At 41.0% G+C, this 72,089-nt stretch overlaps 4 protein-coding genes and 1 long non-coding RNA gene across 6 annotated transcripts; 4 read left to right on the top strand and 1 right to left on the bottom strand.

Moving 5' to 3' along the window:
* Nucleotides 1-13,937: 13,937 nt before the first annotated feature.
* On the top strand, nucleotides 13,938-20,560 carry LOC140134254 (speedy protein 1-B-like). The gene is made up of 6 exons (XM_072154838.1): nucleotides 13,938-13,955; nucleotides 18,701-18,762; nucleotides 18,983-19,077; nucleotides 19,332-19,390; nucleotides 19,550-19,632; nucleotides 19,779-20,560. Exons 2-6 carry the CDS (start codon nucleotides 18,716-18,718, stop codon nucleotides 20,158-20,160), a joined length of 666 nt encoding a protein of 221 aa, XP_072010939.1. The 5' UTR covers nucleotides 13,938-13,955; nucleotides 18,701-18,715; the 3' UTR covers nucleotides 20,161-20,560.
* Nucleotides 20,561-30,198: 9,638 nt separating this feature from the next.
* LOC140133575 (speedy protein 1-A-like) lies at nucleotides 30,199-42,993 on the top strand. Of its 2 annotated transcripts, XR_011855926.1 has the most exons (9): nucleotides 30,199-30,338; nucleotides 32,696-32,757; nucleotides 32,978-33,072; nucleotides 33,350-33,408; nucleotides 33,591-33,673; nucleotides 33,824-34,209; nucleotides 36,747-36,848; nucleotides 41,397-41,523; nucleotides 42,897-42,993. XR_011855926.1 is itself a non-coding variant. In XM_072153922.1 (6 exons), exons 2-6 carry the CDS (start codon nucleotides 32,711-32,713, stop codon nucleotides 34,203-34,205), a joined length of 666 nt encoding a protein of 221 aa, XP_072010023.1. In that variant the 5' UTR covers nucleotides 30,200-30,338; nucleotides 32,696-32,710; the 3' UTR covers nucleotides 34,206-34,609. The 2 variants fall into 2 exon arrangements, 1 of the variants encoding a protein (XP_072010023.1); XM_072153922.1 differs by lacking the exons at nucleotides 36,747-36,848; nucleotides 41,397-41,523; nucleotides 42,897-42,993 and having other exon boundaries at nucleotides 30,200-30,338; nucleotides 33,824-34,609.
* Nucleotides 42,912-46,733, top strand: LOC140133576 (speedy protein 1-A-like). The gene is made up of 6 exons (XM_072153923.1): nucleotides 42,912-43,001; nucleotides 44,769-44,830; nucleotides 45,076-45,170; nucleotides 45,561-45,619; nucleotides 45,779-45,861; nucleotides 46,011-46,733. Exons 2-6 carry the CDS (start codon nucleotides 44,784-44,786, stop codon nucleotides 46,390-46,392), a joined length of 666 nt encoding a protein of 221 aa, XP_072010024.1. The 5' UTR covers nucleotides 42,912-43,001; nucleotides 44,769-44,783; the 3' UTR covers nucleotides 46,393-46,733.
* On the bottom strand, nucleotides 45,352-51,567 carry LOC140133577 (uncharacterized). The gene is made up of 3 exons (XR_011855927.1): nucleotides 51,277-51,567; nucleotides 49,626-49,763; nucleotides 45,352-45,633 (listed from the first exon to the last, which is right to left on the bottom strand). It is a non-coding gene; the product is annotated as an uncharacterized lncRNA (long non-coding RNA).
* Nucleotides 51,321-56,239, top strand: XRCC2 (X-ray repair cross complementing 2). Its single transcript, XM_072153921.1, has 3 exons — nucleotides 51,321-51,467; nucleotides 53,900-53,981; nucleotides 55,371-56,239. Exons 1-3 carry the CDS (start codon nucleotides 51,360-51,362, stop codon nucleotides 56,087-56,089), a joined length of 909 nt encoding a protein of 302 aa, XP_072010022.1. The 5' UTR covers nucleotides 51,321-51,359; the 3' UTR covers nucleotides 56,090-56,239.
* Nucleotides 56,240-72,089: the final 15,850 nt, after the last annotated feature.

Here is a 72,089-nt window from a genome sequence, read left to right as displayed (position 1 = left end):
ATAAGGGAACCTTATCCAGTATTTTGGTACAGTTGATAACTCAGGCTGTGGGGAGGTTCTCATCCCCATCATTCACACACAGCCATCTACCTATGTCTCAGTAGGTGGCGCTGTTGCACTGAATAGCCTTCACCCTGCAGATTATTTGTATCTTGAATTTCATAACACTTCATAGGAACAGCTTCCTTTTATTCATCGCCAACACAATACCTAAATTATTATTAATAATATAATAAAAACAACCAATAAACTATTATTTGGCTCACTGGTGCAGCCAAGCAAATACATTGAATGATTCCTCCTAATGTTTGGAAGTAGTGGCCATCTGAATCGTGTTCCAGTAGTGGAGTGAAAGTTCTGATAGAACCTAAAAATACTGCGTCTGTGCTGCATGTAGTACATGAGCCTATATGTAATTATACATAGTAATAGCAAATACATTTTTTATGAAACCCTCAAACATCTGTTCCTACTCTCAATACACAAGTACACAGGAGCCATTTCAGGACTTTTAAAAGTCCACTAAAGGTTCTGGAACCGCAGAAGGGACACATCCTCCATTCCCCAAGAAGCTGATTCTTGTACTATATGTAGGAAGTGAATTCCAGACTTGTAGGGGCTATAATATGCATAAAGCCTGGGGGTCTGTGGTGGTCTTAATCCGCCCCTGATTGGATTTACGTGAAGGTATATTAGATATTATATTAGCTGAACTGCATGGATTTAGAATCTCTGGTCTTAGGGCAATCATAAAAAAAAAATACAAACCACGTAGATAAATGAATTTCCTAAAACTTTAGTGAGTAAATGTGAAATAACACACATAACACTTCTTTTTCCTTATACAAATAAAGTTACAGAGAGTCAGCTCACCCGGATATCAGGTTTGTTTCAAGTCTCCTCAGCGGTTTGCACGGACAACCCGGGTCTCGGGTATATAACATGAAAAAGAAGGAAACTCCAGCTCCAGATAAAAATACCAATCTTCCAGCTTTATTCTTTCAGTTTAAAAAAGCATACACATGGTAGGCAGAAGCACAGGACAGAGAAAACAAGGGAACAATGACGCAAGACCCTGCTCGCTTACGCGTTTCGATAAAATCTTAATCATAGCTTTTTCCTTATAGTAAATTTCTGACAGTAAACTTTGATCCAATTTCTCTTTTTTTTTGGAAAAAGACAGTTTTATTATAAAAACTCTTTAATAATCTGTACAATATTCTCTATGGGGACATGGGGTGGGGGGGCAGAAAAAGGGCAGGTTCCCTTTAATCACATTGGGGCTCATTTACTAAGGGTCACGCTGGTCACTTTCTTCGGACTGTGCGCCTTTTTCAGGGATTGTGCGGCTTGCACTGGTATTCAAGAAGTGTCCGCGCTTGGATTTTGGCGTACACAATCCTTGTTTTGGCGCATCTGCGCTGGCTTCCATGCAACACAATTTAGGGGGGGTGCCGTCTGATGGTCCGACTGATTTGGACTAAGTGCGGGATTTAACTTTCAATTTGTGTCACAAGCTCAAGAACATAGATGCGCCACTCAAAAGATGGTAAACTCTGTCGGACCTGAGCGGGGAAGCGACACATGCAGAATATCGGGCGCACAATCTTAGTGAATCGCTGCACAGTGCATTGGAGTCGGACAATGCACTTTTGGTGAATACCAGAGACAGGGTAAGTAAATGTGCCCCATTGTGCCTGCCAGTCTCAGTACACTCAGTAGACTCAGGGGCAGGGGCTCAATGTTGGAGTGGGGAGCCTGCAGGATACTATATCCAGAAGAAGCAGATAGAGTTGGCAGCCTATAAGTGGGGCGACCGGACCCCCCTATACGGCTGCTAGTCTGGTAGTTCCGCCAGTGCTTCCATCATAATTGAATTAGATCATAGTAGCATGTGAAAGACCCCGAATAACCCAAATATTTGCATATATTAATGCCACTAAAATATCTACTTTACCAAAGTCCCAAAGCTCTTTCTTACTTTCTCTCTTTTTGACTGATGTAAAAAATAAATGTGACTTTCCATTGCCAACATGGGAGATGTCATGCCCTTGATTCTAGAAGCCAAATCCAATTAGGAGAGCGCAGCGCTGGAGACACTGCTGTCACATGAATAGCTGTGTAATTATTTTAATAATTATGAAAGTGACAGAAACATTTTACAGGGCAAATAGAAAACCAGGGGACATTGTCTGTTGTCACTTTTTGTACCTCTACCTGATGTGACATAATGTGATCTGACGCCTTCCGATGCTTGTTGTTCATTCTGACAATTTCATTCAATTGCACAGCAGTCATGTGAATTTTTAATACTTTACTGGATCTGGGAATGTGAATCGAAAAGTGGGAATGGATTAGTTGTGGATTTGGCAACCAACCTAAAAATATAAGAATCTAAAGTTATCTACATGAGAAATAGACCAGCTCACGTCAATATTTGTGTTGTTAATATGATAAACACCAAAACAATGAGAAACAAAAAGCAACAGTTATTCTCATAGATCCAGGCAAAGTGACTTCTTATATTTGTTATCAATTGCCTCCTTCCTTTAAAAAAATCTACTTTTAAAATTATGCTAATGAGTCTAAGTGGTTTTTGGGGCCATACCCAGGACCCCTCCATGCTGCAGATTCACAGGATATTACACTGTGCAGGTGCACTTACCCCCCCCCCCCCCCCCACCTTGTGTGTTGAAACTTCCTGTCCTGCAGTAAGATTACAACACGCAAAGGGAGGGGGAGTGCACAGCAGGAGGAGACGGAAACAGTCTAATAGTCAGTAAATCTACAGCATAGAGGGGCTATTGGAATTGCCCAAGTAGCCTTTTGGGCTCATTCGCATAATTTTAAAAGTTGATTTTAGAAGGAAGAAGGCCATGGATAACAAATATAAGAAGATTACCACAATCACTGTGTCTGGATCTATGAGTAAGTGTCCCTTGTTTATTATGATGGATTTTGATTGTAGATTTCTTTTAAGCACCAACTTATTTTTCCTTTAAAGAGAACCTGTCACTACATTTTCACATATACACCAACTGACATGTTCCTATAGATCCCTATTAGCTAGCTGACAACCCTCTTTTAGCTAAAAATTGTTCCCCTTACATCTACATTTTTGGGTGCGCCCACAGTTTTTCAGTTTTGGAACCAAAAGCAGGTGTGGACAGTAATGGTTTGAGACAAATAATTGAAAGGTGCTGCTCCTCCTCCTACTTTTACTCTATTCCTGGTTTGGGCATCAAAAACTGCATCTGAAAAACTGAACTTGTGGTTGCACCCTTAGGGATAGGGACATAGTTTATTCTGCATAAAAGGATTGCAATATTCTGTATAAAATTGAGGGAAAGGAAGAAAAATATTTGCTACCCTTGAAATGTCATTTCAGATATTTGTCATCAAACAGATCAATTTCTACTCGAGAGCATTATGGAAAATGTTATTACATGTCCCACGTGGGTAATGGAGCCAAGACCCTAGCAGAACTTGGCAGATATGGTTCTAGTATTCGAGGGAATGAGCTAAGCCAGAAATATACTCTCCAGATGGGAAAACGTTTTCACATTTCACTTTCTCACCACATATTACAAGATAAATGTGCAGAATGAGTGCTCCATGCTGCAAATGGTTTTGGATCAATTTGGCTTGAAATTATTTGTGATATTCTTGAAAATCTATGACAGATTGGTGGCAATCTTCACGCTTCGTGCAAACTGTATCGGAAATTAATCTGCACACTGGCGCCTTATAGGAATATCATCCTGTAGAGCGATTTAGACATTTCTGCTTATGATATTTACTACTGTTTATTATCTGCATATTTATACTTAAAGGGAACCTGTCATCTGCAATAGGCCTATTAAACCACTACCAGGATATTGTCAAGCATCGTGACACCTTCTATCTTCTGATTCTTTCATGGACCTTGGTGGTAGCATTATCCAAAAAAAAAACTAGTTTGAAGCAAGATGTAAATTGGTTGTACAAAGTCAAGGAGGCGGAGATCTAAGGTAAAGAACTCTAAATGCCTTCCCCTCTGTGACTGACATTATGCATTGGACTTCAGGAGATGTAGAAGTTTCTTGATGCAGGACAATCAATCACAGTGAAAGGGGTGGTTTACTAGGTTCATTTCTGCTGACGGGTTCCTTTTAAATACTGCATATTAACTCTGGAAACTGGATATTTAATAGAGTTTCCCACTGTCATAGGAAAAGCACTAGAGGGCTTGGGTAGGGGAAGGTAAAAAAAAAAAAAAAAAAACTGGGTACATTTATCAAGGCGTTTACGCCTGAAAACTGGAGTACAAGCCAGCCAGGAATTGCGCCTATTTCCCCCATAGGCCAACTCAATGTCAAATGTGGAGTGGGCCGGCATGGGCTGTTCTTGCCCTGAATCGGCACACAAGTTATAGCTTTCTCCTGTTCAACAACAGGCTCAGCCCCCGTCTCACTGAGGCTAGTTGCTCAGATATTTTCATCACTCCAATCGAATGGGGAATCGTTAATAAGTGCTGGTATCCGACTGGCAGTGAGATGGGGATTGGAAGACCACTGTCCATGAGATTGATGTGAATTTCAAAGGTGGGATCTGCACATATCAGATATTTATGACATGGGCAGTCTAACCTAGTTAGGGGAAGTCCTGGGAAGGGGCAGATTACACTGTCTTGGACCCTGGGCTGTATGAAAATTGTGTCAAGTCCAATTTTTCTAAATGGTTTGACACTTACAACTCACATACGGAACCAGAACCAAGCTTATTGAGAAAGGTGGTGGGACCTTTTGTGAGCTTTCAGTTATGCAGTTTAAGGACCTTTGAAAGAGAGTCATAGGTCCTAATAGGGCTCTTGTATACATGTGTTAAAAGCTGGCACAAATGAGGATTTTGGAGCTGGAGGTCCCTCTTTATGTTATCTCTATAGGGCTGTATAGTACTTGGTGGGTGGTTTCAGTGGCTATGGGCCCCCCAGAAGCCTTGGGCCTCACCCCCTTCCTGAAAAGGGTTTCTCAGGTTCCAGGGGGATGGGGTGGGAAAAATAGAAAACATACTTTCTTACCTTTCTGTGTGTATTGAAAGTAACAACACAGGACTGTGAAAAATGTATTTATATTCCAGTATTTCGTCTGGATTCAGAGCACTATTGTGCACTGGTGTGTGAGACATCTTCATTGAACACAGCACAGTCCATCGCTCACATGATTCTGCTTTACTATTCAAACAGAAGCCTGCCACAGCAGTAAGTCAAAGCAAGTTGGAGGGGCTGTGCGGTGTTCAATGAAGAAAGTCATGGACCAGTGCACTAGAGTGCTCCAAGTCTAGCAACAATCATGGAATATAAATGCATTTTTCATAGTCCTGCTTCTAGTACCAACACACACAAAGGTACGATGTCCAGGACCAATACCTAACACTGTCTGCTACTTTGTATGGTCAAAATCATTGTACCATGTCTGCAAACATTGAGCGAGCATTATGTCGCTATTTATGTGCAATTCATGCCGCCTCATCCACTCTACATAACACAGAATATTCTAGTTCTTTGTTGAAATACACATAGGTTTAGTATAAAGAAGATGTCTCAAGGTACTATGCTAAAGTACTTTGTAGGTCTCATGAGTTCTGTTAATAACAACACCATATTTTACTTAGAAATGCATCATTTAATGTGTTCCCCTGACATATACTTAAAAGACTAAAGCACACGCAAAAGTGACATTTTCTCATATTTCTCTGCTGGGATTGAGCAGACGCATCAGTGACATCTGTAGCTGGGACTTGGAAATGTAATAGTGTCATTTTTAAAGAATTTTTTAACAATGGAGTGCAACATAAGCAAACTGTTCCAACCACTGTGCACTGGCTACATCGACAATGAAACAAAGCCAGAGTTAAATATACATGTGTGATGTTACTTCCTTTTCTGCAGTGAGATTACAGCAAGCAGCAGGAGGGGGAAGTGGTGAGGGAGCAGAGCAGAAGAGGAGACTGTGTAACAGCCTGTGAAGTGACAGCACAGAGGGGCTCTGGTAATGCCCCCAGGGCCTTTAAGGCTCATAGCGAATTTTAAAAGCTGGTTTTAGGGGGAAGGAGGCCATGGAAAACAATAAAAGAAGATTACCTCAGTCATGGTGGCTGGATCTATGAGTAACTGTCCCTTTTCCATGCTTGATTTTGATGGTAGACTTCCTTAAAACAGGTAGAAAATGATAACTTTTCAGAATTCCATGTCATTCACTACACTCCCTGACTAACAAAAATTGCTACGCACATTAGCCAAATCATCATCTCTAATAAGACCTGGAATCCCCCCTACTCCTTCCCAACCACATCCGCCCCCCCTCCCCGCCCCCCCCCCCCCCGCGCTCCCTCTCACCAATATCCCATTTCTTTCCTACCTTACTTACCCTTCTTTACTTCCTGTTAAAAATATTTTAGTAAACTACTGTTTGTAGATTCTACAGTGATGTTAGAATAATATCCTATACGCATAATTTGCTGTAATTCCGTAGCAAACTGTATGATAATGGTGTACATAACCTGTATCCCATACACAAATGTAATCATTCAGCAAGTGTATTATAACTGTTACCTGTATTCTCTTTTCAATAAACAAGATTGATCAACAAAACAGGTAGAAAAGGAACAGGCATGAAATAAACCTCAAAACTCCAAAAATTACATAAAATTTAAAAGTTCAATAAAGTTTACATTTACCTCACCATTTACCACCACCCCTACCACTCTGAAACCTGTGTCACTGCCACATAGAGCTTCTTACATTGAGCCCAGAAGTACCTTTATATAAAAAGATTGATGAGTGATTTTGCAGAACGTTATAAAACTCTAGGTTTGCAGTATACTCGGAGCATTGTTGTCATTGGCCAAGCACCACCCGAGCAGGCCTTCCCTCTCCCTAGCAGTAGTGGATTATTATATAGGCAGTTTGGGCGGTGGCCTGGAGCCTAAGCCGTCTAGGGGGCCTGTGGCCACCCAAACCACCAACCAAATTTTATACTGTGAAGGACCTTCACCTATGAAATCCCTGTATATGTGTGCCTGCTTTCAATACACATGTACTCAAGAGCCATTTCAGGACCTTTGAAGGTCCCCCAGGCAAAAGGGACGCATCCTCCATTCCCCAAGAAGCTTGATTCTAGTACGAAATGTACTGAATTGCAGACATGTAGGGGCTTTAATGTTCCCACAGCCCAAGGCCCATGGTAGTCTTAATCCACCTCTGGAACGTAGCCATGTCTCTTTCTTCATCTTCCCCTTCCTATAGTCAAGGTGTCAATGCCTTAGCACTGCAAATCCTGTAATATATGGCGTAAGCCCTAAAGATGTTTACTGCTGGACGAATGAACACTGGCTGCCTGTGCATGTGCTGGACAGATATGGATGAACCGCTTGCACATATCACGTGTGTTGCCCATACGGATTATCCTGTGTGCATCAGGAAGTAGAAATAGGTATTAGCTTGTGTGCAAAGTCGGAAAACCAAGGCAATGGAATAGGGTTTCAAAGAAGAGGAGTCAGTAGGCTCCCTTTTATGTTATGCTCACCAGTCATGAGAACAGGACCCCTGTTCTCCTAAATTAATGAAGTAGCAGATTGACCATTCACCCTGATGCTCAAATTATTCAGACACCGCACTGTTCTCTGTTAAAGTATTTTGGCAGATGGTGAATAGAGCGGTGGTATGGATGCAGGACCTGCTGCTCCATTCAGACTGGCGTCCCAGCTACTACAACGACAAATGTACTAAAACCTCTGGGAGCAGAACTGCCTAGAAAATACAATACCTGAAAATTATCTCTCTCTAACCTCTCTCTACTCAACTGAAAGCTGCACAACCCCTTCCAAATCTGTAGATAAAAGGAGGCAGTAGATCTAAGGGTGTTGTCTCTTCATGGGCTGCTATCAGAGAAGGGAAGGGAGCTGTCACACTATGTACCAGGGTCGGTGCCAGCACTGGGCATACTGGGGCTAGTGCCAGGGCCCAGAGCTGCTGGAGGGCCCATATAAGGCTGTACATAAGGAATCCATGGGGGTGAGGGGGGCTTATATAAAATACCCATGAGGAGGCTGTGTGGGATGATAAACTAGGAAATATTTTAGGGAACTGTTTTAGTTTCCGAATTTTTAATGGCGCCACATGAGTTCACTGAGGTTTTGTCTGCTGAAATCTGGAGGTGACCCTGCTAAGAACCAACACAAAGTCAGAACAATTTGACATATGGTGATTGAGATACATATACAGAAAACATGCCCTGTCTTCGATAAACATTCAGTTAATGAAATGGAAGGTAAAGAGTTAATAAGCGACAAACTAAATTGAGCAGCGTAGGAAGGACTTCTCAGAAAACATACCAAGTAAACGCAGGAGGTAGAATTTCAGCGATGGCCAGAAGCACACAGCAAGAGGTTGTCTGGCATCCTGGGCTTTGCTTTTGGCTCACACCTTTTGAAGGTCAGAATTTCACATGACAAACCCAGGAACCGAAACCAGTTTTGCCTATTTGCTGTATTCATAATGCGCTTTTCTTCTGTGTTCCTGGGGCCCATGAAGATTCTGAAGTTTCTTAGGAATATTAAATAAACCATAAACACACATACACATATAATATGGAAGTATAACAAGGCTTAAGAAGTAAAAACAAAATTACGCTATCTTTTCTTAAAGGGGTTGTCCCAACAAAAAGACTAATCCCTATCCACAAGAAGAACTCAATGGAACTTTTTGCATCTTCAGTCCAGTCTAAAGTGTTGGTGGAAAACACAAAACAACAATTTGCTGCAGGACAAAATACATTTATGTTCCAGGATTGTAGCTGGACTTGGTGCACTGGTGGGTGAGACTGCTTTGGGTAGGAGCAGTAACAGGTTTTTGGTTAGATATTACAGCAGAGAGGAGGGGCTGCGGAGCACACAGCAGGGTGAGGGAGCAAGATTATAAATAATTGTTGTTGATTTGGGAGGTTATTCTGACTGCTTTATTGGTGGTCGGGAAAGAATTTTTGTCTATGGGCCAATTGTCATCAGCCTTGTAGATTTTTTTTTTCTACCTCACTCATTACTCTAGGAATTCTAAGTTGGACTTAATGGACTGATTTTTATTTTTAACCCTATTTACTATGATACTTTGCACCCGTATATAAGTCCCCATAGACGGCAATGGCGGCCCAGCGGCGGTACGGTGCCACCTAGTGGAGGGATAGTCACTCCCTGGGACATCATAAAGGATCAATGATCTGTCTCCATGACACCCTGGGATCTGTACTAAACTCCAGGCAATGTCACTTGTTAAGATCTGTTATAATGTGCCAGTAGCACACTGTAACAGATCATCAGCAAAAACACATCAATACTGCATTACAGCTGTATTGCCATATATGGTAGGATACTGTGAAATCTTTCTTTTGTGATTGATGTTGTTAATGGTGTTGAGTAGTGATCTTTAAACTTTAGTCAAACTTGTAGCACTGTCTTACCTGAAATCAGGAATCTTATCAAGCTGTAATAAAAAAAAGTGATAAAATTGTCTGAAAAATATCTAAGAAATGAAAAGATATTTACGTCCTGCAAAAAATTACACCTTACACAGCTCTCTACACCAAAGTGTGCAAAAGTTATCGGTGTTATATGGAGAAACAAAGAATTATTTAAAATCTATTAAAACCTTTATACATGGTATGACCCTAATACCCCAAACGTTAACATGTGGAAAGCACAAATTAATCAAATACTACCATATGAAAAGCTAGTGTATAAGCACCGCAAATGTCCTGACAAGTTTGTTCGAGTGTGGGGAACTTGGTGTGAGTCGAGGGACACAAACTATTGCGTACGTAGGTTGAGACAGGAATTGAAGGATATAACTTCTATAATATAAAGTAGTAGTGCATTGATGAAGACAGATTACAACTCACCACTGGGGGGATACCCCCCTGACACGGGGGCTGGTCGACTATGGGTGCGGTGGAGAGAAAAGGGAAAAAGAATGGAGACTGAGGATATAACAAGGGTGATGAGAGAGAGGGAAATATGAATAACAAGAGGGGACTGACACACCACTCACCTGCAATGTCACAAGCTGAGACTAGAGAAGTTGGTTAAGACTCTAGTCAATTTAGTACTGTATTATGTTGTTCTTTTTTTGTGTTGCTCTTGTAATTTGCTTATTATCACAAGTCATAGCACATTTGTATTGCAAGAAAGAAAGGAGACTTAGCGTTTTTTTTGTAAAAGTGATATTTTTATTTTTGCTATGTACATATATGTCATGCACTATATCGCTGTAATTCCATCGTTTCGTGTGATAAGACACAGATGCTACTGTCTAATTATATTTTGTATGACTGCTGTGAACATGTCTCATAATAAAATCAGTTTAAAAAAACCTTTATACATTTGGTATACCCATAAACATACCGACCCAGAGAATAAAAGGGAGGTGTCATTTAGAGCACACAATGAAAGCCGTAAAAACAGAATCTGGGGCAAATGCAATTTTTTGTCAATTCCACCGCATTTGGAATTGTTTTCCCCAACTTACCAGTACAAGCCATGAAATATCCAATACGAGGAAGTACAGGCGGTCCCCTACTTAAGGACACCCGACTTACAGACAACCCATAGTTACAGACAGACCCCTATGACCTCTGGTGAAGCTTTCTGGATGCTTTACTATAGTCCCAGATTTCAATAATCAGCTGTAAGGTGTCTGTACTGAAGCTTTATTGATAATCATTGGTCCCATTACAGCAAAAAATTTTTAAACTCCAATTGTCACTAGGGCCCAAATTTTTTTTGTCTGGATCTACAATTATAAAATATACAGTTTCGACTTACATACAAATTCAACTTAAGAACAAACTTCCAGACCCTATCTTGTACATAACCCGGGGACTGCAATTTGTTAAGAAGAAGACAAGCCTCAATAAAGTTACGTACATGGAAAAATAAAAAAATTTGTGGATTTTTAATGAAGGGGAGTAAAAAAAATGGAAACACAAAACCGAAAAAAAAGACATTGGCAGGAAGGGGTTAAACAAAAGAAAAAAAACTGTGTTCTGAATTGTAGTCCATGTTCTGGGTCCTCCCAGTCCTCGGTGTTTGCATACACCATTGCTCAGATGTACGATTGTGCCGATGTGTATTCAACAATTTAGAACTATCTTTGGTAATAAAGAAACATTTCAGAAAGTTTTATAAATGACATCTTGACAAGACAAAGTGTATTCAGAAAGAAAGATTTTTGGTTTTGTTACAATAATTGTAGAAATTTGTCTCTTTCTCAAATTACCAGCTTTTAGCAATCATCTTTTTTCTATTTTTTTTTACTAGGAGTCATGTTCAAATTGATATCATATTGTCATTTTGTACATAATGGATTGAATATGGCAAAAAAAAAAAAACATCAAATACATCAGTAAGTTATTAGAAAACATTTAGAAACCAGGTATTTAACTACTCGTAGGATAAAAAGTTTTATTTTCCAGCAATTTCAAGCGACAGAAGTTAAAGTTTCAAGGGGAACAACCTTTTTCTTTATTTATTTAATGGGGTTATAAAAGTTCAGCATAGCTGTGATTTGCAGAGTTTCTAGCATTATATGTTTTGCTTGTATGTGTCTTTTTTAGTGCTTCTGACAAATTGTGCTGCTGGGGGCAAATTCTGATCAGTATCAGCAGGGCTGGCACCAGCACTGGGCATACAGGGGCGAGTGCCGGGGCTCAGAGCTGCTAGGGGGGCCCACATAAGGCTCTATATAAGAAATCCATGGGGGCAAAGGGGGCTTTATATAAAATAACCATGGGAGGGCTGGTTCGAATGATAAAGTAGGGAATATTTTAGGGAACAGGAGACTGTTTTAGCTTCACTGCAAAGGGGCCCACTGAGGCTCTGTTCTCCAGGAACCTGGAGCCTGCCCTGAGTATCAGTCTGCATCTCAGGGGCTTAATTTGTTACCAAGAGGTCCCATAGCAAAACCTTGGATGGTGCCCCCACTACAACATGTCACTTTCTGTAGCACATTTCAATAATAATAATAAAAATAATAATATACACAGTAATATCACAGTAAACTGTAGGGTCAATAAAAATGGATAATACCACCCATTTTGCACTGGGGCCCATCAACTTGCACAGTGATGTCACAGTACATGGATAATATACAAAGCGATATTACACACAGTGATTTAAAGCACAGCGATAATACACCCAGAACAGGGATAACACAAACAGTGATATCAGACTACAGGGATAATATAGACAGTGAAATCACAGTATAGGAATAATTCAGGGTTGGCTCCAGGTTTCAGTAGGCCCCTGGGCGACACAGCCTCAGTAGGCCCCTTTATAGTGAACTCACAAGGTGGCATTAAAAATTCAGAAACTAACAGTCTCCTGTTCCATAAAATATTCCCTAGTTTATCATCCCAAACAGCCCCCTCATGCATATTTTATATACAGCCCCCTCATGGTTATTTTATATAAAGTTGCCCTCACCTCCTATGGATTCATTAGACACAGCCCCCTCCCCCCTATGGTTTCCTTATGTACTGCCTTATATGGGAAACCTACCATGAGGAATCTGCTATCAGAAGTAGATGTGATGGTAGCTTCCTCCTGCTGCCTCTTCCCTAATCTGTAATTTAGTAATCCTGGAACCTAATCTAACTTGTTAAAAACTTTATATTAGTATTATATGAATGAAATGCAGAAGCTACTGGGCTGTGGAGTAGCCTTAGCTCCCAGTGCCTGGCCAGGCTATTACACGCCCTAGTAGCCTCTGCTGTTCATTTACATATTACTAAACTAAAGTTTTTAAAAAGTTAGGTTCTAGGATTATTAAATTACAGATTAGGGCAGGAGTAATCTACCTCTGATTCCTCATGGTAGGTTTCTTTTAAGTTCCATGTATGATCCTATTGCAGCATCACCTGCTCAGTACTGTGAATAAAGATACACAGGAGAGCGGTATCCCTAATTATTTAGTTTTTTTGTGTTGATTGATACATCTCTCCCTACACACAAATTTGAAGAGACATGTCAGACATATCCAATATGCAGAGAGGAGAAAACATGCTGATAGGTTCTCTATATTGTGACCATAACTGGTGATCATTGTAAGAAATAGTCTTCTACCAGGAGTGTAGTGGAGTCTAGGATATAATAACCTGTATATTGCTAATAATCTGGAATAAACATATAAAAACTTTTATTATATAAAAATTCCACTTTTAAATATTACAGGAAACAGGAGGACACTGAATGTTATAAGGCATGCAGCTCCTCAGGGAAGAGGTCCACCAGAAAATGGAGGCATCCATGTCCAATTCACTGAGATCAACCCTGAAGAAGTGGTCACCTCCTCTAAGGGTAAGTTCTTAGCAATTTAATCTATGGTTCCTTAAATATGTAAACTATATCCATAAGAAAAGTAACCATCATAGATTACAGGGACATGTCAGTGACATGGACATAGAGACCGACCCGGAGTGTGTTAAAATTAGTAAAATAAGTAACTTTAGTGGTGAGTCACTTCTAGAAAAATCTATAGTTTTGTGATATTTGTGCTATATAGTACCCCCTTCTATGCAGAGGCTCCTCTTGTTTCACCCTGCCCCCTTTATAATAGCCCCTTTCTTCCATTCAGTACCCTCCGCCATACATCCACTGCTTCTCCACTCTATATAGTCCTCTGCTTTACAACCCTCTTGCCCCCCCCTATACAGGGCCCCCCTATATGCACGTCCCCCTCTTCCACCTCCCTCTATGCACCATAGCTTTTGGCAGGCGAATAGATGATGGAATGGATGATAGCTGTGGGGAGAGCTGTGGGGATATGGGGGGAGACTTGGGCTAAAATAATAAATAGGGAGACTATACTATTAGGAAACAGAATTAAAGCTAGGTTATTCGAGTGACCGGATACATGGACGCATCAGGTGACTATACGAGAAATAAATACATTTTGATGACTATTATTAAAGATATGTTGTGGTTTGATTTATTGTGTACAGGAAATGATGTGATACATTGTCTACTATCTGTATATATAATTCTCCTCACACATTGTTATATTATCCGAGCAGTCGCAGTGGTGCAGCCAATGGCTCAGTTCTCTATTACATCCATGGACTAACGGAAAAAGGGCAAAACATGGCGTGTGTCATGTGACCCCTAGCATTGGGTAATTAATTGTATTACACAGATGTGTTTAGATGGGACACATCACTTATCTGTGGGAAACCAAATTACAAATAGGATACAGATCTTTATTATAACTTCTTTATATGTATTAATATGACAGCATGTGTCTGAGGTAAAATAGCTACCTATGGCTGGGGTATATGTTTCATAGTTACCTATGGCTGGGGTATATGTTTCATAGTTACCTATGGCTGGGGTATATGTTTCATAGTTACCTATGGCTGGGGTATATGTTCTATAGTTATCTATGGCTGGGGTATATGTTCTATAGTTACCTATGGCTGGGGTATATGTTCTATAGTTACCTATGGCTGGGGTATATGTTCTATAGTTACCTATGGCTGGGGTATATGTTCTATAGTTACCTATGGCTGGGGTATATGTTTCATAGTTACCTATGGCTGGGGTATATGTTCTATAGTTACCTATGGCTGGGGTATATGTTCTATAGCTACCTATGGCTGGGGTATATGTTCTATAGTTACCTATGGCTGGGGTATATGATCTATAGTTATCTATGGCTGGGGTATATGTTTCATAGTTACCTATGGCTGGGGTATATGTTCTATAGTTACCTATGGCTGGGGTATATGTTTCATAGTTACCTATGGCTGGGGTATATGTTTCATAGTTACCTATGGCTGGGGTATATGTTCTATAGTTACCTATTGCTGGAGCATATGTTCTATAGTTACCTATTGCTGGGGTATATGTTTCATAGTTACCTATGGCTGGGGTATATGTTCTATAGTTACCTATTGCTGGAGCATATGTTCTATAGTTACCTATTGCTGGGGTATATGTTTCATAGTTACCTATGGCTGGGGTATATGTTCTATAGTTACCTATAGCTGGGGTATATGTTTCATAGTTACCTATAACTGGGGTATATGTTTCATAGCTACCTATGGCTGGTGTATATGTTCTATAGTTATCTATGGCTGGGGTATATGTTTCATAGCTACCTATGGCTGGTGTATATGTTCTATAGTTATCTATGGCTGGGGTATGTTCTATAGTTTTATCCAAACACAAGAGATCAGATTGAGGGGAAAGGGGACAGGGAACAAATAATGACCAAGTGGTATTGAATCCCTCTAATCCTAGCCTAAAGTGCCCCCCCCTATGGTGTACGCATGGGGTTAAGAACCTCAAACATAATAGACACTAATAATATCCCCCCAAGAACAAAGCCGGAGGGAAGAGAGGAATAACCAATGCAATATGTGGAAATATACAAAAATTATTTTATTGCTTACAAGAATATAAATCAAAAAGACATATAAACAAAGTACATACAGTGTGGTGATAACAGTGTGTTCTATAGTTACCTATGGCTGGGGTATGTGTTCTATAGTTACCTATGGCTGGGGTATGTGTTTCATAGTTACCTATGGCTGGGGTATATGATCTATAGTTACCTATGGCTGGGGTATATGTTCTATAGTTACCTATGGCTGGGGTATATGTTTCATAGTTACCTATGACTGGGGTATATGTTTCATAGTTACCTATGGCTGGGGTATATGTTCTATAGTTACCTATGGCTGGGGTATATGTTTCATAGTTACCTATGACTGGGGTATATGTTTCATAGTTACCTATGACTGGGGTATATGTTTCATAGTTAGCTATGGCTGGGGTATATGTTCTATAGTTACCTATGGCTGGGGTATATGTTCTATAGCTACCTATGGCTGGGGTATATGTTCTATAGTTACCTATGGCTGGGGTATATGTTCTATAGTTACCTATGGCTGGGGTATATGTTCTATAGTTACCTATGGCTGGGGTATATGTTCTATAGCTACCTATGGCTGGGGTATATGTTCTATAGTTACCTATGGCTGGGGTATATGTTCTATAGCTACCTATGGCTGGGGTATATGTTCTATAGTTACCTATGGCTGGGGTATATGATCTATAGTTATCTATGGCTGGGGTATATGTTTCATAGTTACCTATGGCTGGGGTATATGTTCTATAGTTACCTATGGCTGGGGTATATGTTTCATAGTTACCTATGGCTGGGGTATATGTTTCATAGTTACCTATGGCTGGGGTATATGTTCTATAGTTACCTATTGCTGGAGCATATGTTCTATAGTTACCTATTGCTGGGGTATATGTTTCATAGTTACCTATGGCTGGGGTATATGTTCTATAGTTACCTATTGCTGGAGCATATGTTCTATAGTTACCTATTGCTGGGGTATATGTTTCATAGTTACCTATGGCTGGGGTATATGTTCTATAGTTACCTATAGCTGGGGTATATGTTTCATAGTTACCTATAACTGGGGTATATGTTTCATAGCTACCTATGGCTGGTGTATATGTTCTATAGTTATCTATGGCTGGGGTATATGTTTCATAGCTACCTATGGCTGGTGTATATGTTCTATAGTTATCTATGGCTGGGGTATGTTCTATAGTTTTATCCAAACACAAGAGATCAGATTGAGGGGAAAGGGGACAGGGAACAAATAATGACCAAGTGGTATTGAATCCCTCTAATCCTAGCCTAAAGTGCCCCCCCCTATGGTGTACGCATGGGGTTAAGAACCTCAAACATAATAGACACTAATAATATCCCCCCAAGAACAAAGCCGGAGGGAAGAGAGGAATAACCAATGCAATATGTGGAAATATACAAAAATTATTTTATTGCTTACAAGAATATAAATCAAAAAGACATATAAACAAAGTACATACAGTGTGGTGATAACAGTGTGTTCTATAGTTACCTATGGCTGGGGTATGTGTTCTATAGTTACCTATGGCTGGGGTATGTGTTTCATAGTTACCTATGGCTGGGGTATATGATCTATAGTTACCTATGGCTGGGGTATATGTTCTATAGTTACCTATGGCTGGGGTATATGTTTCATAGTTACCTATGACTGGGGTATATGTTTCATAGTTACCTATGGCTGGGGTATATGTTCTATAGTTACCTATGGCTGGGGTATATGTTTCATAGTTACCTATGACTGGGGTATATGTTTCATAGTTACCTATGACTGGGGTATATGTTTCATAGTTAGCTATGGCTGGGGTATATGTTCTATAGTTACCTATGGCTGGGGTATATGTTCTATAGCTACCTATGGCTGGGGTATATGTTCTATAGTTACCTATGACTGGGGTATATGTTTCATAGTTAGCTATGGCTGGGGTATATGTTCTATAGTTACCTATGGCTGGGGTATATGTTCTATAGCTACCTATGGCTGGGGTATATGTTCTATAGTTACCTATGGCTGGGGTATATGTTTCATAGTTAGCTATGGCTGGGGTATATGTTCTATAGTTACCTATGGCTGGGGTATATGTTCTATAGCTACCTATGGCTGGGGTATATGTTCTATAGTTACCTATGGCTGGGGTATATGTTTCATAGTTAGCTATGGCTGGGGTATATGTTCTATAGTTACCTATGGCTGGGGTATATGTTCTATAGCTACCTATGGCTGGGGTATATGTTCTATAGCTACCTATGGCTGGGGTATATGTTCTATAGCTACCTATGGATGGGGTATATGTTCTAAAAACCTATGGCTGGGGTATATGTTTCATAGTTAGCTATGGCTGGGGTATATGTAAAATAGAGACCTGTGGGTGGGGCACAGGTAAAAACGGAAGCCTGCGGCTGAGGTGTCTCTAGGTGATGTAAATGGGGGCCTGCATAGAGGTAATAATATGAACATCTTAAATAAAGTTAAGTGTAAATTGAAAAAAAAACAACAGCAAAGGACATAGTGATGATTTTAACTGTATATAAAGTAATTTTGTTTTTTTTCTTTTAACTTTCAACTTTATTAACAAAAGCGATACTTGGCAGCCATATTACAAATCACCTAGCAACAGTCAGTCATATAAATCCACTTGCAGAGAATAGTTATAATAAAGATTCTACTAATATTATACATATATATACATATTATTTAGTCTTCTACTGGTTGTGTCCCTTTACCTACCAACACATGTATGTAACCCAGTTATGTACCTAATGCAGGAGATATCATATGATGTATCACATGACATGCTCCATGTTTCGTCCTATTGGATGAAGCACATAGATGTATAACAAAGAACTGAATCATGGGTTGTACCATTCTAGAGGGCAGATAGGGGGAGGGGTAACTGCTCTGATACAGTGACAATGTGTGAGAAAAATGTTAAATATTTAAATATGGACAATTTTCTATTGTATAACCAAATGAACACAAAAATAAATAAAAGTAAATAAAAGTATAAAATAAAAACTGGAACAGCCCTTTAAGAACAAAGATACGGGTGACTATAGACTGATATTGATATAAAAAAAATAAAAAAAACGTGAAATAGCAATATTTAAATATTTATTGCTAAATTTGGTAAAACAGGTAGCATCATTACAGTTATAGTCCACTTTATACATCAATAGTCGTAGGTATCCACACATCCGCACATATTCATGGATTCTTTCTCTTCACAGTCCCCGGGAGAGGCCATGAGGAAAAGAAAGAGAGAATTGATTGATATTTACAATCAGGAGTCGTAAGTATCAGAGATTTTATTTCCATTTCACAGATGTGGATTATTTCTCAGAAACAGCACCCTCTACCTCCACTGGCTATATCTGGTATTACAGCTCAACTAGAACTGAGCTGAAATATCAGATTAATGTAATGGATAACATGGCTCTGATACAATGTTTCAGAACAAAAATGATAGTATATTAGTCCCGATACTTTACTATATCTCTCCTCTATCACAGTGCACAACCTGACAGCCCAGAGGAGACCAAGAAGAAGAAGATGGACACCGGCATGCCACTGCCAGAAGAACGGACTGCCTTCTTCACCCTCCTCGGTAAAATCCTCCATCCAGTGCAGGAGAGGATGCTGAGGGCAGAGGCATTCATACAAGATTTAATGGGTTAAATTGTACATTTTTGGCTGCCACATCTGACAAGCACAGCACACATAACATACTCACATTATACATCCCCCAGGGGCAGTAAACCTGCCCCAATGTGACTTACACAGTCAGGGTCCCACCACAATAACATTGGAACGTTTGTGAGATAGATGGAACATATATAACCTTATTTCCATTGTTCATAGAGGATGAGCTCATCAGGAGATTCCTAGACAGGGACAGCTGCCTCCGGAAGTCGGACAAGGTATCTTTACTATACTGAGGGAAAGTAGGGAAAGATATCAGTAACATAGGAATACATAGTATACAGTATATATAGATACGTATATATATACTGTATAAGATTATGTATGTAGATAATAACTCTATTACCGTTGTCTAATGCTCCTTCTCCTTCCCCCAGTACCTCCTCGCCACCGTCCTGGAATATTTTCGGAGAACCAAGCTCCGCACCGAGGAATATGGCACTTATTTCTTCCCCAGTCTGTAAGTTTTCTTTTACCATAGTATAACATGTGTTCCGGGTTCAGGATATTGATGACCGATCCGCACTGTAGGATAGATCATCAATAGCAAATAGAGTGTCTGACAATCAGGATCTTACTGGATAATCTGATCATTTGTTCTTCTAGGTTTTTAGGTTGCCAGCTGGAAGAAGACCTGGATTTCCACCGTGAGATGTTCCTCTGGGTCCCTGGATCGACCTGGACCATAAAGAAGGACCACCTGCTGAGGAGACGGGACGAGCTGCTGAGACGTATGGGATTCCGAGCTTGGGTTGGTAAGGAAACATGTGATCTAATTATGGCACAGGACCCCGACCATTGGGCGTGGAAGCGCAACAGGAAAGACCTTCACAGCCGGGCCGTGCGCTGGTTCCGGAGAGATCCACAAGAGTTTGTCATCAGAGGCCCCTGGATCACCCCTCCACCCTGCTCACTGTGTGCCACCACTCTGCATCCGTCCAAGGAGGTGGAAGCTGAAGACCCAAGGAAGGAGGAAAGCCCTGGATGAGGAGGTAATACACGCACATCACTACACACATTCATTCACTGTACAGACACATAATATCACTACACACAATCATCACACTACACACACATACATCACACTACACACACATACACCACACTACACACACACATACACCACACTACACACACACACACCACACTACACACACACAATCACTACACACACTACACACACACTGAAACGTATGTTCTAGAGGTGACCTCCCTTAGTATGCCCAGAGGAAGGGCAGGACGGCGGCCATGGTTTCCCTGCAGGTTTCCTCCACTGGGGGTTTTTCCTGCCCTGAGTGTCGCTGTCCGCTCCTAGTGAGTGATGGGGGGTCACCAGCACATATAAAATACACTAATAGTTATAATAAACTATACATACTTTATACATACTCGCTGTGTCTGTGTCATTCTTTTGTTTCTTGTGTTCTTTTCTAATCTGAAATCGTAGTGTGGGTTATGGGGTTCTTGAGGTGAAAGATGGCCTCAAACAGCAAATGAAAAAGTATCAGGTTTCTGCCAGGGGTAGAGAGTCGCGGAACGGCTTTGAAACAGGGTTTGGAATAGAGGTTCAGAATGGAGTTACAGGGTGAAGGATGGGGTACAAAGAACAGGCCCATTTACAGTTTCAGGGTTCTGCATCAGGTTGGGGTCCCAGATCAGTCAGGATACAAGGTTCAGGGCTGTGGATCAGGTTGGGGTTTCAGGGTTCCGGATCAAATAGGATACAAAGTTTAGGGATCCGAATCAGGATGGGGTTCCAGGGTTCCAGATAAAGCAGGGTACATGTACAGGGTTCCAGATTAAGCTGTGGTTTAGGGAAATGGCTCAGGCTGGATACAGCCTCAGGGTTCCATATGCAGCAAAGTCATAAGTAGAACCAGTCTTGAGTAAACTGGGAATAAGCCCTGGGAGAACCCTTTAATAAATGGGAGTTATGTAATGCAGTAAAAAAATCTTGGAAGGCATGTAAAAAAAATTCTAAACATTACAGGCTTCATTGAAGAGTCTCCCATCTGGTTTAATGAAAATTTAGTTGAAACAGATAAAGTATTAGATAGGGTATTCTGGGGAAAACTTGGGATTAGACACACAGCGCAAATATGGGAGGATGACAAGATAAAATCATTTAGGTCATTACAAGAGACATATAGCCTAAGAGAGAGGGACTGGTTCCGATATTTTCAATTGTCACATGCCCTTAAGGGGGATTTTCATAAGTCAAATGTTCGGATAGAAGCACACGACTGTTTAAATTTGGTTATCACAGGGGTAAATAATAGGAAATTGGTTTAGAAGATATACAAACCCTTGGTGGCGAGATTGTCAATTTTGGAGAGGGATAGAAAAAAATTAAATGGGAAAGAGTGATAGGCCCGATTGGGGAGGGTAACTGGGTTAATATTCACAAGTACACAAAAAAGGGGTCGCTAAATGGTAATCATAGGATTATTCATTTTAAGATTGTTCACCAAATTTATTATACTCTACAAAGTCTGTAAAAATGGGGATTAAGATGATTTCTAGATGTTGGAACTGCAAAGCTTTGGATGCAGACTTCTATCATCAAAATATTCCCTAGTTTATCATCCCAAACAGCCCTTCATGCATATTTTATATACAGCCCCCTCATGGTTATTTTCTATAAAGTTGTCCTCACCTCCTATGAATTCATTAGACACAGCCCCCCTCCCCCTATGGTTTCCTTATGTACAGCCTTATATGGGCCCCCCCAGGAGCTCTGGGCCCTGGCACTTGCCCGGGTATACTCAGGGCTGGCGCCGGCCCTGGGATAGTACACATAGTAATGTGACATTACAGAGATAATACACACAGTGATGTTTCATTGTGGTGTGGCTGGATGGCAGTTATATATTGTTAATATTATAGTTTATGTAAACTAATATCCCCAGTATATTGCATCAATTACTTACAGGATCGAACAGAACTTTATTAATACCTTGCCGACCGAGGACGAACTATATCGTCCTCGTGCGGCAAAGGTTGTATGGAGAGAGTTCACGAGCTGAGCTCTTTCCATACACACCGGGTAATGGCTGTAATGCCAGTATTATATACTGGCAGTAGTCCTGTGCAGCGGGTCCGTAATGATCACAGTTGAAGAGGGTGCGACTGGGCCCAATCGCCCCCTGGTTCCAGACAATTCAGGAAGAAGCTGGGCCTCAGACCTTTCATTGGTAGCAGCATCTTACAGGAGCTAGCGTGCGGCATGCGAGATGCTGCGCCGGCAACATGTAATGACTTGTCCATCTGCGCTGGGTCTGCTTAGGCCTATGACCGCACCTGACCAGGCGCCACCACTGTAGCTACATTGACTAATGTGGAGCCACTGCAACTACACTCACCGGCCACTTTATTAGGTACACCTGTCCAACTGCTCATTAACACTTAATTTCTAATCAGCCAATCACATGGCAGCAACTCAGTGCATTTAGGCATGTAGACATGGTCAAGACAATCTCCTGCAGTTCAAACCGAGCATCAGTATGGGGAAGAAAGATGATTTGAGTGCCTTTGAACGTGGCATGGTTGTTGGTGCCAGAAGGGCTGATCTGAGTATTTCAGAAACTCGTGCGGCAAAGGTTGTATGGAGAGAGTTCACGAGCTGAGCTCTTTCCATACACACCGGGTAATGGCTGTATAAAACAGCCAACACCCGCCTGTCACTGCCGCGGTCGGTGCTGGCGGCGATAGCGGCAGTTAACCTGTTAAGTGCCGCGGTCGAACCCGACCGCAGCCCCTAGCTTACCGTTAGATGCGCGCCGCCATCTTAGATGGCCGATCGCTGCCCCCTGGAACGTCATCAGAGGGCGGCGATCGGTTGCTATGGCTTGCTCATTGAGACTCGTGGGCTTGCCATGTGTAATATTTTCTAATAGTCACCAGAGGGCAGGCTATTAGAAATCATAGTAAAATAACTATATACTGGCAGTCCCTGGGTTACATACAAGATAGGATCTGTAGGTTTGTTCTTGTATGTAAGTCGGAACTGTATACTTTATCATTGTAACCCCCAGCCAAATTTTTTTTGGTCTCTGTGACAATTGGATTTTAAAAATGTTGGTTTGTCATTACAACCAGGATTAACGATAAAGCTTCATTGTAGACACCAGTGATAACTGTTACAGCTGGTTGTTGTAGCCTAAGGCTAAAGTACAGTAAATTCCCAACATCCAGAGGTCTGTTTGTAACTAGGGGCCATATGTAAGTCAGGTGTTCTTAAGTAGGGGACCGTCTGTATTGAAATACAGTAGTATTGCAGTATATAGTATTAGCAATCGGACCCTGCAGGGTTAAATTACCCTGGAGGATCTAAGATAATGGTAAAAAAAAAAATTTTTTAAAAATGAAAAAATTGTAAAAAAAAGTAAAAGTTTAAAACACCCCTCTTTCCCTAGAACTGATATAAATATAAATAAACAGTAAATATCATAAACACTTTAGGTATCATTGCGTCCCAAAATGTCCGATCTATCAAAATATATTAGCGAATTTTCCCCGTGTTTAACCCCGTAATGGAAATTTGCCATTTTGAAAAATATTAAAAATTCTATAAAAAGTGATCAAAAGTCCATTCAGTCCTCAAAATGATAGCATTTAAAACAACATCAAAAGTCGCAAAAAATGACGCCACCCACAGCTCCGTGCACTGAAGTATGAAAAAGTTATTAGTGCCAGAACATGGCAAAATGAATTTTTTTTTGTACAGAAGGTTTTAATTTTTTTAAATGTATGAAAACATTATAAAACCTGTACAAATTTGGCATCCTCGTGATCGTACCAAACCAAAGAATAAAATAGACATGTGATTTGGGCCGCTCAGAGAGCCCACAAGAAAACGGTGCAAATGCGTTTTTTCATCATTTTCACTGCATTCTGAATTTTTTTCCCGCTTCCCAGACAAGGCATGGAATGATAAATACCATCACTATGAAGTGCAATTTGTTATGCCGAAAACAAGCCCAAACAGAGCTCTGTACATGAAAAATGAAACTGCAAAAACGGCCACGTCCTTGTCAGGGGCTCACCCGTGCCTTCTGTCCCCCGCCAGCGTGCCGCAAGCGCTACTTACGCGCCCCGGCTCCTGGCGAGTCTGCTTCGGCTCCGGCTGCTGCTGCTCCATCCTCCTCGGCTGTGTGCGCGCGTCCCCGACACCTAGGGCGTGCGCGCCGCTAATTGGCGCTGGCCTTTCCCCCTTAATCTATTTAACCCTGCCTCTTCCTTTTACCCTTGCCGGATCTTTGTGCCTTGCGCCCTAGAGAAAGCTGTATTTGATGCCTTGTGCTGTTATTGAGATTTCCCGTTGTGACCCTGGTTCCGTTTCTGACTTTGCTCCTTTGCCGTTTCTGTACCTCGACCTTGGCTGCCATTGCGTACAAGTCACGCCTGTGGAACGACCTGGTGGAACCACGCTGCAGCAAGTCCAATCCGCTTTGTGGCGGGCTCTGGTGAAAACCGGGTGCCACTTAGACTCCCGTCCCAGGTAGTGGCTTGTGCCATCGTCCGCAGTGGTCCAGAGGATCCACAACCTCTAAGCCTGACAGTCCTTAAGGTGTTAAAATAAGAAACTTGTTATTAGGTGCTTATTCTTCTACCAAATAAGAGCATGAGCAAATCTATAACATACCTGTATATAACAAAATACACCGATGATATACATTGATACAAAGATTTCCCCTTCATATGTATAGAGAATGGAAGTAATACTGTGTTTATATACTGGCAGTAGTCCTGTGCAGCGGGTCCGTAATGATCACAGTTGAAGAGGGTGCGACTGGGCCCAATCGCCCCCTGGTTCCAGACAATTCAGGAAGAAGCTGGGCCTCAGACCTTTCATTGGTAGCAGCATCTTACAGGAGCTAGCGTGCGGCATGCGAGATGCTGCGCCGGCAACATGTAATGACTTGTCCATCTGCGCTGGGTCTGCTTAGGCCTATGACCGCACCTGACCAGGCGCCACCACTGTAGCTACATTGACTAATGTGGAGCCACTGCAACTACACTCACCGGCCACTTTATTAGGTACACCTGTCCAACTGCTCATTAACACTTAATTTCTAATCAGCCAATCACATGGCAGCAACTCAGTGCATTTAGGCATGTAGACATGGTCAAGACAATCTCCTGCAGTTCAAACCGAGCATCAGTATGGGGAAGAAAGATGATTTGAGTGCCTTTGAACGTGGCATGGTTGTTGGTGCCAGAAGGGCTGATCTGAGTATTTCAGAAACTGCTGATCTACTGGGATTTTCACGCACAACCATCTCTAGGGTTTACAGAGAATGGTCCGGAAATGAAAAAACATCCAGTGAGCGGCAGTTCTGTGGGCGGAAATGCCTTGTTGATGCCAGAGGTCAGAGGAGAATGGGCAGACTGGTTCGAGCTGATAGAAAGGTAACAGTGACTCAAATCGCCACCCGTTACAACCAAGGTAGGCAGAAGAGCATTTCTGAACGCACAGTACGTCGAACTTTGAGGCAGATGGGCTACAGCAGCAGAAGACCACACCGGGTGCCACTCCTTTCAGCTAAGAACAGGAAACTGGGGCTACAATTTGCACAAGCTCATCGAAATTGGACAGTAGAAGATTGGAAAAACGTTGCCTGGTCTGATGAGTCTCGATTTCTGCTGCGACATTCGGATGAAAGCATGGATCCATGCTGCCTTGTATCAACGGTTCAGGCTGGTGGTGGTGTCATGGTGTGGGGAATATTTTTTTGGCACATCCCTTTATGACCACAATGTACCCTGTAACATCTGATGGCTACTTTCAGCAGGATAATGCGCCATGTCATAAAGCTGGAATCATCTCAGACTGGTTTCTTGAACATGACAATGAGTCCACTGTACTCAAATGGCCTCCACAGTCACCAGATCTCAATCCAATAGAGCATCTTTGGGATGTGGTGGAACGGGAGATTCGCATCATGGATGTGCAGCCGACAAATCTGTGGCAACTGTGTGATGCCATCATGTCAATATGGACCAAAATCTCTGAGGAATGTTTCCAGCACCTTGTTGAATCTATGCCACGAAGAATTGAGGCAGTTCTGAAGGCAAAAGGGGGTCCAACCCGTTACTAGCATGGTGTACCTAATAAACTGGCCGGTAAGTGTATATTGGCTATAAAGCGGCATTAATAATAATAATAATTCTTTATTTATATAGCGCACACAGATTACGCAGCGCTGCACAAAGCATGTCAAATCGGTCTGTAACTATATTGACTACTGTGAGGTCCATTCTCTACTGTGGGGACACTGTTTCTATGTTGGCTACTGTCAACAGAACAGTATTGAGTTTTTGTTATGAAGTTGCTAAAAAAAATTTTTAAAAGATGTGCAGAGAGGAGTCATGGCTGAGAGAAGCTGACATGGTGGCCAGGGAGAAGAAGAAGAAAAAGAGAAAAAAGTCATCTGTCACCAGACTTATAGTAAATGCTGGTATTAGCCAGGAGCTCACAATTCTGTAGCATCTTCTGTGCTGTGACTCTTTCTTATCTTTTTTTGTGAAGACAATTACATGAATACAGTCTTACATTAGTAATCCAGCACCAGACAAATCTCACTATTCTTGGTTCTGGTGCTGTATCTATTTAGTCATCTTGTTATATTACTGTTTTTTATGCAAAAGGGGAAAATAAAATGGATATTTACAAAGAAATGGGGGATTTTACATAAAGGCTAATTTTGGGTTAATGCACTAGTCATTTTTCAGCTGCTCATTATGTATGAGAATGTATCTGCTAAATCCTAATACTCCTTTTAAAGGGAATCCGTATGAAGTATTAATCACACAAAACTATGGGGCTTACTTACTAAGGGTCGCGGATCGCGCTTTCGTTGGACTGTTCGCAGTTTTCGGCATTTACACAGCTAAGACAGGTATTTAACAGGGGTCTGCGCTGGGATTGTGTCGCATGCGATCGGATATTTGCGCAGCTATGCTTGCCTCCATGTGACAGAAATTGGTGGACGCACCGTCGGACGATCCGACTGATTCGGACTGAGAGCGGGATTTAACTTTCACATTTTGTCACAAGACAACGCACTTACATGCACCAGGAAGAAGAAGGTGAACTCAGTCGGACCTGTGCGGGGAAGCGACACATGCAGGATTTCGGGCGCACAATCTTAGTGAATTGCGGCACAGTGCACGATGCACTTTCTGTGAACTCCGCAGGACCGGGTAAGCAAATGTGCCCCTATGTGTTCAGTATTGGTTCTAGAGATTTGAATAACCACAATTTCTGTGTGTTGGTATTAGCAGCAGGACTGTGAAAAATGCTTCTATATTCCACAAGTACCAGCAAAACACAATCGCAAATTAAACAAAGGACTATGCCCTTTAGCTCACTCAGTTTGAATAAACTCTCAGTATAGCAGTGAGCAACTAAAAATACAAATATTAATAGATATGCATTAAAAATAGTAACACACCCGGAATGTAAGAGCAGACAGACGTATCTTTACAATTGTAGCTAGACTTATAGTGCTGGGGAACTGTCCTCACACTGCTGTGTTATTTGTTCTTTGCATTAAAGGAAACCTACCATGAGGAATCTGCTATGAGAAGTAGATCTGATGGTAGATTCCTCCTGCTACCCCTGCCCTAATCTGTAATTTAATAATCCTAGAACCTAACATGCTAAAAACTTTATTTTAGTAATATGTAAATGAACTGCAGAGGCTACTGGGATGTGGTGTAGTCTGGTCCAAGCCCCAGTAGCCTCTGCAGTTCATTTACATATTACTAAAATAAAGTTTTTAGCATGTTAGGTTCTAGGATTATTAAATTACAGATTAGGGCAGGGGCAGCAGGAGGAATCTACCATCAGATCTACTTCTGATAGCAGATTCCTCATGGTAGATTTCGTTTAAGTTCCATGTATGATCCTATTGCAGCATCACCTGCTCAGTACTGTGAATAAAGATCTACTGGGGAGCTGTGTGCCTAAATATTTTTAGGTGTTTCTGTTGTTTGATACATCTCTCCCTACACACAAATTTGAAGAGACATGTCAGTCATATCCAATATGCAGAGAGGAGAAAACATGCTGATAGGTTCTCTATATTGTGACCATAACTGGTGATCATTGTAAGAAATAGTCTTCTACCAGGAGTGTAGTGGAGTCTAGGATATAATAACCTGTATATTGCTAATAATCTGGAATAAACATATAAAAACTTTTATTATATAAAGATTCCACTGTTAAATATTACAGGAAACAGGAGGACACTGAATGTTATAAGGCATGCAGCTCCTCAGGGAAGATGTCCACCAGAAAATGGAGGCATCCATGTCCAATTCACTGAGATCAACACTGAAGAAGTGGTCACCTCCTCTAAGAGTAAGTTCTTAGCAATTAAATCTATGATTCCTTAAATATGTAAACTATATGCATAAGAAAAGTAACCATCATAGATTACAGGGACATGTCAGTGACATGGACATAGAGACCGACCCGGAGTGTGTTAAAATTAGTAAAATAAGTAACTTTAGTGGTGAGTCACTTCTAGAAAAATCTATAGTTTTGTGATATTTGTGCTATATAGTACCCCCTTCTATGCAGAGGCTCCTCTTGTTTCACCCTGCCCCCTTTATAATAGCCCCTTTCTTCCATTCAGTACCCTCCGCCATACATCCACTGCTTCTCCACTCTATATAGTCCTCTGCTTTACAACCCTCTTGCCCCCCCCTATACAGGGCCCCCCTATATGCACGTCCCCCTCTTCCACCTCCCTCTATGCACCATAGCTTTTGGCAGGCGAATAGATGATGGAATGGATGATAGCTGTGGGTCCTGTGGGAGCTCCAGACCACATAACAGACATATTGGAGCACATTTATTAAATACAGTGCAGTCTGTACTATGTGCACTTTGGGGCATATTTAACAGGGCCTTTGCCTGTGTAGTGTGCAGGGGCGTCAGATTCAGGATTTGTGGCGCCCGTTCTTCATGAATCCGGCACCCTCTGCAAAGAGTCCACCAACTTCTTTTTGGTGCACCTGTAACATAGAGTGTGCGACACAATTCTGTTGGACTTTGCACCTGACGCCCATTTCAATGCCGAAATGTGAGTCGCGTGATGAATAATGCAGAGGCGACACAAATGTGGCGCAGACACTTCTTAAATACTTGTGCAAGCAATTTGCACCTAAAATAATGTGCAAAGTCCAACAGAAAACTGGTTCACTCCCCTTAGTAAATGCCCTATTGTCTTCCATGCACTATTGTCTTCCATATGAGAAATGCCAATGGGTACAGAGAAAGGTGCCGACATATATTTACAACATACCGCATAATTTAGTAGAATAATTTTTTTTTCTACATTTCTAACATATGAGTTTTTAAATTGACTCAATATAAGACAAGTTGCTTGAATAGTCATTAGGATGCGTTCAAACATTTAGTTTTTCAGCCAAAAGTCGGTGTTTATTATGATAGATGAGAACATAGGATTGAGAGAAGCTGCTCCTCCTCTTTTTTAACTCCACTCCTGGTTTGGACATCAAAAACTTCATCTGAAAAAATTACAAATGTATGGGGGATGTATATGTGGCGGATATACGTCTCCCATACATCACAATGGACCCATGGTGCCCAACGGGAGTGGTGTGGCACCGTACCGCTCCGTACCCCGTAGAAAGATAGGGCATGGCGCTGTGCGCCATATATTCCTATGGAGAGGGGCGGGGGTGAGCGGTGCTCTCCCCTGGCACTGCCGTGTGCCCACCATGCTACGGTACAGCAGGCAACAGCAGTGTGAATATAGCCTTATAAGCACTGGTTTGGCAAGTAGCCAAAATGTCTCTCATTTGTTGAAACATCACCACCTTTGACACCTGACACTGGGGATATGTTATGATAGGGCAGTTATTACATGTAATATCTATTACATTACACTGGGCTATCCCTGCGCATGCAGGTCACATGACTCATCCTGGCATGTGCCACCAGCAACAGCCAATAGAATCGCAGGATTTGCTGGTAAACAGGGAAAAAAAACGGCAGTTGGTGCCAGTCTGCGATTGCTCTTCTAGAGATAGGACCGGCTACCGCTGCTCATTGCTACAGAGAGATTTTGGAGAGAGACCCCGAGCGCCGAAAGGACCGAGGGACGACTGCTAACAGCAAGTCATTTATAGGTAAGGACATGACTTTATAGAAAAATGTTCATTTCTGACAGGAAGACGTTGTTAGGGAGTACAGGCCAGGAAACTGACATGCAGTAATACTTGTGGGTGGCTGTAATGGGGACTAGATGAACAGCGGGAGACTATAGATTTATATGGATTCATGTGGGCGACTAAGGGCAAATATGTAGACACAGGAAACAGAATTAAAGCTAGGTTATTCGCGTGACCGGATACATGGACGCATCAGGTGACTATACGAGAAATAAATACATTTTGATGACTATTATTAAAAATATGTTGTGGTTTGATTTATTGTGTACAGGAAATGATGTGATACATTGTCTACTATCTGTATATATAATTCTCCTCACACATTGTTATATTATCCGAGCAGTCGCAGTGGTGCAGCCAATGGCTCAGTTCTCTATTACATCCATAGACTAACGGAAAAAGGGCAAAACATGGCGTGTGTCATGTGACCCCTAGCATTGGGTAATTAATTGTATTACACAGATGTGTTTACATGGGACACATCACTTATCTGTGGGAAACCAAATTAGAAATAGGATACAGATCTTTATTATAACTTCTTTATATGTATTAATATGACAGCATGTGTCTGAGGTAAAATAGTTACCTATGGCTGGGGTATATGTTTCATAGTTACCTATGGCTGGGGTATATGTTCTATAGTTACCTATGGCTGAGGTATATGTTCTATAGTTACCTATGACTGGGGTATATGTTTCATAGCTACCTATGGCTGGGGTATATGTTTCATAGCTACCTATGGCTGGGGTATATGTTTCATAGCTACCTATGGCTGGGGTATTTGTTTCATAGCTACCTATGGCTGGGGTATATGTTCTATAGTTTCCTATGGCTGGGGTATATGTAAAATAGCTACCTATGGCTGGGGTATATGTCTCATAGTTACCTATGGCTGGGGTATATGTAAAAATGGAAGCCTGTGGCTTAGGTGTCTCTAGGTGATGTGAACAATGAGGGCCTGCATAGAGGTAATTATATCAACATCTTAAAGTTAAGTGTAAATTGAAAAAAAAACAACATAGTCAAAGGACATAGTGATCATATTAACTGTATATCAAGTATTGTTGCTTTTTTTTAATTTTTACTTTCAACTTTATTAACAAATGTGATACTTGGCAGCCATATTACAAATCACCTAGAAACAGTCAGTCATATAAATACACTTGCAAAGAATGGTTATAATAAAGATTCTACCAATTTTATATATTATACAAGATAGGGTCTGTAGGTTTGTTCTTAAGTTGAGTTCGTATGCAAGTCAGAATTGTATACTTTATAATTGTAACCCCAGCCAGAGTTTTTTTGGTCTCTGTGACAATTGTATTTTAAAAATGTTGGGTTGCCAGGATTAACACTAAAGCTTCATTACAGACACCTGTGATAACTGTTATAGATGTTTATTGTAGCCTAGGACTAAAGTACAGGAAATTACCAACATCCAGAGGTCCGTTTGTAACTAGGAGTCGTCTGTAAGTAGGGTGTTCTTAAGTAGGGGACTGCCTGTATTAGGATTTTAGCAGATACATTCTTTGAACTAATGAGCAGCTGAAAAATGACTAGTGCATTAACCCAAAATTAGCCTTTATGTAAAATACCCCCTTTCTTAGTAAATATCCATTTTATTTTCTCCTTTTGCATAAAAAAACTGTAATATAACTAGATGACTACATAGATACAGCACCAGAACCAAGAATAGTGATTAGTGAGATTTGTCTGGTGCTGGATGATAAATAAAATATATATATATATATATATATATATATATATATATATATATATATATTATTTAGTTGTCTTTGTCTACTGGTTGTGTCCTCTGTACCTACCAACACATGTATGTAACCCAGTTATGTACCTAATGTAGGAGAAATCAAATGATCTATCACATGACAAGCTCCATGTTTCGTCCTATTGGATGAAGCACATAGATGAATAACAAAGAACTGAATCATGGGTCAGATGGGGGGGCGGGGGTAACTGCTCCGATACAGTGACAATGTGTGAGAAGAGTTTTAAATGTTTAAATATAGACGATTTTCTATTGTATATACAAGTTAACACAAAAATAAATTAAATTAAATAAAAGTATAAAATAAAAACTGGAACAGCCCTTTAAGAGCAAAGATACGGGTGACTATAGACTGATATAGATAAAAAAAAAGAAGAAGAAACTAGTGAAATAGCAATATTTAAATATTTGTTGATAAATTTGGGAAAACAGGTAACATCATAACAGTTGTATCCAACATGTTATACATGAATAGTCGTAGGTATCCACACATCCGCACATATTCATGGATTCTTTCTCTTCACAGTCCCCGGGAGAGGCCATGAGGAAAAGAAAGAGAGAATTGATTGATCTTTACAATCAGGAGTCGTAAGTATCAGAGATTTTATTTCCATATCACAGATGTGGATTATTTCTCAGAAACAGCGCCCTCTTCCTCCACTGGCTATATCTGGTATTACAGCTCAACTAGAACTGAGCTGAAATATCAGATTAATGTAATGGATAACATGACTCTGATACAATGTTTCAGAACAAAAATGATAGTATATTAGTCCTGATACTTTACTATATCTCTCCTCTATCACAGTGCACAACCCGACAGCCCAGAGGAGACCAAGAAGAAGAAGATGGACACCGGCATGCCACTGCCAGAAGAACGGACTGCCTTCTTCACCCTCCTCGGTAAAATCCTCCATCCAGTGCAGGAGAGGATGCTGAGGGCAGAGGTCATCATACAAGATTTAATTGGTTCAATTGTACATTTTTGGCTGCCACATCTGACAAGCACACATAACATACTCACATTATACATATCCCCCCCCCCCCCCCCCCCCCCCCCCCCCCCGGTGGCAGTAAACCTGCCCCAATGTGACTTACACAGTCAGGGTCCCACCACAATAACATTGGAACATGTGTGAGAAAGATGGAACATATATAACCTTATTTCCATTGTTCATAGAGGATGAGCTCATCAGGAGATTCCTAGACAGGGACAGCTGCCTCCGGATGTCGGACAAGGTATCTTTACTATACTGAGGGAAAGTAGGGAAAGATATTAGTAACATAGGAATACATAGTATACAGTATATATAGATACATATATATCATATATATATATATATATATATATACTGTATAAGATTATGTATGTAGACAATAACTCTATTACCGTTGTCTAATGCTCTTTCTCCTCCCCCCAGTACCTCCTCGCCACCGTCCTGGAATATTTTCGGAGAACCAAGCTCCGCACCGAGGAATATGGCACTTATTTCTTCCCCAGTCTGTAAGTTTTCTTTTCTTTTACCATAGTATAACATATGTGTTCCGAGTTCAGGATATTGATGACCGATCCGCACTGTAGGATAGATCATCAATAGCAAATAGAGTGTCTGACAATCAGGATCTTACTGGATAATCTTATCATTTCTTCTAGGTTTTTAGGTTGCCAGCTGGAAGAAGACCTGGATTTCCACCGTGAGATGTTCCTCTGGGTCCCTGGATCGACCTGGACCATAAAGAAGGACCACCTGCTGAGGAGACGGGACGAGCTGCTGAGACGTATGGGATTCCGAGCTTGGGTTGGTAAGGAAACATGTGATCTAATTATGGCACAGGACCCCGACCATTGGGCGTGGAAGCGCAACAGGAAAGACCACCACAGCCGGGCCGTGCGCTGGTTCCGGAGAGATCCACAAGAGTTTTCCATCAGAGGCCCCTGGATCACCCCTCCACCCTGCTCACTGTGTGCCACCACTCTGCATCCGTCCAAGGAGGAGGAACCTGAAGACCCAAGGAAGGAGGAAAGCCCTGGATGAGGAGGTAATACACGCACATCACTACACACATTCATTCATTGTACAGACACATAATATCACTACACACAATCATCACACTACACACACATACATCACACTACACACACACAATCACTACACACACTACACACACATACATCACACTGCATACACATACACCACACTACACACACACAATCACTACACACACTACACACACACTGAAATGTATGTTCTAGAGGTGACCTCCCTTAGTATGCCCAGAGGAAGGGCAGGACGGCGGCCATGGTTTCCCTGCAGGTTTCCTCCACTGGGGGTTTTTCCTGCCCTGAGTGTCGCTGTCCGCTCCTAGTGAGTGATGGGGGGTCACCAGCACATATAAAATACACTAATAGTTATAATAAACTATACATACTTTATACATACTCGCTGTGTCTGTGTCGTTCTTTTGTTTCTTGTGTTCTTTATTAATCTGAAATCGTAGTGTGGGTTATGGGGTTCTTGAGGTGAAAGATGGCCTCAAACAGCAAATGAAAAAGTATCAGGTGTCTGCCAGGGATAGAGAGTCGGGGAACGGCTTTGAAACAGGGTTTGGAGTAGAGGTTCGGAATGGAGTTACAGGGTGAAGGATGGGGTACAAAGAACAGGCCCATTTATAGTTTCAGGGTTCTGCATCAGGTTGGGGTTTCAGATCAGTCAGGATACAAGGTTCAGGGCTGTGGATCAGGTTGGGGTTTCAGGGTTCCGGATCAAATAGGATACAAAGTTTAGGGATCCGAATCAGTATGGGGTTCCAGGGTTCCAGATAAAGCAGGGTACATGTACAGGGTTCCAGATTAAGCTGTGGTTTAGGGAAATGGCTCAGGCTGGATACAGCCTCAGGGTTCCATATGCAGCAAAGTCATAAGTAGAACCAGTCTTGAGTAAACTGGGAATAAGCCCTGGGAGAACCCTTTAATAAATGGGAGTTATGTAATGCAGTAATAAAATCTTGGAAGGCATGTTAAAAAATTCGAAACATTACAGGCTTTATTGAAGAGTCTCCCATCTGGTTTAATGAAAATTAAGTCGAAAAAGATAAAGTATTAGATAGGGTATTCTGGAGAAAACTAGGGATTAGACACACAGCGCAAATATGGGAGGATGACAAGATAAAATCATTTAGGTCATTACAAGAGACATATAGCCTAAGAGAGAGGGACTGGTTCCGATATTTTCAATTGTCACATGCCCTTAAGGGGGATTTTCATAAGTCAAATGTTCGGATAGAAGCACACGACTGTTTAAATTTGGTTATCACAGGGGTAAATAATAGGAAATTGGTTTAGAAGATATACAAACCCTTGGTGGCGAGTTTGTCAATTTTGGAGAAGGATAGAAAAAAATTAAATGGGAAAGAGTGATAGGCCCGATTGGGGAGGGTAACTGGGTTAAGATTCACAAGAACACAAAAAAGGGGTCGATAAATGGTAATCATAGGATTATTCATTTTAAGATTATTCACCAAATTTATTATACTCTACAAAGTCTGTCAAAAATGGGGATTAAGATGAATTCTAGATGTTGGAACTGCAAAGCTTTGGATGCAGACTTCTATCATCAAAATATTCCCTAGTTTATCATCCCAAACAGCCCTTCATGCATATTTTATATACAGCCCCCTCATGGTTATTTTATATAAAGTTGCCCTCACCTCCTATGGATTCATTAGACACAGCCCCCCTCCCCCTATGGTTTCCTTATGTACAGCCTTATTTGGGCCCCCCAGCAGCTCTGGGCCCCGACATTTGCCCGGGTATAATCAGTGCTGGCGCTGGCCCTGGGATAGTACACATAGTAATGTGACACTACAAGGGATAATACGCACAGTGATGTTTCATTGTGGTGTGGCTGGATGGTATATTTCGTTGTGCAGTTATATATTTTTAATATTTTATTTTATGTAAACTAATATCACCAGTATATTGCATCAATTACTTACAGGATCGAACAGAACTTTATTAAAAGAAAAAACTTGTTATTAGGTGCTTATTCTTTTACCAAATAAGAGCATGAGCAAATCTATAACATACCTGTATATAACAAAATACTCTGATGATATACAATGATACAAAGATTTCCCCTTCATAGGTATAGAGAATGGAAGTAATACTGTGTTTATATACTGCCAGTAGTCCTGTGCAGCGGGTTCGTAATGATCACAGTTGAAGAGGGTGCGACTGGGCCCAAGCACCCCTTGGTTCCAGACAATTCAGGAAGAAGCTGGGCCTCAGACCTTTCATTGGTAGCAGCATCTTACAGAAGCTAGTGTGTGGCATGCAAGATGCAGCGCAGGCAACATGTAATGACGTGTCCATCTACGCCGGGCCTGCTTAGGCCTATGACCACACCTGACCAGGCGCCACCACTGTAGCTACATTGACTAATGTGGAGCCACTGTAACTATAATGACTATTGTGAGGTCCATTGGCTACTGTGGGAGCACTTTTTCTATGTTGGCTACTGTCAGCAGAACAGTATTGAGTTTTTGTTATGAAGTTGCTAAAATTTTTTGGTTACTAGATGTGCAGAAAGGAGTCATGGCTGAGAGAAGCTGACATGGTGGCCAGGGAGAAGAAGAAGAAAAGGAGAAATTATCAGAAGTCATCTGTCACCAGACTTATAGTAAGTGCTGGTATTACCCAGGAGCTCACAATTCTGTAGCATCTTCTGTGCTGTGACTCTTTCTTCTTCTGTGAAGACAAATTACATGAATACAGTTTTATATTACATCAGATTTATCATCCAGCACCAGACAAATCTCACTATTCTTGGTTCAGGTGCTGTATCTATGTAGTCATCTTGTTATATTACTGTTTTTCATGCAAAAGGGGAAAATAAAATGGATATTTACTAAGAAATGGGGGATTTTACATAAAAGCTAATTTTGGGTTAATGCACTAGTCATTTTTCAGCTGCTCATTAGTTCAAAGAATGTATCTGCTAAAATCCTAATACTCCTTTTAAAGATAATTTGTATGAAATATTAACCACACAAAACTATGGGGCTTATTTACTAAGGGTTGCGGATCTCACTTTCGTTGGACTGTTCGCCGTTTTCGGGATTTACACAGCTAAGACAGGTATTTTTAAAGGGGTCTGTGCAGGGATTGTGTCGAATGCGATCGGATTTTGGCGCAGCTACGCTGGCCTTCATGTGACAGAAATTGGGGAGCGCGTCGTCGGACGATCTGACTGATTCGGACTGAGAGCGGGATTTAACTTTCACATTTTGTCAAAAGATCAAGCACTTACATGCACCATGCACACGCTACATCTTTAAAAAGAAGATAAGGAGAAGGCTTAGACCCTAAGCGTGAGGTTTAGCAATGAAGAAGTATCCAGAGTTATGAAAGCCCTAAAAAAAAGCAAAAGCCCCAGGCCCCGAAGGCATAATCAATTAATTTTATTCAGAATTCACAGATATCCTTGTTCATCCCCTGACAAATCTTTTTAACAACCTCAGGGAGGGAGGAAAATGTTTGAAAGAAATGCTAGAAGCGTCAATAATTACAATCCCCAAAGTAGGAAAGGACAAAACGGTATGCGAAAACTATCACCCTATATCACTTCTTAATTCAGATATAAAAATATTCTCAGCGGTCTTTGCGTCAAGATTAAAAACGGTAATTGAATCTATAATCCATCCCGACCAGGTAGGCTTTATGCCATGTAAGCAAACAAGAGGCTCTATCAGACGTATTATTAATCTAATGCAGATTGCAAATAGATCAGGGGCTCCCAGTGTACTACTGTCAATTGATGCTGAAAAAGCATGTGACAGAGTACACTGGGATTTCATGAGGGCTGTTATGGTAAAGGTTGGCCTTCCGGAAACCTTCACTTTACTGGTCATGAGCCTTTATAGTGGGCCCTCTGCCTTTGTTTCTGGTATGGGATTTACTAGTGAGAAATTTGAGCAATGGTACAAGACAGGGGTGCCCATTGTTACCCCTGCTCTTCAACCTGTTTATTGAGCCGTTGGCATGCTCAATTCGGCATAATAATGAGATAAGGGGTATTAAAACCAGTCTATCAGAGTATAAAATTAGCCTGTACGCGGATGACATTGTTATATCATGCTCTGACCCACTAGACTCACTTAATGCTTTAGGTATTACCCTTATGGAGTTTTCCAAAGTTTCGTACTGTAAAGTAAATGTGAATAAAAGTCATACTCTGGTCCTTAATGGGAGTCCCAGATTAGAGCAAGAAATTATAGATAGATTCAAATATATTGTGTCAAAATAAACCTTTACATACCTGGGCATAAAAATAGGAAGGACTGTAGAACATACAAAAAGAGTCAACAGAAATGGTTCACCGATAGTGACATCTCTATTAGACAGAATTTTCTATGTAAAGCAAAATTTCCTACCGGTAATCCTGTACAACCTTAGGTGTTACCCTAACCAAACAAGTCATCAAGGAAATAGAGAAACATCTAACTCTATGCATCTAGGCTTATAAAAAATCAAGAATAGCAAGGAGGGTGCTTTACTGCCCAAAAAGTCTGGGTGGATGAGGATTCCCTAGTATAACACACTATCAAGAGGCGCCTATTAGAAAATGGTGGACAGCAGGGGAAGTACAGGATCGATGGATGATGATAGAATTAGAAGTAGCAAATATTCGCTTATATTTATTAAAGGCTCTGTTGCTGGGCCAATTTCTGGAACTAAAGGGGAAAAAAAGATTAGGAACTATAGACAGGGACATCTTAGAAACGACACGCGCAACGCTACATGGAATAAATACTGTAAGCTTTTCAAAGATAGAATAAAATTTTCCCTATTTGAAATAGACCTAATATCCATACAAGACCTAGTAGACAATCTTGATCTGTCAGTATGGATATAAGCTGGAGTCAAAAACCTTAGGGCCTTAAGGAAAAAAGGAAGTATATAACAAACTGAGATGGGAATATAGCTTACCGGCATCGGACTGGTTTAACCCGTTAAGGACCGGGCCCTTTCCTGTTTTTTCATGTCCATTTTTCACTCCCCACCTTCAAAAATCTATAACTTGTGTGATGGCTTGTTTTCTGCGTAACAAATTGCACTTCAGAGAGATGGTATTAAATATTCCATGCCATGTACTCGGAAGTGGGAAAAAAATTCCAAATGCAGTGAAAATGGTGAAAAAACGCATTTGCGCCATTTTCTTGTGGGCTTGGATATTACGTCTTTCACAGAGCTCCCCAAATGACATGTCTACTTTATTCTTTGGGTCGGTACGATTAAGGGGATACCAAATTTGTATAGGTTTTATAATGTTTTCATACATTTACAAAAAATAAAACCTCCTGTACAAAAATTATTTTTTTGATTTTGCCAACTTCTGGCGCTAATAACTTTTTTATACTTTGTTGTACGGAGCTGTGAGTGGTGTAATTTTTTGCAAAATTTAATAATATTTTCAATGATATAATTTTTAGGACTGTACGACCTTTGATCACTTTTTATAGATTTTTTTATTTTTTTCAAAATGGCAAAAAAGTTCAATTTTCGACTTTGGGCGCTATTTTCCGGTACGGGGTTAATTGTATTGAAAAAACGTTATCATATTTTGATACATCGGGCATTTTCGGACGCGTCGATACCTAATGTGTTTATGAATTTTACTGTTTATTTATATTTATGTCAGTTCTAGGGAAAGGGGGGTTATTTGAAATTTTAGGTTTTTTTAGTATAATTTTTTTTTTTACTTTTTTTTTTATTTCTACTATTTTTCAGACTCCCTAGGGTACTTTAACCCTAGGTTGTCTGATCTATCCTATCATATAATGCCATAGTACAGTATGGCAGTATATGGGGATTTTCCTCCTCATTCATTACTATGTGCTATCAGCACATTGTAATGAAGGGGTTAAAACGAAATAGCCTCAGGTCTTCGGAAGACCCAAGGCTACCATGGAGACGGATCGCCACTCCCCGATGACGTCACGGGGAGTGGCGATCCCAGGTAATATGGCGGCGCCCATGCGCTGCTATCTTTTTGAGGCTGCCGGCAGCTTTGCTAGCACCGATCGCGGGTGTTACCGGTAAGCCTTTGCTGCAATATCAATATAATAGGGGCAAGCTCCCATACATGTTGAGCTGGGAGGAAGAATTGGGATTGTCTTTTTCAGAAGAACAGTGGAGGAAGGCAATAGGTGACTCAAACAGAAATCTATGTACAAACTATATAGATAATCTGTTTAAGACCTGAAATAGATGGTATTTAACTCCCCAAAAACACGCAAAAATCAATAAAAACTCCAATGAATACTGCTGGAGGGGGTGCACAGACACAGCAACAACCCTACATATGTGTTGGAGCTGTGACCGAGTGGTACATATATGGAATTTTACTTTTGATCTTATTTCAAAAATGCGGAATATCCATACTCCACCGTGCCCTGTAATTGCCCTGTTAGATATATACATGAAGGGGTTTTCTGAGAAAGAGAAATGGATAATTAGTAGACTATGTGCGGTGGTAAGAGCCACAATTGCCAAACAATGGAAATCTCTTAGCCATGTTGATCCAGGTTCAATAATAGGAAATCTGAACAAATGCTACAACTATGAAAGACATATGTGGGAACAAGGCCTAATAAGAAACAATAAGTTTAAGGGAAACTGGGAGGCGTGGCTAAGTATGGATCACTAATCGTACCTCTTGCCACAATTATGAGGAGTCCATGTACCTGCTGAAACAAACCATCTAAATACGGGAATTGAAGAAGCCTCCATCTGCCGGTTGTAGGACTTGTCCATATAACAGTTTCCCTCTAGTATATTAGATTTATTTTCTCACTTACTTTCTCTTTTTTTTCTCTCTTCTTTTTCTTTTCTTTCTTCTTGCTATTTATTTATAGTGCCATATTGGCTGGAGTAACTGGTGAGCTGCGTGCCTAAATATTTTTAGTTTTTTCTGTTGTTTGATACATCTCTCCCTACACACAAATTTGAAGAGACATGTCAGACATATCCAATATGCAGAGAGGAGAAAACATGCTGATAGGTTCTCTATATTGTGACCATAACTGGTGATCATTGTAAGAAATAGTCTTCTACCAGGAGTGTAGTGGAGTCTAGGATATAATAACCTGTATATTGCTAATAATCTGGAATAAACATATAAAAACTTTTATTACATAAATGAAGATATCACTGTTTAATATTACAGGAAAACAGGAGGACACTGAATGTTATAAGGCATGCAGCTCCTCAGGGAAGATGTCCACCAGAAAATGGAGGCATCCATGTCCAATTCACTGAGATCAACACTGAAGAAGTGGTCACCTCCTCTAAGAGTAAGTTCTTAGCAATTAAGTCTATGATTCCTTAAATATGTAAAATATATGCATGAGAAAAGTAACCATCATAGATTACAGGGACATGTCAGTGACATGGACATGGAGAGCACCCTGGATGTCCCTTTCCTGTCATGGCGTAATAGATCATTGATGGGTCATAATAACCTACAAATTGTCCAAAAAATTCTTTAAAAACAAACATTTTATAAACCTTGATTCCTATGTTCTTGTTCTGTGTTACACAAAAAGGTGAGGACACAAGAAGGTGAGGACACAAAAAAAAGTGAAAATGAAGCTCCTAGGGCAGTGATGACCAACCTTTTGATCTTTGTGTGTTAAAATTAGTAAAATAAGTAACTTTAGTGGTGAGTCACTTCTAGAAAAATCTATAGTTTTGTGATATTTGTGCTATATAGTCCCCTCTTCTATGCAGAGGCTCCTCTTGTTTCACCCCAATTACTACAGAACAGCCTCCTTTATAATAGCCCCTTTCTTCCATTCAGTACCCTCCGCCATACATCCACTGCTTCTCCACTCTATATAGTCCTTTGCTTTACAACCCTCTTGTCTCCCACCCCCACCTATACAGGGCCCCCCCTTTATGCACGTCCCCCTCTTCCACCTCGCTCTATGCACCATAGCTTTTGGCAGGCCTCTACATGGAATGGACCATAGCTATGGGTCCTGTGGGATAACAGACATATTGGGGCATATTTACTAAATATACTACAGTCTGTAATATGTGCACTTTGGGGCATATTTATCAGGGCCTCTGCACCAGCGCCGGCGTATGATAAATATCCCCTTTTGCCTGTGTAGTGTGCAGGGGCGCCAGATTCACGATATGTGGCGCCCGTTCTTCATGAATCCAGCACCCTCTGCACAGAGTGCACCAACTTTTTTTGGTGCACCTGTAACATAAAGGGTAGAACTTATAAACGCACTGGTGCCACAATTGGCACCACAAGGCGTCTTAAATGCCTTGCACCACATTTATCAAGGCTTTTAGACCATTTTTTGGCACTTTCCCAACATGTCTGTTTAAGGGGGCATGGCATCGGGAGAAAGGGGCATGGCTTGAGGAACACCTGTGCGTCCAAAATTCTGGCGCACAGTTTAGACCAACTAAAATTAGGTCTAAAGTAGTGACATTGATAAATCTGGCACAGCAAAAGACTAGTATTAAAAACTGGAGTTACATGCAATATCTGGTACAGCGGCATTACATTACACTGGGCAATCCCTGCGCATGCAGGTCACATGACTCATCCTGGCATGTGCCACCAGCAACAGCCAATAGAATCGCAGGATTTGCTGGTAAACAGGGGAAAAAAACGGCAGTTGGTGCCAGTCTGCGATTGCTCTTCTAGAGATAGGACCGGCTCCCGCTGCTCATCGCTACAGAGAGATTTTGGAGAGAGACCCCGAGCGCCGAAAGGACCGAGGGACGACTGCTAACAGCAAGTCATTTATAGGTAAGGACATGACTTTATAGAAAAATGTTCATTTATGACAGGAAGACGTTGTTAGGGAGTACAGGCCAGGAAACTGACATGCAGTAATACTTGTGGGTGGCTGTAATGGGGACTAGATGAACAGCGGGAGACTATAGATTTATATGGATTCATGTGGGCGACTACGGGCAAATATGTAGACACAGGTGAGATATGGGGGGGGGGGGAGACTTGGGGTAAAATAATAAATAGGAAGTGTATACTATTGTTAAAGATATGTTGTGGTTTGATTTATTGTGTACAGGAAATGATGTGATACATTGTCTACTATCTGTATATATAATTCTCCTCACACATTGTTATATTATCCGAGCAGTCGCAGTGGTGCAGCCAATGGCTCAGTTCCCTATTACATCCATGGACTAACGGAAAAAGGGCAAAACATGGCGCGTGTCATGTGACCCCTAGCATTGGGTAATTAATTGGATTACACGGATGTGTTTAGATGGGACACATCACTTATCTGTGGGAAACCAAATTAGAAATAGGATACAGATCTTTATCATAACTGCTTTACTAGGTGTATTAATATGATGGCATGTGTCTGAGGTAAAATAGTTACCTATGGCTGGGGTATATGTTCTATAGTTACCTATGGCTGGGGTATATGTTTCATAGTTACCTATGGCTGGGGTATATGTTCTATAGTTACCTATGGCTGGGGTATATGTTCTATAGTTACCTATGGCTGGGGTATATGTTTCATAGTTACCTATGGCTGGGGTATATGTTTCATAGTTACCTATGGCTGGGGTATATGTTCTATAGTTACCTATGGCTGGGGTATATGTTTCATAGTTACCTATGGCTGGGGTATATGTTCTATAGTTACCTATGGCTGGGGTATATGTTCTATAGTTACCTATGGCTGGGGTATATGTTTCATAGTTACCTATGCCTGGGGTATATGTTTCATAGTTACCTACAGCTGGGGTTTATGTTCTATTGCTACCTATGGCTTAGCTATATGTAAAAACGGAAGCCTGTGGCTGAGGTGTCTCTAGGTGATGTAAATGGGGGCCTGCATAGAGGTAATTATATCAACATCTTAAATAAAGTTAAGTGTAAATTGAAAAAAAAAACAACAACAAAGGACATAGTGATGATATTAACTGTATATAAAGTAAAGTTGCTTTTTTTCTTTTAACTTTCAACTTTATTAACAAAAGCGATACTTGGCAGCCATATTACAAATCACCTAGCAACAGTCAGTCATATAAATCCACTTGCAGAGAATAGTTATAATAAAGATTCTATATTTTTTTTTTAGTTGTCTACTGGTTGTGTCCTCTATACCCACCAACACATGTATGTCACCCAGTTATGTACCTAATTTAGTCCTATTGGATAAAGCACATAGATGACAAAGAACTGAATCATGGGTTGTACCATTCTACATTCTGACAATGTGTGAGAAGAGTTTTAAATGTTTAAATATAGACGATTTTCTATTGTATATACAAATTAACACAAAAATAAATAAAAGTAAATAAAAATATAAAACAAAAACTGGAACAGCCCTTTAAAAACAAAGATACGGGTGACTATAGACTAATATAAATATAAAAAAAAAAAAAGAAGAAACCGGTAAAATAGCAATATTTAAATATTTGTTGATAAATTTGGGAAAACAGGTAACATCATAACAGTTATATCCAACATGTCATACATGAATAGTCGTAGGTATCCACACATCCGCACATATTCATGGATTCTTTCTCTTCACAGTCCCCGGGAGAGGCCATGAGGAAAAGAAAGAGAGAATTGATTGATCTTTACAATCAGGAGTCGTAAGTATCAGAGATTTTATTTCCATATCACAGATGTGGATTATTTCTCAGAAACAGCGCCCTCTACCTCCACTGGCTATATCTGGTATTACAGCTCAACTAGAACTGAGCTGAAATATCAGATTAATGTAATGGATAACATGGCTCTGATTATGGAAATTAATACAACAACCATTTCTTACTCCTTACAATGTTCCAGAACACAAATTATAGTATATTATTACTATATCTCTCCTCTATCACAGTGCACAACCCGACAGCCCAGAGGACACCAAGAAGAAGAAGATGGACACCGGCATGCCACTGCCAGAAGAACGGACTGCCTTCTTCACCCTCCTCGGTAAAATCCTCCAGAGGAGAGGATGCTGAGGGCAGAGGCCATCGTACAAGATTTAATGGGTTAAATTGTATATTTTTGGCTGCCACATCTGACAAGCACACATAACATACTCACATTATACATATTCCCCCTCCCCCCCAGGTGTCAGTAAACCTGCCCCAATGTGACTTAGATGTACACAGTCAGGGCCCTGCCACAACAATTTATTATAGAAGGGTCCCAGCTTTCACACCCTTGGTACACCATTATTGAAAATGGAGCAAAATGCCCCAGTTTTAATAACGGTCCCACTGTATTTTAAGTGTAATATTTTATCTGGATATTAGGTAAGACACTGGAACATTTGTGAGATAGATGGAACATATATAACCTTATTTCCATTGTTCATAGAGGATGAGCTCATCAGGAGATTCCTAGACAGGGACAGCTGCCTCCGGATGTCGGACAAGGTATCTTTACTATACTGAGGGAAAGTAGGGAAAGATATCAGTAACATAGGAATACATAGTATACAGTATATATAGATACGTATATATATACTGTATAAGATTATGTATGTAGACAATAACTCTATTACCGTTGTCTAATGCTCCTTCTCCTCCCCCCAGTACCTCCTCGCCATCGTCCTGGAATATTTTCGGAGAACCAAGCTCCGCACCGAGGAATATGGCACTTATTTCTTCCCCAGTCTGTAAGTTTTCTTTTCTTTTACCATAGTATAACATGTTCCAGGTTCAGGATATTGATGACCGATCCGCACTGTAGGATAGATCATCAATAGCAAATAGAGTGTCTGACAATCAGGATCTTACTGGATAATCTTATCATTTGTTCTTCTAGGTTTTTAGGTTGCCAGCTGGAAGAAGACCTGGATTTCCACCGTGAGATGTTCCTCTGGGTCCCTGGATCGACCTGGACCATAAAGAAGGACCACCTGCTGAGGAGACGGGACGAGCTGCTGAGACGTATGGGATTCCAAGCTTGGGTTGGTAAGGAAACATGTGATCTAATTATGGCACAGGACCCCGACCATTGGGCATGGAAGCGCAACAGGAAAGACTTCCACAGCCGGGCCGTGCGCTGGTTCCGGAGAGATCCACAAGAGTTTTCCATCAGAGGCCCCTGGATCACCCCTCCACCCTGCTCGCTGTGTGCCACCACTCTGCATCCGTCCAAGGAGGAGGAACCTGAAGACCCAAGGAAGGAGGAAAGCCCTGGATGAGGAGGTAATACACGCACATCACTACACACATTCATTCACTGTACAGACACATAATATCACTACACACAATCATCACACTACACACACACCACACTACACACACACAATCACTACACACACTACACACACACTGAAACGTATGTTCTAGAGGTGACCGCCCTTAGTATACCCAGAGGAAGGGCAGGGCGGCGGCCATGGTTTCCCTGCAGGTTTCCTCCACTGGGGGTTTTTCCTGCCCTGAGTGTCGCTGTCCGCTCCTAGTGAGTGATGGGGGGTCACCAGCACATATAAAATACACTAATAGTTATAATAAACTATACATACTTTATACATACTCGCTGTGTCTGTGTCGTTCTTTTGTTTCTTGTGTTCATAATTAATCTGAATTCACAGTGTGGGTGATAGGAGGTCCACAGGAATCCAATATCATGATCCAATAGAGTGTTCTGTGGAATTCTTGAGGTGAAAGATGGCCTCAAACAGCAAATGAAAAAGTATCAGGTGTCTGCCAGGGATAGAGAGTCAGGGAACGGCTTTGAAACAGGGTTTGGAGTAGAGGTTCAGAATGGAGTTACAGGGTGAAGGATGGGTACAGAGAACAGGCCCATTTACAGTTTCAGGGTTCTGGATCAGGTTGGGGTCCCAGATCAGACAGGATACAAGGTTCAGGGCAGTGGATCATGTTGGGGTTTCAGGGTTCCGGATCAAATAGGATACAAAGTTCGGATATCCGAATCAGGATGGGGTTCCAGATAAAGCAGGGTACATGTACAGGGTTCCAGATTAAGCTGTGGTTTAGGGAAACGGCTCAGGCTGGATACAGCCTCAGGGTTCCATATGCACAAAAGTCATAAGAAGAACCAGTCTTGAGTAAACTGGGAATAAGCCATTTATCCTGGACGCCACCCTAGCAGCTGACTGGATAGCTCCTGCATCACTCAACACATCGGTGAGACTAACTCTAAGAACCACCCAACTTTCCAGGGAACAGGTGCAGGCTTGGTTTTTACGGTTGTCCCTGTGCTACTTTATTCTTTGGGTTGGTACAATCAAAGGGATACTAAATTTATGTATTTTTTATAATGTTTTTCATACACTCAAAATGAAAACCTCCTGTACAAAAGAAAAAAATCTTAATTTTGCCATCTTCTGGAGCTAAGAACTTTTTCATACTTTTCATACAAAATGCTACCATTTTTAGGTCTGTACAGCCTTTTGATCACATTATCACATTTTTATTACATCTTTTATATGTTGCAAAAAAGTGGCATTTTTGAATTTAGGCACTATTTTCCGTTACAGGATTTAACGCCGGGAATAACCGTTATTATATTTTGATAGATCGTACATTTTGGGAAGCGGTCGGTACCTAACATGTTTATGATTTTTACTGTTTATTTATACTTTGTATTAGGGAAAGTGAGGTGATTAGCACTTTTTTGGTTTTTCATTTATCTTTTAACTTTTTAACTACCAGAATTAGTTAGATTTCTTTAAAACCCTTATACAGGCGTTCCCCTACTTAAGAACACCCGATTTACAGACGACCCCTGTTACAAACGGACCTCTGGATGTTGGTAATTTACTGTACTTTAGCCCTAGGCAGTAATAAACAGTTATAACAGTTATCAAAGGTGTCTGTAATGAGGCTTTATTGTTAATCCTGGTTCTTATAGCAATCCTACATTTTTAAAATCCAATTGTCACAGAGACCAAAAAAAATTTGACTGGGATTACAATGATAAAATATACAGTTCCGACTTACATACAAATTCAACTTAAGAACAAACCTACATAACCTATCTTTTACGTAAGGACTGCCTGTATCCAACAAACTATAGTCATGCACTGACGGTTAACGTAAAGCTGCAGGACTCCATCTATAATGGATTGTTTATGGTATTGGTTAAACCTTATTGGGAAGAAACACTTGGGGTCTTAAGACTCCTGGACCTGTATCCTCTGAACGCCCTAAAGTACTGGACCTGGTCATGCATATAGGATATGAAGGGAATTATAGCATAAATAAATCTAAAGTCAACAAAATGCAATATCCACCTGGGTGTTCTATATGTTTACAAAATACAACAACGGCCCTTTGTTATAGAATCTCCCTGAACTGTATTTTGTATAATTTATCGGCTTTCTCAAAAATAAACAGCTGACAATGCGCTGCCGAGATGAATCCATGTGGTACTAAACCTTTCTACACCTGTGTTGCCAGAAAATACAGAAGTTACATCCCAGAACCCTACTGAAATATTTACCGCCCTTTCATGAAAATTAAATCACAGCTCTTACCCATTGGGGTTCATGTTCAATTCAGTTTCTCTGTAAAAATCACATGGACTTTTGTATCTAAAATCATTAAATCGCTTTAAATATGTTTGAAAACCAGGAAAATTGGATAAGAAGCCCCTTCCCCTTTCAAGTAGTAGATTCCATATTTGGGTTATTTTACATTAAGGAAATCAAAGTTAAAAAGATTATGATTAAAAACCTCATTCCCGATGCTTTCAGATTATAAAACATGAGCAGAAGCTTTCTAGCTTATCACAGAGAGAATAAATCTTACAGTCCACAGGCAGCTGTATAGGGGACATTCACTAAAATGGGGAAATATACAAAGCTCCTTCATGTGATTTTAAAGACATCCACTTTTAAATAGTAAAATCTTTGGAATGCAGGGGCGTTAGTTCTCTAACATGGGGTGGGTAAAGCCCATTGGTGCTGGGCCGTTTAGTTTGACATTTACTGACTACATACGGTACGAGAACTTATTGTGGGGAAAGAGAGGGGACCTTCCGTCAGCTTTAAAGGGGTTTGTCCATGAAAGAAAGTTCTCAAATTTTAATCCCCTAGTGATGTTTACATAATAAAGCTCATTTTTAACCCCTTACTTTACAATTTTACTCAGTTTTATTGCTGTTTTAGCTCCTGTCACTCAGTGACGGTCAGTGTAAGATTCTAGGGTGTGAATGGGGACTCTCTAAGGAGACACTTCATGATTCCTCTCTGCTATGGGATGCTGTGCGCTGACATGTGCTTAGATTATCAGGATAGAGGTTTATCTACACTTTCATTTTGCTACTGAACATTCTACTTGTATATGACATATAGAAAAAATAATAATAATTCCTTTATCTATATAGCGTACACAGATTACACACCGCTGCACAGAGCTTGCCAAATCACTCCCTGTCCCCATGGGGCTCACAATATAATCAACCTACCAGTATGTTTTGGAGGAAACCGGAGGACACCCACACAAACACAAAGAGACCATACAAACTCTTTGCAGATGTTGACCTGGATGGGACTTGAACCCAGGACTCCAGCGCTGCAAGACTGTAGTGCTAACCCCTGAGCCACTGTGCAAGAGAGATGAGAGATGACAGATGATGAGATCCATGAAATAGATACAACGCACAATGACACACTTCAGCTCTGCTACATCTAAGCTATAACACACACAGAGTGGCCCCGCCCTCCTCCTCCCGGATAAAAACATCTTATCTGCAACTTGTAGAGTAGGTCTCTGCACACTACTGCTTGCTGGCAGGAAGTATCTGTGTGATAGTCTAAGAGCCGGCTCTTGATCATGAATGACGATAGTCGGTGGCACACTTAACCCCGCCCAAAATTGGCTCACCACGCCCCCTTGAACCCAATACAATCAGGTTAACAGTGGAGTGGTGTGGGGTGATTAACTAGTCTGTGGCTCCCTATTATACATGTAATAGGGAGCCATTCAGGAGCCAGCTCTTCTTATTGAGCTGGGACTAATGAGCCAGCTCACTAAGAAGAGCAGTAATTCCCATCACTAGTGTGTGAGCTCATCTTGTAATGGAGGGGGGAGGGGATAGACAGGAGAAGCTATTGAGAAAAATCTGTCCCACCACCATAATCAGAAGATTTACAGTCAGATCTCACATTATTAGGGCTGTGAGCATGGAGAGAAGAGGAAGCCGCAGAGATAGCTGAAGTGCAGGCAGTGACAATGAGCCATGTGTGTGGTGATGGACAGTATATTAATAAAGGCGGCTGCTGTTGGACTTTTCATTAGTAAGGCGAGAGTGCTGCTGGACATTACATTAGTGAGGGGAGGCGGCTAGACATTTCAATAGTGGGGGGAAGCAGCTGCTGGAAATTTCAATAGTGAGGGAAAGCTTCTGCTGGACATCTCATTACTGAAGGGAGGCTGCTAGACATTTCAATAGTGAGGGGCGGCTGCTATGCATTTCACTAGTGAGGGGGAGGCTGCTGGACATTTCATTAGTGAGGGGAGGCTGCTCCTGGACATTTCATTAGTGAGGGGAGGCTGCTGCTGGACATTTCATTAGTGAGGGGAGGCTGCTGCTGGACATTTCATTAGTGAGGGGAGGCTGCTGCTGAACATTTCATTAGTGAGGGGAGGCTGCTGCTGAACATTGCATTTGTGAGAGGAAAGGCTGCTGCTGAACATTTCATTAGTGAGGGGAGGCTGCTGCTGAACATTGCATTTGTGAGAGGAAAGGCTGCTGCTGAACATTTCATTAGTGAGGGGAAAGGTTGCTGCTGGACAGCACATATATATACAGGGGTGTGCTGCTAGACAGTACATTAATACATTATTACAATGAATACATTAATAAGGTGGTTGCTGCTGGGAAGTACATGTATAAGGGGCCTCTTGCTGGACATTAGATATATATGTCTGCATATACACACACAGCTCTGCTGTTCTCCCTATATATAAATATATATACATATACACACACAGCTCTGCTGCTCTCCCCATATATAAATATACATATACACACATAGCTCTGCTGCACTCCCTATATACACACACAGCTCTGCTGCTCTCCCCATATATAAATATATACACATATAGCTATGCACCATTGCTTCCCCTGCATTAGACCAGCTCCATCTGTTTCCCGGACAGATCCCCCGCCCCCGCACATGTGACACATCACGTGCTTATGACATCATCACAGGTCCTCTCCCCAGCAGGAGCTCGGCCGGTGCCGTGCGGCTCAGTGTCCGGGACAATGAGCGATGATTTCCGTAGAGCCGAGTCTGGCACCCAGGTAACCGGGCAGGAGGCTCCGGGGATACACGGCCTCTCACACCTCAGGCGGCAGGGACCCTTTAAATGGGTTCAAACCTTTCGGACCGGACCATGTGACGTCATCCATAGCGGAACCAAGACCTAACCATGTGACCTATGCACTGCGCCTGCTCTTAGACCGGGTCACGTGACAGTGTGACATCATGTGGCGCTGCACCCGCAGTTATAGATACTGAGCAGTGGTGAGGCAACACAGAGGCGGTGACTGATGACGTCATGATGTCATCTACTGTGATGTCACTGTGCAAAGGACCAGTCTTTGTATGGAAGTAGCTGTTGCCACAGTACATCTGTCTAAGTGGCCATCCTGTGTGACCCCCACAGCCCGGCTGCAGCTAGCCTTACTGCCCCCCGGGGCACAGAGTCATATGGCATCACCCCTTGCCCCCCAGATAAAACAAATATATGGTGTATAAAATCTAAAATACGTGACCATTATCCCCTTCTATACATTCACCAATACAGTCCAGGTACAGTATGTCATGGGTTTAGGAGATGAAACTTCTTCATAGATTGCGTTTTACAAGTTACACCCTGTTCACATCTGCATCTAGCCCTGTTCAAATGCCACCTGTGACACCTCCCTCAGGGTGATGCCACAACATTGCGTTCTTGGACCCTTTTAAAACGGATACATTTTTGTAAGGTTACCATGCCTTTGGGTGAGGCCACACATGGCGTTTTGAACCTGTTTTGGGGCCGTTTTTTTAAGCATGTGTTTTTGACTGGTTTTACCAATTATCTTAATTAAAACAAGTCAAAAAGTTTTTTTATTGGACTGCTTAAAAACAGCCCCAAAAATGATGGTCACCTATTATATCTTAAACCAACATGTGGGTGTGGCTTGCCTGATTACATTGCTTTCTGCGTTGTATTTACAAAACACATGCGTTAACATAGTGTTTACAAACAAATGTTTTAAGGTGTGCGTTAACACATGCAATGTTGACAGAAATGTAATCGGGCAAATCTCCACTTCTCGGCTGTTGTGATCCGTTTGAATAAGCAAGTGTTAAAGCCACGTGTGACCACGCGTTAAAAAACCATGCTTGTGTGTATGAAAAAAATACATTCATTTCAATGGGTCAGAGTGCAATGCAAGTTCTACACGTCAAAAGCACAAGCAGAACAGGCACGTGAAAAGGGGCCTTACCCAACTATTCATACTAACTTGTAGCATGTGAAAGATGAAAGATCCAGAGCTTGGGACATGGCATAAGCCCAGCAGCACCGCTCTCCTACTCCTTGTGTACACAGCCCTGTACATCTAGTACATCTGGTTCTGACTACAAAGCAGGATCATTGCTACACAACAGAAAGACACTGCTGTTGTATTTACAGTCTGGGAAATTTAAGGAGAGGTAGAGGGGGTGCTGGAGGACAGCACAGCATGGACACACATGCATTGCTAGGAAAACCTGGGATCCCTGTACTTTGCCTCCCCCTAACTGCTTTGTGCTGCCGCCTGAGGCAATTGTCTCACTTGGTAGGTGCGGGAATGCCCACAATCTAGAAAATCAATGATTTTCTTCTGATCATTATTTTTCATCAGTAGTGGAGTGGATCCTACAGATATCTTTACCATCTTTACTTTCCACTCATGCATTTGGCTTATTAATACTTATAGAAACTACTGACCAGAAGTTGTTGCATTTCCATTTTTAACTTGCTTAACTTTTTATTTTTGCTGTTACACAGCTATATGAGAGATTGTCATTTTCCTAGTATCACTATTTAATATTCTATGCAATGTACTAGGAAGATGTATAAAAAACACCATTGTGCTTTCACCGCCCAGATGACACCCGCCCTTTATTCTTTAGGTTGATATGATCACAGAGATACCAAATTATACCAGAACCATCTGCCATACTGTACAGTATTTAAAGGGATTGTCCAATTTTAGCAAATCATTTCTATTGTTTGTGTAATGAAAAGTTATACAGCTTTCCAATATACTTTCTGTATCAAATAGTCCCTGGTCATGTGATGTCACACAGGCGCACGCCTTGTTATATCCCTGGTCATGTGATGTCACACAGTGGAATGGCTCGGTAAATCCATGGTCTTGTGATGTCACACAGGTGCATGGCTCGGTATATCCCCGGTCATGTGATGTCACACAAGCGCACGCCTAGTTATATCACTGATCAGGTGATGTCACACAGGTGCACGGCTCGTTATATACCTGGTCATGTGATGTCACACAGGCGCACGGCTTGGTATTCCCCTGGTCATGTGATGTCACAAACAGCTTATTATATCTCAGTTTTGAGAGAGGAAGTGATACAAAAAGTACATTGGAAACTTGTATAGCTTTTCATTACAAAAGCAATATCAATTATTTGTTAAAATTGGACTTTTCTTGTACTTTTCTTTACTGTTTTTCAGCTCCTTGCAAGACTGGAGGGACGCGCCTCTCTGAAGGAACTGGAGCCCTTGCTCTTTGCCAGTGGAGATTGCCCTTTACATGGTAATTTATTCAGAATTTCATGGAACAACTTTATAGTGTGGTTCAGGTGACTACCAGAAACAGAGGAGGAGTCTTCCTTAATAGACTGTTTAGTCATTTGTAGAAGTGTAAGCAGCTGTATTAACAGTTTCATAGCTGCTTACACTTCTAGAAATGAAGGAAAAGAGATTCAAACAAGGCAAACGCATGTTTAAGAAGGCCCCAAAAACTCACCGTTTGACCGCACCCTCATCAGAGCTGTGTAATATAACGATCCGTGCACCTGTGTGACATCACATGACCATGGACCGTTTTTTATCTACAGGAAGTAAACCATGGAGTCTCTGTAGGTCCATACTCCCACTCGTACTGGTAACACTGGTTTAGTTATTTATATATTTCTCTGAAAAATAACATTATAAAGTGTTTCTTTTTTTCCAGTATGGATCCATAATAGAGTAGCCAAAGAATTTCATGGCCCAAATTGTATCTTCTATGTTACATATAATGGAAGGTCCCGAGACATTACATACAATGTGTAAATGATGACCTTGTCCCTTCTACAGAATTATCTGTATGTTTTTGACAAAAAATGACCATGGAGGTGGAACAAGAGCCATGGGACCCACTTTTTAGATTTTATGGGGGTCCAGTGGTTGGCAGTCAGAAGTTAAAGGGATTGTCCAAGACAGAATTTTTTTAATATATGGGCTCCAGAGAGTGTGAAAATAGCAACCTCTACTCGCCTCTCTCCAGTGCTCCTGTACCCCTCATCACTGCCAGCCTCTGTTTGTGCCATGTTGATGGTGCACGCAGATTACAGCCTAAAAAATGTTTCTGCCATTGCTATGCCACTGCTGAGCCTCTGTATACCGAAATACTCATGGTTAGATGGGTAGCACTGTGCTAGACCGGAGAGGGGTAAGTATAGGGTGTTTGCTGTATTTACACCAACTGGTGCCTGCATACAAAAAGGTCCCATCCCAGACAACCCCTTTAATTTTTTTTACTTATTTATCCTATGTTCAGACAGTCTGTTGAACCCCTAGTTACAGACGGACCTCTCTCCCCACTGTGACCTCTGGTGAAGCTCTCGGGATGTTACTTTACTCCCAGACTGCAATGCTCAGCTGTAAGATGTCTGTAATGAAGCTTTATTGATAATTCTTCTTCCATTACGGGAAAAATTATTGAAAATCCAAAACTTTGTCTGGAGCTTCAATTAAAAAATATACAGTTCCGACTTGCATACAAATTCAACTTAAGTACAAACCCATGGAACCTATCTTGTACATTACTCAGGGACTGCCGTTATAGTCTCTATAATGTATAGTCTTATGGATTGTCTAATGCTTTGTTTAGAAGCTGAATATAAACTTTTCCTAAGGTTCTTCGGGTCTTCACACGCAGGTGATATCATTGAGTTCCATGGTCCAGAAGGCTCTGGAAAAACAGAGATGTTTTGCCATCTTATCTCCCGGTGTATTTTGCCAGTGTCAGAAGGTGGCTTACAAGTTGAGGTCGTCTACATAGACACAGACTATCACTTTGACATGCTTCGTCTAGTCACTATACTGGAGCACCGCTTGTCACGTAGCGACGAAGAGACTGTGAAGCAATGTCTGAGCAGGTTTTTCCTCGTCTACTGTAGTAGTAGTATACAGCTGCTCCTCACACTTTACTCTCTGGAGAACATGTTCTGCAGTCGTCCTTCTCTGTGTCTATTAATCATTGATAGTCTCTCGTCTTTCTACTGGATTGACCGGAATAACGGAGGAGAGACCGTCTCCAGGCAGGAGGCTAACATTCGGAAATGCATAGAGCTTCTCGATAAGTTGATCAAGGAGTACAAGCTGGTGCTCTTTGCCTCCACACAAACTCTAATGCAGAAGATGCACAACGAGAAGAGTGAAGCGTCAAATTCTGAGAAGTCCTCTGTCGTAGACTTCAAACCCTATCTGTGTAAACTGTGGCAGAACGTCACTACAAACAGAGTATTTTTCTCCAAAGAACTAAAACATGAGAGTGATAAGGCGACATTTTCTGTGACTTCCTGCCACCTGAAGAGCAACAATGTCATCAGGCGCTCATTTGTCATAACCGAAGCTGGAGCAGAGTTTATTCCATAATCCTCTGGACCTTCCATATTCAATGGAAGGCTTCTTCATTCATGGTATCTGTGAGATTTTAGCTTTTTATGTTATGTTCAGTGTAGCCAATGAGAGAATCCATAACGATATAACTAATTTATCGGGTCTAATAAAGTTCCTATTTTTGTCTTTGGATGTTTTTTCTTCCTGTTATAGCGTTCACAATGTCGGATTAAATTTTTTATTTTAATAGATTGTCTTTGAACCCTTGAGGTCTTTTTGGTTATACAACAAACTGCAATACTATTGTATTGTAGTATACAGACCACCCCACTTATAGATGACTCCTAGTTACAGTCGCACCTCTGAATTCCCAAAGATTAAATGATAAAACATAAGAGTTATAAAAGGTCATGTGACCAGGACCAAAAAACTTTTGTCTGGAGTTACACTTACAAAATATGCCTGTTCTGACCTGCACATAAATTCACCTTAAAGGAAACCTGGCAGTTTACCTAACCCACACCAACTAAACATAACTTTGAAAACTGCTGTTATACAGAAGTACAACTATCCCTATATTGTTATTCCCAATGCTTAAGGGAATAAAGTTCCACAGTCCATTAGCTACATCAGGTTTCTGTGTCATTGTTTTCCATCATGAAACAAAACTCTCAATAGGAAGTATGGACAAAAAAACTTTAGGAAATATTAACTATGGGAGTGACTGTGGGAGTCTGTATTGGGTGCTTTATTAGTCCATAACTATCCATACTACTGTTGGTGGTATAAAAGGCTCCCTCCTATATGTCCTATTGACTCAAAGGACATCTATTACCAGGATGAAGATTTGTAAGCCAAGCACACTGACATACTGGTGTGTTTCCCCTCTGGGAGGATCCACTCTTTTTTAGCTTCTTATGCCCTTGTTTTAAGGAAAAAAGCTTTAAAAATTATTCAAATGATCCTGTGGAGCTCTAGGCTACACATTACACATATGTAGCCCCTAAAGCTCATTTGCATAATTGTAAATTATTTTAATTTTTACATTTTTTGTAAAATCCAGGGCATAAGAAGCTAAAAGAATATTTATATCCTGCTTTCAGTCCTTCATCCTTGTGGTAGATTTCCTTTAAAGTGTTTGTCCAGTGACAAGTTAGCCCCTATCCAGAAGGCATACTTGCTTATCTGTTGGGCTGTCAGTGATGGGACCCCCACGGATGATGAGAACGGAGGACTATTGTACCCCAGTTCAAAAGAGCAGCCAGTCGCGCATGCACCCTGCTGCTCTATTCATCTCTTTGGCACCAATACTCCGCTATATCTGTCAGTTCTGTAGACAGTGAATGGAGCGGCAAGGTGCATGCAAGAAAGGCCCCTCCCTTCTTTTGGTGTGCAATGGAGATACAAGGACCCCTGTTCTGTGATCCGTGGGGGTCTCATTACTCGGAACCCTATTCTGTGGAAACGGTCTGGACAACCCCTTTTAATGGAGCTGCAGGGTGCCACATCACTTCACCACTGCTGGATTCACTCAGAACCCCATACCACTGTCTGTGGATAGCCCCTTTATATTTATCTAGTAAATATTCACTGTTACTTTATTTTTATCCAGGACTAAATGCTCTGCCTATAATTATTCCCTGAGTAAATGCACAATTATGTTGTCATCATAAATCACACTACATCAAACAGATATTGAATAAATCACTTTTTGTTCTAAGCGCATTCCAGGACTGAAACTAGAAGAACATCTCTCCTGTCCCTAGTGTATGGAATATGTCATTTACCTAACCTGTAGGATCCAGGAATACAAAGCATATGTACGGCTTTTGTTTCAGGCTTGCCGTTTATTTCACAATTTACATTAAAAAGTGTGAAATCTGCAGTTAAAAGCTACAACATAATAGTCATACTAAAAAAAAAATCATGACTCCTACACCTGCAGTCACTCCAGAGCCTGTAGTCATATCCACATGTGCTATAAAGGTCCATTAGATGCTTCACATCTCTAAATGGGAGTCCAGCTGTAGGGAGACTGGAATATGCAATATTGTCAGGAGTTTTACCCCTACAGAATATACCAGTTCCCTCATATCATTTCAACTTAAAGAGAACCTGCCTTTCAATCCACCAAAAATAAATACTTCATAATTAATAAAAAATGATTAAAAAGCATTGCTCTTATCCCTAAATGGTTGCTTTCCATGGCTGCAGTGTTAAAAAATAACATTGCATACAAACTTATATGCAATGATATTAATCATATCAATCAGGAGTCCTGCATATTAAATGTTACTTGCATTGCCCCGCCTCCTTGTTTCTGATTGACAGGTCTCACTGCTAGGACAAGCTGCTGTATGGAACCATCTCCCAATATTCAATTACAGACATTTACAGCTCCAGTTATTTATTATTAGGGGTAGAAAAAGCTGTGTCAAATGGTACCGGTTCTGGAACATTGAGAGATAGCTTTCTTACATCAAGCAATTCATGTCATGTGACCAGGGTGATGGGTTTTGCAAATCCAACCCATGTATTGATCTAATCACATGAAATAATATTATGCCTACATGGAAAATGAGGTGAACTAGAAGTCCATGGAGGCATGCTGTGATTTCATGTGATAAGATACATACATAGGGGTTGATTTTCAAAAAGTTAGTGGTTAAAGTACCTTAGATGACATCAACATGGTCACATGACATAAGGGCCAGAATACTAAGAAGAGACATGGAGAGAAACGGCTGGACTTGGCGAGTCAGCCGTTCTGACTTGCAGCTGTATGCCAGGTAAGGGAACAAAGTTGATTTTATGGGGATGTGAGATAAACATTTTTTAGCTAAAAGAAGGGTGGCAATTAGTTAATAGGGCTCTATGGGAACCCGTCAATAGCTGTATATTTGAAAAATGTAACAGGTTCCCTTTAAGAACACACTTACAGAAACTATTATGTATATAACCAGAGGACTTCCTGGAACTTCTGTCCAAAATAAACAAGGTCTATATTATGTTACATACACCAGGATCCACATGCAACTGGTTAAACATTACACATTTCCTCCTAAGACCTTCCTAATAATATTCTGATTGTCCAAGTCTTCCTTCACCTTGCCTATAGTATACAACAACCAAACAAAAATACATGAAGTATTCACCACCTAAACAAGGCCTACACCAAGTCTTGCCAGAAAAGCAAATCCAGAACAACTCCCGACCACCCAGTATATGGCTGGAGATGAGAGATTTAAAGAAGACAAAATGTTCCTGGTTGTAATATTCCATTCATTGCTGAAAAATAGACCCTCTACAGCCAAGTCCAAATGTCAACCGAGGCAATGAAAGAGAAGTCCGGCATCTGTTCAACCACTACATCATTTTATTCATTCCGATGGAATTATTATCCATTCGTTAGAAGCACAAATTTTTTAATGCCACTTAATTTTAGAAAAACATGTTAAACCTGTTTAATCCTGCCTCGAATCATTTCCCCGTCACTGAGCGGCTCTCGGCTCCGTCGAGTCTTACTAATAATTACTGTTGACTTTTAAGAGTCTCGGGCTCAATTTTCAGGGACAAAAATATATTTTCCTTTTTCCCTTAACGAGTGTTTTTATTAATATGTAGCTGTCAGTGATCTCTTTACTTCCAGATGCCCGTAGCAGAGGAGCGGAAAGGGTTAAGGGCTCGGAGAAGGAACTGACAATGGTTTAATAACGCTTTATAGAAGTTGGCTCACCATTAGACAAACAAAGTGTCATTCTCCCCCCGAGTCGTTATTGGCATCAGTCTACTGTAGTCAGTATTTTACTGCAACCGTTTTCAGTCCCAGTTTCGGGCCAAGTCATTTTGAATCGGAAAGTGTGACACAACTTCCCTAAGAAGTTTTGCATGTGTACATTAGGACTTTATTAATGATGGAGCTGCTTCCCTCATTAAAACTTTTCATATATAACAGACCCAGAGTATAAACAGGGCCATAGTCTGCACTGGAGCAATTATTTCCAGGCTCGTCTAGTGAAGTTCTAGGAAACCTTAGGGTTACTTTTTTTTTTACTACTTGTAAATTACAAATCTCCCTCCAAGTCATAAACTGAATAGTAAGGGCTGTGGAGAATTCTGCTACTATCATATTTGAAATAATATTCAAAAAAGTTATTACATTTAAGTGCTGAACTAGATGGAAAGTGGATGTGCAAGCATGGCCATCTCTCCATTTCGGAGAAAAGGACTTGGGAGGGGGATCTTGTTGGTGGTCCCAGAGGTTGGACCTCTACCTACTATATTTATATCATGAAAAATGGCTTGTCCTGGTAGTAGAGATCCCTTAAAGGGAACCTGTCACCACAGGCCTCATTTTCACTAAAGACAGGTTGCAGAAGCCCCTCACACCTGCAGTGCAAAAATACCTGTTTGCCTTTTATAAGCATTTGCATTACAATATAATTGTGTGATATAACTTACCTTGCATCCTGACAGAATCCTCTGTGTAGTCCCAGGGGTTGGGCTTTTTTTTGGATTAAAAAAACAACATGTGACTTGCCTATGCTGCAGACTGCTCAGCTCTTCTCTCCTCCACTGATGTCAGGTTGACCGGGCTGTGAGCTCTGTGAAGGAGCAGGATGGAGGATCTGTACAGGAGCACAAAGGTGGGGGCCAAAAACAGAGGAGTGAGTAACACAGACAAGTCACATGTTGTTTTTTTAAATGCACCCAAACCAAAGCCCAGCCCCTGGGACTACACAGAGGATTCTGTCAGGATGCAAAGTAAGTTATAACACACAATTATACTGTAATGCAAATGCTTATAAAAGGCAGATTTGCACTGCAGGTGTAATAAGCTTCTGTAACCTGTCTTTAGTGAAAATGAGGACCCTGGTAACAGGTTCCGTTTAAGCAAGAAAGACTTTTTGCAACATTAAAATCTAAAGTTCTGTGTTTATACTTATAAAGAAATCTACATAGATCATTCATTACAGAAATAAGATGTCACTTAATTTACAGCATTGTTGTAAACAAAGAACTTTGAATGCGGACTAGAACTGTTTTATCTTCAGCAACCAATCCAGGTTCTGTTTAGTATCGATTTAAAGAGGTTGTCCACTTTGAGCAAATATTAGATATTGTTTGTGTAATGAAAAGTTATACAATTTTCGATTTTCTTTCTGTATTAATTCCTTGTGATTTTCTAGGTCTCTGCTTGCTGTTGTTCTATAGGAAGCTTACTTGTCTACTTCAAGTGCATAAAAACCTGTCCCTGGTCTTTGTGTCACACAAATGCATGGCTCGTTATATAACTGCTCATGTGATTTACACAGGTGCACAGCTTGATGTATCAGAGTAGTCAGTGCTGTGTGTTATAACGAGCCGTGCACCTGTGTGACATCACATGACAAGAGATATAACGAGCCATGCACCTGTGTGACATCACATGACAAGAGATATTACGAGCCGTGCACCTGTGTGACATCACATGACCAGAGATATAGAGAGCCGTGCACCTGTGTGACATCACATGACCAGAGATATAGAGAGCCGTGCACCTGTGTGACATCACATGACCAGAGATATAGAGAGCCGTGCACCTGTGTGACCTCACATGACCATAGACTGTTTTTTATCCAGTGGAAGTAGACAATGAAGGTTTCTATTGAATATCAGCAAACAGAGATCTAGAAAATTGTATTTTATAAAAGTGGTCATATCCTTTAAATATTGTGGCCTCATGGTTAGCATTTCAATCCTTTCTTTGCTGTTGAACTATGCACTTCCCAACAGCTGGTTTGATGGTCAGTGAAGTTATTGGGGGTTATTTATCATTAGACCGGCTCCTTGGGACTATTTTTGGAGCTCTGCTGCCCATCAGACACAGTAAAGTTGCTTTCTTTTATACATGTTCTTATGGGCTATTTTCTGTCTGGGATTTTTTTTTAAAAGTCCCAAAAAAGTCTCAAAATGCATAAAACGTCTCAGCACATAGACCAGCAAGGGACTGGAATGACCATGAGGGGTTGCACTAGCAGCAGTTCTATGTTTAGGTCAGATTAATGAAGAGGTGTGCATAGTCCCGTGAGACTTTTTAGCAGTGAAGTCTCAAAAACCCGCAATGTGACTACTTTGAGACTTTTTTACGCCAAAAAAGGCCAGGAAAACCAATGATAAATAACCCCCATTGTATGCAACAGTAGTGATACTATGGACACTAAGAGGGAGATTGCACCGGCATATGATAAAGCCGCCCCACCACTATTGCAGATACATGAGTCTCATGATGTATCCGCTGGCTAGGGGTTTGTCCTGGCGTAGGTTTCAGTAAAAATCTGCAAACGTTCAGTGGTGAATGCTTGCAGGGTTCGAGAGAATGCGCGGGCATGGAGCAGGAACGCTCCGCCACGCACCAGTGGTGGCTGCGCCTCTTCACGCCCCCTCCACGCACACTGCAAGAAATTGCAGATCAGACCATAAATAAGGCATACTATGCCCAAAACATGTGGGATGTCTAGACTGTATTCCTGATGTACAGCAATGTTTTATAAAGCATATGAAGATTGAATTTTCACCTTCAAGGACACTAGAGTACTGGGCTTTTTGATATTGGATTTACTAACCACCCACCCCCAGGCATATCTTGGTCCAAAGGGAATCTATATACTGTAGCAGTGAGCCGGTTTACCCACGTGTTTGTTTTATCAAAAGTGTGTTTTTGCTTCCTTCACTATTTCAACCAAAAGAAATAAAGGAATGGTATGCCATTATGTCAGTATAGTACTGAATTCAAGAATTTCTGGATTTATCTGTCATTGTGCTCTCTGCGCATTGAGCTGATTTTGTTTCTTTAGTTTACCTGATCATTTCTGCATTATTTTACATGGCCAAATAAGTAGATTAATACAAAGAAATTTATGCTATAAGTAACAGTCTTCTATGAACACTAGCGGAACTAACGAATGAGTTGTAGCCACAGTGCTACTGCAGTGGCAGAGCCGCTGGTTCCCCTTGTCACCATTCATGCTCTGGCGCAGACAGACGCAATCTGATGAGGCGCACGGAACACAGCAACGCAGGAACATAACACGGAGAGACTCTGGTAACACAGGAACACAGAGGGACTCTGGTAACACAGGAACGCAGGAAAGCACAGGTACCCAGGAATACACAGGAACGCAGGAATATCGCTGGGGAGCTTTTTCTAAGGCTGTGAGGCACAACGATCCGGCAGGGGACACAGGAAGGGGCTGGGAATTTAACTAGGAAGGCGGCAGGCCAGCTGGAATTATTGGCGCGCTGGCCCTTTAAATCCTCGAGAGGCTGGATTGCGGGAGCCGCAGAATCCGTCGCTAGAGCCAGGAGAGGTGAGTTCTCCGGCGGAGAGGCTCTGGCAGCACACGGAGGTACACGGGTGCGCCTGCGACCCGGGATATGACACCCGTGTTTGTACACGGTAATGTAATATTATATTTGTATGTGTCCCCTATGAATTGTAAAGCACTGCAGAATTTGATAAAGATTATTATTATGAAATGACTGTAATAGCCAATATTGGGTAAAATAGTTTGGCAGTTTGGCAGACCATTGCACAATCAGTGTTTTTTTCAACTTACTTTTTTTACACCCACATTGCAGACTTTATCTTCCGCTCATCTTTAGGTACATATTGAAATCATATATATCCAGCTCGCAAATCATTTAAAGCTACTTGGATATGACACGTTTTAAGCAACTTTCATTGATAATGTCAAATACTGTAAAGGAAGTAACTTGAGGATCATTTATTACACAAATTCCGTAGGGGATCAGTACTAAATGTTGGTCTGGTTCAAGGACTGGGTATGGGTAATGCAGTCTCAACAGAAAAGAGGGTATAGAGAGATCACAGTAAAATAGTTGCCTAAACATCATATTTTCCCAATTTCACCTTTATATTCACAGCATTGAAAAAAAAAATTGTTTGCATATACAAACTGAATTAACAGATATTTGGCACGGGAGGGTAAGAAAAAATTGGTTTTCATGTTCCTTTGACTATACAAATAGATTTCTCTATTAGCAGCAGGTGCACAATCAATTTTTAATAATTAAAGAATGAATTATAAAGTAACAAAAAGGTCGTACACCAAGAATCATATATTCTGCCCGTTTACCTAATTGGGTGCCTTCAGGAGGCTTTATATTGGAGTTTCAATCTGTCGGACAGAAACTTAGATTAATGAACACAATTCCTGATAAAAGATTTCCCACACAGAGAGAAAGGACAATGGAAAAATATACAATGAACCAAAAGAGAAACGTCAATGGAGAGAGAGAGTTCAAAGAGAGGAGCCATAATGTTGAAGATCTGAGAGGCTGAACCGGGGGACGTTCTAGGTGCAGGTTTCAAGTGCTTTTTACTGAACTTCAATTAAAGTTCAGATACTTTCTGTGAACCTCTGAATACATTGTTACATGGTTCCTGGGACAATGGAATGAGCGAGGGATGCCATACATGGAGACATAAATTACACTTTGTATTCATCTTTAAAAGGCTTTTGGCCATCTGTCTATAGAACTTGTAGAACTTGCCTTTATATGTCTCACAGTCAACAGTTATAAAACAATTTTAATCATAATTTTTTTTTATATGCGTTCTAGCAAATTTTACAAAGATTCAGGATTTCTGGAGCATGTTCTTCATGAATCTGGCGCTCCCTGCACAGCTCCCACAGAGTGCACCAACTTTTTTTCTGGTGCAGCTGATACATTTCTGTCAGACACTGCATGATAAATGTGGTGCGCTGTCCAACTGAGCACCGGAACGGCCCTTTCAGTGGAGAAATTTGTGTTGTGTGAAGAATAGTGCTACCGTGCCACAAAACGGTCGCGTTTGACACATATGTGACACGGACACTTTTTAAATACCTGTGCAAGCAGTTTTCACTTAAAAGAAGATGCAAAAATTGGAGCAAGCACCTTAGTAAATGTTGGCTTTTAAGTAAGAATTATGACAAAAATGTCATAATTAAAGGAAACCTACCACTACAGATCTACCTATTAAGGTAGATCCGGTGGTAGGTGCATCTAACGTATGTAAGTATAGTTTTTTTTAGGGCTAATTCTTTACTCACCTCTATCTTTTCTAATCTTTAATCAGGGTATTTCTAAAGAGGCTACTGGGGCATGGAGTAGCCAGAGCTAAGGCTATGCGGTTCGGCTACTCCGCACCCCAGTAGGCTCTTTGATCCTCCTACCCACATAGCTTACGCAAAGCCGGAGTTCTGCGCACACGCAAAACACAGGCCAGCGGCTGCGCAATCTCGGCTCCAAAGCCGGAGCTACAGCGCATGAGCAGAACTACGGCTACATGGACGAGTGCGCACAGTTCCTTGTAGCTGCACGCTGAAGATATCTGGGTTGGAAGATCAAAGAGGCTACTGGGGAGTGGAGTAGCCGCACCATGTAGCCTCAGCTCCGTCTACTCCACGCTCCAGTAGCCTCTTTAGAAAATGAGCATATTACCCTGATTAGAAAAGATAGAGGGGAGTAAAGGATTAGCCCTAAAAAGAGTTATCCTTACATACGTTAGATGCACATACCACCGGATCTACATTAATAGGTAGATCCGTAGTGGTAGGTTTCCTTTAAGATAATTAAGCTGTTTAGCTTATTCAGTAATCCAACGTTTTTAATTTTGTCCCCCTTGACCAGCTTCTAATAAAGCTTTGCTGTTGCACATCCAAATTTAAAGGGTATTCCCAGAAAATAAATGTTAATGTTTGTATAATTAAAAGTAATACATTTTCCAATACACTTTCTGTATCAATTCTTTATGGTTTTCTAGATCTCTTCTTGCTGTCATTCTATAGAATGTTTCTATGTTTACTTCCAGTGGATAGAAATCTGTCCATGGTCACACAGGTGCACAGCACAGTATCATATAGAGTAATCAGAGCTGTGTGTTATAACGAGCCGTGCACCTGTGTGACGGTCAGATTCCTGTCCACAGGAAGTAAACAATGGAGCTTTTTATAGGGCAGCAAGCAGAGATCCAGGAAACAATGAGGAATTGATACACAAAGTAAATATTGGAAAATTGCATAATTTTTATTATACAAACAGTAATATTTATTTTCTTAAATGGGAAAACCCCTTTAAAACATATTCTCTTTGTTAATATTTCATTAAAAGTCCATGTGCAGATGTGTGGTAGGAACTTGGCCTGCGCTTTTCAAACTCTCTGTTCTTAGTCGTGACACTAAGTTCTTCTGCACTGGATGCAGGGTGGTCCTTAGATTGAATTCCATTTGAGAGATTCACAGCCGTTTTAATCCCTTCAACACCAATTCTTCTGACACCTAAATCTCCAAACCAGTTCAAAGGGTTTTCCAAGAATAGAGCAGAACCTCAGTAACACAGAGCACCAAACGATCCCCACAGATCACTGAGTGTAATTCTGAATGATAACTCAGTCTGAGTTTAAGATTCTGGGTAAGGAATATGCAAACAATTCTCCAAGGTGGAAAAAGATAAGCTATGCCTCCAGCACTACAGTGAATAGGGCAGCTTCCTCTACATTTATGTCCGACCTGCAAGAAGCCTAGTGACATGACGTGGGATGATTCAGTATTTCTTTTCCAGAAGAAACATACAGAACTGTGAACAGGGCTGTTTTGATTTTATTGCATATTATCAGTAAAGTGTAGGGAGCTGCTTCAGCTAGATCGCCCTCAATGTGGAGGCCATCAATGTGTTTCAGTAAAGAGACTAAACTCCTTATGGAGATTTTGCCTTTTCAGGCACCTTTACAGGAATACAGAGTTTTAAAGGCCTCCCATGGGGATACTGATTAAGGCTACATCCACATGAACGTATGCCCACCGGGTTTGTGTCCAGCGCCATGGAAGGAAGAGGGGTCACCCCTTCCCTCTCCATAGCGATCCATTGCGCACAGCCCGTAACACGGGGAAAGATAGGACATGGAAAGAGATGCCTCAGTTCTACCTTAAATGAGGCAACACCCTAAGTCTAGCACTATTTTGCATTAGGGGGTTAAACGCTTGGAATAACCGTTATTATATTTTGATAGATCGGATATTTTGGACCGAGGTTGTCTGATTTATCCTACAATATACTACCATACTACAGGGATTTTTCACATCATCTATTACAATGTGCAAGTCACACATTGTAATAAAAAGGTTAAAAGCAAACAGCCTCGGGTCTTTGTATGACCCAAGGCTGTCGTGGTAACAGATCGTCGCTCCCCAATGTCACAGGGAGCAACGATCTTATATGGCGATTTAAGCCAATATGCTAGCACCGGGTGTTACCAGTGGGTATTTTCTGCAATACCCACCTTATATGGAGAGGGCTAAGCCGTGAGCCCTCCCCATTCACCCACAGCCGAAGTGTGACATACTAATAAGTTAGGGGTTAATCCACATTGTCAGATCACTTTAGCAGTTCTAAGATAAGTGCATACATTCCTTCCCCTCTGATCTGTAGGGAAGGAGCTTCACTACTGAGCATGTACATAATGTGCACTCACATTCATCTCAGAGAAACAGATAACTAAAACTTAAAGCAGCATACAGAGAGAATATACTCTGGACAATTGATTTATACACAGTTTAGAGTAATGTATGCTAAGTATTTACCTGATAAGCATCCCCAGTGGCTGTTTACTGTGATCTGTAGGAGAGGAGCTTTACTACTGAGCATGAGCAAAATGTGCATCCACATTCATCTCAACAAAAAGCCTACATCCTTAGATGTAGACATATATAGAACATTTATAATTTCTTATGAAAAACATATTCAGCACATAATGCAGTGAGCTAATTATAACAATGTAATATATATTATATATATGAGTCAATTTTATCCCTACTCCACAAAAATGGTCATTGTCTCCGACTCCACGACTCTGACTCCACAGCCCTGGTAGATGTGCCATCTGCCCACATCGCTACTCTTTTTGATCTCCAGTTTTGGTGGGGTACCTGCCTAAATATACTCAAAATTAACTAATGTTTACTCTAGTCCTTTTTATATTCCTTCTCTATGTACACTGATTCTTGTCTGATATCTACATAAGTAAATACATTTTCAAAAATTCTAGATTAACATATCAAGCGTTTCCATGCTTGAGAAATATTATTGCATCGGGTTTTATACTGTTTTTGTAATTTAATTAGATTTTTACTTTGAGGATTTATTATTTTGCATGCTGCTTTATTCTTGACTTCTTTCAGCGTTCTGCTTCCCTTAAGGAAGATTAGATATCAATTGCCCTTTAATTTCTACCTAAACAGACTGTTCTAGAAGCTGCTCTGATGTCTAGAACAGCTGTTGGCTATAGCTCCTCTGGGGCAGAAAAAGTCTGTCTTTTTTATAGGCCATATTGATGTTTTATATTGATTTTTGTCATCTCATTTTTATTTTATAGACATTTTGACTTGTTATGCTACATTCAAAATACATTACTACTTTACAAGCCAGCAGCTACATTTCACCCGTGTCTTTAGTCATGTGTAAAAATAAAATATGGTCATTGGGTATTTTAACTCCATTAAAAGCAATGACATACTATTTCTGCTTCCACTGTGTGCTGGTAGAAAATCTAGATTCAAAAAATTTCTGTAAGCAGTTTTGACCGTGCAAGAAAATTCTCGCAACAAAAGTGGCAAAAAACAATAACCATTCATGTTTAACATTGTTCACTATGTTCTAACATTAATTTGGTCCAGAAGTGCCACTGTAAAGTCAGCTTTGAAGTGAAATGTAAAATGGTTGTATAAAGTCATTGAAGCAGAGAGTTTAGCGCCAAAGTCAAGCTCTCCCCAGTTCAGAAGTCCCCCTTCACTGTATTTGACATGCCTGCATCCATGGACATCTATTACTCTTTTTCAAGGAAATCTACCATCAAAACCAAGCATGATAAACCATGAACAGGGATAAAATGAGCCGTGCACCTGTGGACATCACATGACCAGGGATAAAATGAGCCGTGCACCTGTGCGACATCACATGACCAGGGATATAATAATCCATGCACCTGTGCGACATCACATGACCAGGGATAAAATGAGCTGTGCACCTGTGTGACATCCCATGAACAGGGAGCAGTTTTATCCACAGGAAGTAAACAATGAAGCTTCCTATAGAATGAAAGCAAAGCAATCTAGATAAAGAATTGATACAGAAAGTTTATTGGAAAATCGGATAACTTTTCATTCCACAAACAATATCAATTATTTGCTCTAAGTGGACAATCCCTTTAATCAAGGCATCTAAGAGGTGAATCTGTTATTGCCAATTGTATCACAGTCAGAGAGTGTTAGCTGCAATCATATATATATATATATATATATATATATATATATTTTTTTTTTTTTTTTTTTTTTAATTATTATTATTATTTTTTTAATATCTAGTATATCTTAGTATACACATACATATTATATATAATATTTTATATGGCGTCCTATGGGGAAGAGACTTAGAGGACCTAAGGTTCTAAAGAAAGTAAAATTCACCCTAGTAAATTTTGCATTAGGGTCCAGCAGCTTCAAGTTAGACCTCTGCCCTCTCCTCTACCCACTCCCTACCCTAGATAAAGAAAACCTGCAATGGTTCCTCATCTATCCCGTCCTTCCACCACGTTTTCTGCCTGCGATTGATCGCTGGATCCATGTGATTGAGCTGCTGTGACATTATGCTTTTTCCTTCTGCTACCGAATAAAATGTCCAGGTTATTCAGATTAACTTTATCTACTATAAAATTCACTTTATAGATGAGTAATTATGTGGTGCACAAGTATTCAGTAGGAGACCAGGTTATTATTTGGCGTTATAATGTGTTATCTGTGGATTGCATTTATCCGTCCTGCTACATCTAAAAGGCCTTTACTATCCACAGGGTTCATGTATGGTGAACATCAAGGTAGAGAACATGGCTTTTATAGAGCTTTTATAGAAGCGAGGCTGAAGTTTTGCAACGTGTAGACCATCTGATGCCTCTGTGGCCTGACTGTTATGTAGCGGGGCCACTCCTATCTAAGGAGCAGCCAATGAGAGATGGGCATCTGTCCAAGGTGCTGCAGGATCAAGGCTAGCCAGGGAACAGGCATTCAGCTACTATGTAATGTTAGGGGTTTTTTTAGTGTAAAAGTAATGTTCGCATTGAGGTATTTATAGAAAACACATTGGAAACAAGTACAAAATGTTATAGTTACACAAAAGAACCAAAAACACATTCAGTAACAAATGTGCCATTTACATGGAATTTTTTGGACACGTTTAAAGCTTCAGACATACATTCTAAATGTGTCGATAAACGTATACTGGCAGGCGGAGGCATCCGTATATGTAGCATCCAGCAGGATACATCCTAAAACCTACAAGTGACTAACGTGAACCAACATGCGATCTGTGAGTGTTGTGGCAGGACGTTCCGACAAGTTAGTTGCATCAGACTCGCTCGTGGGCTTTAGGGCTGCACTGCTGTGCTTTTTTATCGTGCCTTGCTTGATGCAATGTATATGCTCTGTAGATCTTTTATTTTATATAAAAGTAAAAAACATAACACAAACCAAACATAATATACAATATATACAAAATATATACACTCACCGGCCACTTTATTAGGTACACCATGCTAGTAACGGGTTGGACCCCTTTTGCCTTCAGAACTGCCTAAATTCTTCGTGGCATAGATTCAACAAGGTGCTGGAAGCATTCCTCAGAGATTTTGGTCCATATTGACATGATGGCATCACACAGTTGCCGCAGATTTGTCGGCTGCACATCCATGATGCGAATCTCCCGTTCCACCACATCCCAAAGATGCTCTATTGGATTGAGATCTGGTGACTGTGGAGGCCATTTGAGTACAGTGAACTCATTGTCATGTTCAAGAAACCAGTCTGAGATTATTCCAGCTTTATGACATGGCGCATTATCCTGCTGAAAGTAGCCATCAGATGTTGGGTACATTGTGGTCATAAAGGGATGGACATGGTCAGCAACAATACTCAGGTAGGCTGTGGCGTTGCAATGATGCTCAATTGGTACCAAGGGGCCCAAAGAGTGCCAAGAAAATATTCCCCACACCATGACACCACCACCACCAGACTGAACCGTTGATACAAGGCAGGATGGATCCATGCTTTCATGTTGTTGACACCAAATTCTGACCCTACCAACCGAATGTTGCGGCAGAAATCGAGACTCATCAGACCAGGCATCGTTTTTCCAATCTTCTACTGTCCAATTTCGATGAGCTTGTGCAAATTGTAGCCTCAAGTTTCCTGTTCTTAGCTGAAAGGAGTGGCACCCGGTGTGGTCTTCTGCTGCTGTAGCCCATCTGCCTCAAAGTTCGACGTACTGTGCGTTCAGAGATGCTCTTCTGCCTACCTTGGTTGTAACGGGTGGCGATTTGAGTCACTGTTGCCTTTCTATCAGCTCGAACCGGTCTGCCCAATCTCCTCTGACCTCTGGCATCAACAAGGCATTTCCGCCCACAGAACTGCCGCGACTGGATGTTTTTCTTTTTCGGACCATTCTCTGTAAACCCTAGAGATGGTTGTGCGTGAAAATCCCAGTAGATCAGCAGTTTCTGAAATACTCAGACCAGCCCTTCTGGCACCAACAACCATGCCACGTTCAAAGGCACTCAAATCACCTTTCTTCCCCATACTGATGCTCGGTTTGAACTGCAGGAGATTGTCTTGAGTTGCCGCCATGTGATTGGCTGATTAGAAATTAAGTGTTAACAAGCAGTTGGACAGGTGTACCTAATAAAGTGGCCGGTGAGTGTACAATATCTTACCTGCTGGTCCAGCCACATTCACTCCTAGCAAAAACAATAACTTTCAATACACCAAAATTAATAAACACCAAATACCACAACCCCCACCCAACCGATTATCACAACCTAAACCAAACCAATAAACAAAGACAAGCCACACCCACAAATAAACATAAATGCCCATAAATATACACATAAATAGACACTGTTCTAATGTCCAAAGTTTGCGTTAAGTAGTCCAGACCAGTGCCCAAG

The sequence above is a fragment of the Engystomops pustulosus genome, chromosome 5 (genome assembly GCF_040894005.1).
Source record: "Engystomops pustulosus chromosome 5, aEngPut4.maternal, whole genome shotgun sequence".
Classification (NCBI taxonomy): domain Eukaryota; kingdom Metazoa; phylum Chordata; class Amphibia; order Anura; family Leptodactylidae; genus Engystomops; species Engystomops pustulosus.
The sequence above is the reverse complement of the archived record's forward strand: the minus strand, read 5'-3'. Positions and strand labels throughout refer to the sequence as shown.

Coding starts and splice junctions, on each gene's coding strand:
- LOC140134254 (XM_072154838.1), top strand. CDS start 18,716: ATGAGGAAAAGAAAGAGAGAATTGATTGATATTTACAATCAGGAGTC. Junction 19,078..19,331: donor TGCCTTCTTCACCCTCCTCG/GTAAAATCCTCC, acceptor CATTGTTCATAG/AGGATGAGCTCATCAGGAGA. Junction 19,633..19,778: donor ACTTATTTCTTCCCCAGTCT/GTAAGTTTTCTT, acceptor TTGTTCTTCTAG/GTTTTTAGGTTGCCAGCTGG.
- LOC140133575 (XM_072153922.1), top strand. CDS start 32,711: ATGAGGAAAAGAAAGAGAGAATTGATTGATCTTTACAATCAGGAGTC. Junction 33,073..33,349: donor TGCCTTCTTCACCCTCCTCG/GTAAAATCCTCC, acceptor CATTGTTCATAG/AGGATGAGCTCATCAGGAGA. Junction 33,674..33,823: donor ACTTATTTCTTCCCCAGTCT/GTAAGTTTTCTT, acceptor CATTTCTTCTAG/GTTTTTAGGTTGCCAGCTGG.
- LOC140133576 (XM_072153923.1), top strand. CDS start 44,784: ATGAGGAAAAGAAAGAGAGAATTGATTGATCTTTACAATCAGGAGTC. Junction 44,831..45,075: donor GATCTTTACAATCAGGAGTC/GTAAGTATCAGA, acceptor CCTCTATCACAG/TGCACAACCCGACAGCCCAG. Junction 45,171..45,560: donor TGCCTTCTTCACCCTCCTCG/GTAAAATCCTCC, acceptor CATTGTTCATAG/AGGATGAGCTCATCAGGAGA.
- XRCC2 (XM_072153921.1), top strand. CDS start 51,360: ATGACATCATCACAGGTCCTCTCCCCAGCAGGAGCTCGGCCGGTGCCG. Junction 51,468..53,899: donor GAGCCGAGTCTGGCACCCAG/GTAACCGGGCAG, acceptor ACTGTTTTTCAG/CTCCTTGCAAGACTGGAGGG. Junction 53,982..55,370: donor TGGAGATTGCCCTTTACATG/GTAATTTATTCA, acceptor CTTCACACGCAG/GTGATATCATTGAGTTCCAT.